Genomic DNA, 72089 nt, shown 5'->3' with positions numbered 1-72089 from the left:
GAATAAATATATGAAGTTGTGTAGTTGGGGTAGATGGTTAGTGCTCTTTTGTATTTTCCTGATGCTATACCCAAGCTTAATAAGGTATTTTATATATTTCAGCTTCAATTTCATTTTGTAGATCATGGGTACAGAAAAAAAATGTAACTATTGAATTAATGTATTTTAAAATTATAGTGTTATAACATTTTGTATTACTATTGTTGTTATTTCCAAGATTGCTTCCTAGTTTAATAGGACTTGCCTGGGAACCTCAGACTTAAAAGGGAAGTTAACATATGTCTTCTTCTGTAAAATTCTTTGATTCATTTATTCAAAGAGTTTGATATAGTGAAGAAAAAAACATCTAAGCATCAACCAACTAGCCCAATAGTTTTGATCAAGTAGTTCAGCTGTACAATATGATTTAAAGGGAAAAAAGTAAAAGTATTTTTCAAAAGAGCTTTGCAATTTTCAAAATGCCTTTACCATACACACATATTAACCACATACATAAAGTACACACACACATCATGGAAAAATGACTAATACTACGGTGTGAGAACTGACTGGCTGTATTTGCCTTAAGTGGCAGTCCACTGATAAAGTACTTAGGTTTTTTTTTTTTTTTTTAATGTTTCTTATTTATTTATTTTAATATAAATTTATTTATTTTAATTGGAGGCTAATTACTTTACAATATTGTAGTGTTTTTTGCCATACATTGACATGAATCCGCCATGGGTGTACATGTGCTCCCCATCCTGAACCCCCCCTCCCACCAGTACTTAGGATTTGTCCAATGTACATCTCATTTCTTCAGTAACAGCAAATAAACCAAAACCTTAAACAGTGCTTACCAATTCCATTAATCACATTAAAGTTCATAAAGCAGGATTTCAAGATCTTTTGCACAACAAGCACCAGTTCAGTTCAGTTGCTCAGTCGTGTCCGACTCTTTGCGACCCCATGAATCGCAGCATGCCACAGGAAACTAGTCAGTCTAATCACACTAGGACCACAGCCTTGTCTAACTCAATGAAACTAAGCCATGCCCGTGGGGCAACCCAAGACGGATGGGTCATGGTGGAGAGATCTGACAGAATGTGGTCCACTGGAGAAGGGAATGGCAAATCACTTCAGTATTCTTGCCTTGAGAACCCCATGAACAGTATGAAAAGCACCAGTTACCACTAACCAAATGTTACTGAGTAAAACAAATGTGTTTTTTGTTCAGTTTTCCAGGTCTTTTTCTTTATTTAGCTAATCAGTTTATTCTCTTCCAGTATAATCCATCCCAGGGAATTAGAGTGAATCAGTTTAACACTTCAAGCAGATTACAGCATTGGTAGAAGGATTAACAGAAGGAAAGTGCACTCACTGTTTTCTTTAATAGCTAATGATAGAAGTGCAATGAGATATGCAGCATAATAAGACAGAAAACTATTAGGGTTAAGTAAACTGAGGATGAAAAATATATCTTAAGAGCCATCTGCTTTTCCTCTGTTGTTATGCTGAAATCTTCTCTAACTTCATAAATATTTTTCCCTCAACCCCCATATTGCTTGGAACAATCATGGTTACTTTCTCTTTTTTCTTTCACCCTTGCCTTCTGAATCAAGAAGCTTTCCTACTGCCTTTACATCCTAAGAATTTACTCATTCTCAAACTCCTTTACAATCCAGCTTCCCCTCTTTTTCCATCATTAAGATCACCAGCTTTTTACATAGCCACAAAAGAGTCCTTTAGGCTAAAAGCTCTGATCTATTTTCTATTCTCTTTCTCTTTGATCTCCGTGGAGTTCTACTTTATTTTCCACTTTTTTTTTTTTTCCTTAGAGTTTTCTACTCCCTTAACTTAGCTTCCTTAGCTCTACAATCTCTTTACTTTATGCTCCTATCATCTTTTGATGTACTTCTTCTACGCTTCTGGACTGGTCCCTACTCCTCAAATATACACCTCTACCAAGAATCAATTTTCAATTTTCTGCTTATAAAAGAATATACAATCTTCCTTTTAGATTTCAGGCATCTGTTATTCTCACTAGGCAATCATTTTACATTGCTAACATGTTTAAGAGTTGTGTTGAAAGCTGTGGGATACAAAGATGAAAGTTCCCGTAAAAGAGTTTAATTATCAAATTTCCACCATCACAATTGTATTCTTTTAAATCTAAATATATCACCCTCACTTCTTTCCTGAGAAGCAAGGTACTATATCCTGGCCATCATGGCTATAGATTCACTCTCAAAATAGAGCTAAAAATGAACTCACTCTATCTTTCACCTTGCCTAATCATGTGAGCTCTGCTCTAAGGTATGGCAGTGTCCCTGTCACTCAAGCTCAATGTATCAAAGCATTGCTGACTTTTTTCTCACATCCCCAACATACTTAAGTAGTTAGTAATTTCTATCAGTTACTTCTTCTATCAATTGTTGCATCTATTCCTTCCTTTTCAATATTAGTGCTACTCCTCTATTGAGATCCCCTCACATGAGCTCAGAGCAAGTAAACTTGGAATATCCAGGAGCTGTGCCCAAGCCCAGTTCATCCCCTTCTAGTATATTCTATCCTTTATTACTAGAATCATCTAGGTAAATACTAATTAGAATCAATTTTCTCAAATGCTTATGATTTACCACTGTTTAAATAATCACAATTGGGTGGGTGGGGGGCCCTCCATGAGCTAGCCCCAGTCTAACTTCCGTGCTCAAAGGAAGAGTGGCATTCTAGATCCTACTATTAAAATTCCATTCTCAGGTCTTACTCACATGCTGACCCCCCATATTTGGAACATGCTTTCCTCCTGTCAGATTTCTTGATCATACTGTTCAACCAAGGTATACCAAACCTGCCTTTTACTAATGTATAATCATTTTTGCCAAATTGTACACCCTTTTTTTCTATTACATTTCAGCATTGACTCTTTCTTTAACTGATGTCATCCACTGCATATTGTTGTCACCATTTATTTGGTCACTGCAATCATGGATTTTCAAATAGCTATTATATTTCAATGAATAATTTTGGAATATAGAAAATGAGGAATACGCAATAAGCTAGACAGAAGATACAGTAATAGCCCATCACTTAGAAACAAATATCGCTCCTATCTTCAGTCATTTTTTCCAATATTTCTGCTCTAGTATGCTTTCAAACAATGTAAATATGTAATTCTCTGTCTCCAATTGGGCCATAAGACTGTTGAAGTCTGGTCTGAATTTTATTACCTTTTTTCCTCAGTGCATGACATTTAGAATGTACTCCATAAGTGTTCACTAATATTAAATACAGGATGACAATTACACACATAGCCAAAATTAAAATTATATATTCATCGGTGTATAATGATCTGTACAAAAGACATTTATATCAGTAGCCAGTACATTTCATGACGGTAGGGGTATAGCAACTCTGTTTAGTACTGCCCACCCAACAACTACCACAGAACCTGAAATATACTACACAGTTGTAGAATACATAAATGAACTAAAATCACCTCTAGAAGGCAGTATTATAGAGGATCCAAATGGAAACTTCCTGTGAATTATCCATTTATATAGCGCTATCTCTTTAAATATTTACTATCAGCTGATCATGTAGAATGTAGCCAATGTGACATTTTAGATGATAGTAAATATTGTCACAGCCCGTCTTTTGCTTATGAGAGAAAGAGAAGAATAGAAGCAAAATTTCCATTTGAGGAACTTCAAAATTCACCAAAGGGATGATGTTATCCATTAGGTATTGGGGGGACATGATTGCATATTATTCATTGATAGATATATGTCAACCCTATACAAATCAGAGATACTAAAAAAGAAATATTTGTGTTCCTTTTGGTCCAAAACAGAAATAATTATGAGATGGAAGACATTCATATCTAGCAAAGGCATAATCTAACCCTTGTGTTAACAAGCCTCTTGTGGTCCTCATTGTCCCAGACTGTGTAATGTCATCTAGGGGCTTCCCTTGTGGCACAGTTGTAAAGAATCCTCCCGCCAATGCAGGTGGGTTCCATCCCTGGTGTGAAAAGGTCCCTCGTGCCTCCGAGCAAATAAGCCAGTGCACCACAGCTATTGAGCCTGTGCTCTAGAGCCCTATGGAAGACCCTGCACCCTAGAGTCCGTGCTCCACAACAAGAGAAGCCTCTGCAGTGAGGAGCCCACGCACAGCGACTGGAGAGTAGCCGCAACTCTCCACAGCCAGAGAAAAGCCGGGGCAGCAACACACACTCAGCACAGACATTAAAAAAAAAAAAAAAGCATCCATGTCATCCAGACTGCCTTCTACTCCTCATTCCTTCCAAGAGGATGGCCAGAGCCCAGGACAAGGATAGTCACTGGGCTGCAATTCTAAAGAGAACAAAACTGAGCGTGAAGACAAAGGGTTAATGCTTCCTATGCAGATTTATTTTCTCATTGTCAAGACAAAGGGTTAATGCTCCCTATGCAAGTTTATTTTCTCACTGTCGACTTGTTCATCCCCATCTTGTGGGTAGTTTCTTTTGGAATTTATGATTTTAGATTCCTTTCTCTCTTCATTGCTGTTGAAAGCCCACTGTAGAGATAATTTTACTTTGGTTTAGAGGCTTAAGCATTCCTGCACTAGATAAAATGACTTTGACACATACAGGTAGGTAACTCAGCTTTTTAGGGTAAATTCTGAAGCTAACAGCCAGCAATTCCTCCCTGCAATTCGATTGGCCCCGCAGTATACTTTCGGTATCTTCTCCAACCCGCCCCATCTCTGTGTCTGCCTATGGCCATATTAGTTGGCTCGACTGTTTGAGGATGGATTCAGGATTAATTCCTGGCAACTCACCATTTCTCACTCTCCACTAGAGAAAAGAATATCATGAAGTACTGGTGGGATGAGAGCAGCATGTGTAGGAAAACAGATGTCTGACTTCATCAGGCTTATTCGTGTGGGTGTCTGGGTGCCTGTAATTGCACCTGTCAAAGAGACTTGAAAACTGCCTATTATTTGATGCACACACCTCAGAATGATGACGATCGGCAAAGAAAATTTGCTTTCCCAGAATGATAGATGCAACAGCAGCAGAAACAATAACAGAAAACCAACCAAATTCGTATCAAGCTGCTCCTAAATCAATGCACCTCAAGCACTGTGATTACATTTTGTATAAAACTAATGTGAATTTTGGCCACAGTCACACTTTTGAAAACAATTATAAACTCAGGGTGTTTGTAGGTAGAATAGGACTAAGGCTTATCTTAAATCAACCTCTCATTTTGATGGGGGGGAAAAAAACTAGAGGTTTTAATTGGGGATGAGATTAGATCAAACTTATACAATCAGTGAAAGATAATATTACACCTTAGTTCTTTTCTAAATATAGAAATTTATCCCCTTTACCAAAGGGCTTTTTTCCCCCTCCCAAGTTACTCTAATTCCAGTGATCTTTCTCATTTAAATAACATAGGGATTTAGGAACCCAACAAAAATATCATCTTTTAAATGTTAATGTAGATGTATCTATGCATACATATATATGATATATATCTACTATTATCTTTATTAAATGTTCAATTTTATGCCCTAAATGCAAATCATATCCAGTCATTTTCTCATGTGGCAGAACAAACAAATAAGCAAATCATCTCAGAAACTAGTGCAAAGATATTTGGCTTTTCACAATTTAAAGCAAATCTTTCTTTTTCTCTCTCTCTTACTCACTCTCAGTCTCTCTCTCTCTCTCACACACACACACATGTGCACACATACAGGGTTGTTGGTTGAAATTAATCCTCATTTTAATTTTCCAGGTCATTGAATATTTGTCCATAGCCTCCTGCTACTTCTCCTTGATTAAAAACTCTTTTCTGTGCTCAAATATTGCTTCAGTTTTTAGTAATATGTATGTTTTGGATTTAGTCAAAGTTCAATAGTAAAGGCCTGGCAACATGAATATTTTATTAATGGAATGTGTTTGTGAAAATTTGGGGTAAATTCTGTGATAAGCTCTTCTGAAGGGGTGAGACCTCCTCTTTTGTTCTGGCTTGAGCCCTAAACTGTATTCTGGGTGAGGAGGGTTTTAGTTAATTGCAGGCTTTTGTTTTGCCAAGAGGTAGGAAGGGCTAAGGATTTCATTAAATGGAACAGAAAAGAAAAGAGAGAAGGGGTGCTTTGCTCCTTTTAAGAATTTCGAGGATGAAAGAATGAGTTAAGTCTAATAAGGATTTTTGTTATACTTGTTCTTCCCCATCTACCCTTGGGATAAATCTTCAGTAAAATATCCATCCTTTATTGTGTTAAGGGGTGGAGTCTGGTTTCGAGTTGTGCTAAGTACTTTGTCTTATTTCAAGGCGAGTGGGGGAACAAGAACAGGAACAGCCTATGCTCGCCCCTTCTGCCCCTCCCTCTGTGTGTGTGCAAGTATGTGTGTTTATGTATTTGCAGTGACCTGTATCAACCAAAATTCCCAGAATACAGATCTGATTGAAATACAAAGCTTACCTATTAAGGGCTTATTAGGACTGCAGCCCAGGAGACATAGGTTCAAGAAGCACAAAAATTGTCTTCCACCCAGACAGAATAGGTTGTGGTTATAAGGAGGTTATAAGCCTCCCGTTGGGATGCTTATAAAGGCAAAAACCACAGGTTACAGTTAGTTACATAGTTGTTTATCAAGGATTATAATTGGAGCTGTCAAGAAGTAAGGGCGCTTGTTAAGCTGGGATTTGTTGGGGTTTGGAGTAGTTGAATAGTTGCAGGGAGAGACCTTGAGAGCATACGGTTGCAGCTGGGAACTGTTCTGAATATGGCTGGTGGTGTCCATGGTACAGTTCAAAGAAAGCTCAAGTTCTCAGTGGTACAGAGACGTGTCTGAGATTAGATCTTCAGTGGCTGCCCAAGTCCATTTTTGTATGCCTGAACTGCCATCAGGCCACTATAATTTCAATTTGTCATCACCTGGAAACACCAGGAAGGATGAGATTGCCAGTCTACAAAATCTAGGAGGTTTAAAGTAATGCAGCAAAGCCAGGATCTTACCTCCATATTTCAGTAAGTGTAGGATCTCTTCGAACACATCCTTTATGGAGTTGGGATAGAGAATATAGTAGCCACACTTTTAGCTATTTCCACCATATTTTCATGCCCACCACAACTTTATTCCCCTCGAGTTTAACAGGTTAGTTTGACTAGTTTGACAGGTTTGTTTTCAGGGGTCTGAGCCCTACTTTCCTTTGAATGTCAACTCTCCAAACATCACCAACACAACCTGTTGATAAAGCAAACTCAATGAATTGTTTACCTTGGTAAGGGAAAACACCTCCACAGAACTCTCTACTTCTTAGAGGAGAAAATGCAAGGTCGAATTTGTTGAAAATAAGAAGTTTAGTTCAAGCTGAGTCTTTCAATGAGAAGACTTGATTGGGACTGGGAAAAAGATTATGCTATCAAGATTTAGAACTGCTGGAAATAGCAAGGTGAGATTTTGAGATTAGGGATTCAAAGCATCTGAAGACCTAAAGTATCTGTTGCTATTTCCTTTTGAGGGGAAATTTCAAATTTTGTAGGAAGTCTTGCAATGAAGAATCAAGTTATTGGCCTGGGCAAAATTTCCTAAAATAGTAAAATTATGCTAATAAAACCAATGGACTAAATGGAATAGTAAAATTCTGACAATATAGATTATAATGTAGATGTTAAGTTGCGGGTATTGGGGTGGGGTAGCTAGTTTTGGAGTTTTCATTTTTACATTCTTATCCTGAATAACAGAGGCAACCTTAGGGAAAAGTTAACTATTTTCTTCCTACCTCAGCTCTTTTGATATTGCATTTTTTATTTGAAGTATTTTTTTATTTACTTTTCTAGTGTATCTTTGGGCTTCTCTGGTGGCTCAGTGGTAAAGAATCTTCCTGTCAATGCAGGAGACTTGGGTTTGACCCCTGGGTTGGGAAGATCCCCTGGAGAAGAAAATGGCAACCCACTCCAATATTCTTGCCTGAGAAATGCCATGGACAGGGGAGCCGGCAGGCTACAGTCCATGGCGTCACCAAAGACTTGGACACAATTTAATGACTAAACAAGAAGAACAATTGAAATCATGTGTTTATGGTTCTATTTGCACATGTGAAGAATTGTATAATCGTATGGTGACATAGTTCTCAAGCTTCCTAGGATCTCAAGGTCTTTTGAGAGCTCATCTTGCTTAGTCTATGGCCTGAGTAGAGATACCATTTATATTAAGCAAGAATTCAGTCAAGATTTCTGCTTGTTAAGTCTGGTGGTGGTAAAAATAAACATTTATTGCATAAGCCTGAGCATATTTATTCATGTTCTTAAATTTTAAGAAACAACTTATCATAGGCAGAATTCTATCACAAGAACCTCTGAAAATTCCAGATTGTGTGGAAGTCTATTCATCAAAATGTATTTTTGGGATTTGTTCTGGAATGCAGAGGAATCTTACTGAAGTCCTCTGTGGATAGGGGCCACTACTCAGCCAAGGTCTCTTCGCATTTATTGGATATAATCTTATGTATGTAGGAATATAGATTATTTTCTAGAGCCTCAGCTGACTCAATTTAACAATATATCATCTTTGGATGAGCAAATATCAGTGTGTGGGATAATGTTCACGACAATCTCAAGTGATTTACACCATATCATCAGGCTGGCCTTATAATCTGAGGAGTTATTTCAGTTGAAATGGGATGAGAAACTGAAGAAAGATTTTTCAGCCAATAACAAAGTCTAATCAAGGTGCATAAAATTAAATATGGAGGAAGGACAAAGATTTGGGGAGAAGCCTAGGTAAGAAGAAGCCTTTACTATTTTTTACAAGGATCTGAAAACTCATTTATTCCTTCATTTATTCAGCTTTCAGTAGTGGTGGCTTGAGGGCTAAAGGAGCTATTGAATCCTGCTGTGTTAGAGAAATAAAAACAAGCCAGCCTGAGTTTGTGTTTGAGGAAGGCAAGGCCATGAAACTACTTGGAGCTCTGCCTGTTGTAAGTTTGGTGTAGAGAATATAGGCTGTATCCTTGGACAAAGGCCACTTGATTTACAATTAGGGTGCTAGAAATGCAAGGACCTAAATGTCGGATTTGGGGGTCAATAAGTATATTTTGCACAATGGAAGGAGAGATCAAATGATATTAGATATATATAAGATTAGATATAAATGATAATAGATATTAGATATATGATATAAGATCAAAAGATATTAGATCAAATGATATCAGACATTAGATATCAAATGATATTAGATATACTCATACTGGAATTAAGGAAAATTCAGAAATTACCTGGGGATTCGGCATTACCATCATCTAAAAATTCTGCCGGAATATTTACTTTGTCATTCACAAAGAGTTAATCTGTTTGCACTGCTTATAAAAATTATTTCCCCAAGCTATGGGAATCATAGAATCATAATTAACTTCTTGTTGTGGCTAGCTTGCAAAGATGTCTGCCATCAATTTCTTCTCTACATTTTTGTGCATACTGCTTATCACATTAAGGGCTGGAATCTAATTCATCTCCTCTTAAATCTGAGATTCCTTAATAATTTCCTTGACTGATTCTAATTTTAAAAAAAGTAATTTTATTTCTAAGGTAGGGTCAGCAAAGGCTTTTCAGCTTCTTCCTAAGTCTTTTATAATCCTTGATTTGGTGACAGTACTTCTTGGAATCCAGCCACTAGCCTATGAGAAGTCCAAGAGCAGGAAGGAACCATATGCGGCCCTTTGGTTAACAACCCCAACTGAGCTCCTGGCCAATAGCCAGCATTTGACTACTTGTCCTGCAAGTGAGCCATCTCTTCATCCATCTTAGTCAAGCATTCAGGTGACTGCATCCCGGCCACCATCTTACTGCAGTTTTGTTGGATAACTCATGCAAAAGCTGCCAGCTGAGCTCAGTCAGCCTACAGAACCTGAGAGAAAATAGCATGCTGTTGCTTTAAGCCAAAGTTTCGATGTGGTTTATTACCCAGCAATAGGTAACTGGAACACTTCTCAACGTACTATTTATGCAAATTTCTGTCAATTCACAGTAGGTGGATTCTCAGCAATTAGAATGAATGAACAGATCCTGGTGATACACAAAGCTGAAAACACAAAAACTTCCATTTTCCTCCTTATGTTTCCCCTGCTTACCCTATTTTCCCAGATAACACCATGCTCTGTGGTGTGCAGCAATGAATTCAGACCCGGTAATGTCGTGTTTTCCTTTTTTGATATTCCCACTTTATGAAGGAATTTGTACTGCAGATTATAAGCTGCTTCAGGGATCACATTTATTTGGGGATCCTGATTGCATCGTCTAAATAATGTTGGCGATATCTTGATATTCTAAATTTTTCTTACAGCTCCATGGAACCTTGTGAAAAGACAAAAAGTAAACCATTTCGGTGGGAGTAATATATCTTAACATGTTAAAGGAGCAACGGGAATTTTTATGACACACCAGGTAGTAGCTGATGATGAAGAAGCTTAACCGAAAATAAGCTTTCCCACGGCTAGGAAAGTAGGAGGATAGCATGAGCTGAAAGATGCTTTTAAAATATTTCAAGATTGAGATGAGGGTATAATCACTTTGTTCAAATTACCTCCTGTGTGGCAGGCACCAAATTATTGAATTGATAATAGGTTCAAAATATATATTTTTAGGGCTACAGAAAATGTGGGTCATTTGACATCACTGGCACTATATGTTGTTATATGTTGTAATCTGATACACATTTTATACTCCATACTGGTAATTTTAGCTGTACATATGCTTAAGTGTGATTAGAAATAGGGAAGTGAGAGGTTAGTAACTACTTGCTAAGTATGAACTATTGATGAGTCTTCAGCAGTCTTACTGCTTAAGCCATTTTCCCCAGATGGCCTTTAAGGAACAATTTAAAGGATTGGAATAATAAGGGAAAGGTTTTCTTCTTTCTCTGATATTATATTGTCCTCTCTGGAGGAAAAACCTTCTGCTGACTGCCCAGGGATAAGCATAGGAAGAAGGAAAAAAGAAAAAAAAAAGCAAAAAAAAAAAAGCATAGTCACCTCCACACACCAACCTGTAGGGGGAAGTCATGGCTTTCACTTACCCATCTCATCTCCTTAATCGCCTCCTCCACAGCCATTCTCTAATAACTCTTCTGATGTTCAGTCCAGCGCTTCTTCCACCTACATCATGTTATCTTGCTGTCACTATTATGTTCAAAATTTTGCTCGCCATAAAATGCTATCTCATGTAGAAAAAAAATGTTTATCACTTTCAATGATTCATTATCCCTCATTATACATTCTTTATCTTATCAGAAAATCATATACATATACACTTCATATGCATCAGCATATATATATGTGTGTGTGTATCTTCCATATGTATTTATGTGTCTGTATATACACATACATTGTCAATAAAGATGAGTTTCCTCTTCTATCATTCAGTAGTGATGTAAAGTTGCTGCATATTAAACAAGATTGCAGACAGAAGCTTAGTTGAAAAGCCACTTGTTTTGAACTGAGAAGCTACTGAAACAATTAAAATCATGCATAGTAGATACTGAATAATTCAAAGAAAGTTGCAGATAATTCATGCTCCCTCCTTGCAGTCACTGCCTGATCTACAAGTAATCTGAAAAATGAAACTGTCTGATAAAATTTTTTCCCTCCTGACAAATAACAGGTTTCTATAATTATCCTGAAATATTTTAGCAGTACAAAGCAGAATAATGTCAAAGCAACTGAAATTAGGTTTACAACAGAATTCCAAAATAGCAGCGGTCTCTTACAGGAATTTAGCCATCTATATCAGGGAAAAAACAAATATATAAAGGCTCATATTTCTGTAGTTGGACCCAGTTTACCTCAGAGGACTTTAAGAAAAGGTAGCATATATTCTATATATGTCTGGATTCTTGACTAAGAGATGCTCCTTGGAAGAAAAGCTATGACCAACCTAGACAGCATATTAAAGAGCAGGGACATTACTTTGCCAACAAAGGCCTGCCTAGTCAAAGCCATAGTTTTTCCAGTAGTCATGTATGGATGTGAGAGTTGGACTATTAAGAAAGCTGAGTGCTGAAGAATGGATGCTTTTGAACTCTGGTGTTGGAGAAGACTCTTGAGAGTCCCTTGGACTGCAAGGAGATCCAACCAGTCCATCCTAAAGGAAATCAGACCTGAACATTCATTGGAAGGACTGATGCTGAAGCTGAAACTCCAATACTTTGGCCACCTGACGCGAAGAACTGACTCATTCGAAAAGACCCTGACACTGGGGAAGATTGAAGGCAGGAGGAGAAGGGGACGACAAAGGATGAGATGGCTGGATGGCATCACCAACTCAATGGACATGAGTTTGAGTGAGCTTCAGGAGTTGGTGATGGACAGGGAAGCCTGGCATGCTTCAGTCCACGGGGTTGCAATGAGTTGGACACAACTGAGTGACTGAACTGAACTGAACTGAGCATATATTCTATATATGACTGGATTCTTAACTAGTCAGTTCTCTGCTGAACAGAGGCAACAAGCCCTGGTGTTGGGAATGTGAAACATACATTTTATAAATCTTAATTTTTATTTTGCTCATTATTTGCACTTTTAACTTGGGAAATCTTAAACTTGATATTTTTTATGGATATATATAATAAATACATGATATCTTATGATTGGATAGTCCATTATATTTTAGAAAAAATATACAATTTTTCTCTCATTAAATCTATAAAACCCTTGAATAACCTTCAATTATTATAATCAAAGAAACTGAAAGTAAGACAAATTGGGAAAATTTTCTCACAACACAGAATTTGAAAATCAGGATTTGATCTAGAATTTCTGACTCTAAATCCAATGATCTTTTCATTACAACAAATGATTTACTAACTACTCAAGAATTTATTTTGGGCTATTTTGATATTTGGGCTTCCCAGGTGGCTCAGTGATAAACAATCTGCCTGCCAATGCAGAAGGCGTAGGAGACACGGGTTTGATCTCTGGGTTGGGAAGATCCTCTGACGGAGGAAATGGAAACCCACTCCAGTATTTTTGCGGTATAATCCCATGGACAGAGGAGCCTGGTGGGCTACAGTCCATAGGGTCTCAAAAGTCGAGCACGACTGAGCAGGCACACTTTTTGACACTTAAAGAAATACAGTATGAGAATAAAATTAGCATTTTAACTCTTTTGATATAGGTTATGCTTTTAGAGTTCTAGTAATTGGATAAACCATCTCAGACAATGTCTGTCTGACATTCCTGATAGTAATTTTTAGGAATGATAACAAATGAACCTGAATACACCCAGCCTATGCATTAGATTGTGTGTGTGCGAGCTGAGTTATGTCCAACTCTTTGCAACCCCATGGACTACAGCCTGCCAGGCACCTCTGTCCATGGAATTTTCCAGGCAAGAATACTGGAGTATGTTGCCATTTCCTACTCCAGTGGATTTTCCCCACCCAGGGATAGAACCCACGTCTCTTGCATTGTGCTACCTGGGAAAGCATGCATTAGATGAGAGACTTAAATTATGAAAAGTCATCCTGTACATATGGTAGAATCTCAATAAATTGTTGGTGTTCAGTGACATTTGACAGTTGATGTTTCTGATATTTCCAAGGCTTAAAATAGCATTGTGATATCATGGAATTGAGTGGTTGAAATTATATCTTTTTTTCTAGGTTTTTGAAGAGCAGGTTTCAGCACTAACTTAACCCTTTGAAGAGTCAGGGAATTTCTTGTGCCTATGCTATGTCATACTAGAATCAGTTCGGTTCAGTTCAGTTTAGTTGCTCAGTCGTGTCCGACTCTTTATGATCCTATGAACCGCAGCACGCCAGGCCTCCCTGTCTATCACCAACTCCCGGAGTTTACTCAAACACATCCATCGAGTCAGTGATGCTGTCCAGCCATCTCATCCTCTGTCGTCCCCTTTTCCTCCTGCCCCCAATCCCTCCCAGCATCAGAGTCTTTTCCAATGAGTCAACTCTTTGCATGAGGTGGCCAAAGTACTGGAGTTTCAGCTTTAGCATCATTCCATACTAGAATAACCCAAACCAAATAACCCATGCTAAAATGACATCATAACCCTTTCTCTGGGAGCATGTGCTAAAATAATCCAAACTAAATAATAATATGTACTAAAATAACCCAAGTCAAATAACTCATACTAAAGTAATCAAAACACTTTCACTGGAAACATATAGAAACACAGACTAAATTTAAACATACATAATTCAAACACATAGCTGAGATTGTTAGATATAGAACTTCTCAGGTGACAGGAGAGAAAGAGTGCTGAAAAGACACTGAAATAACTGTGTAAGGAAATGATGTGGCTCTTCTTTTCTTTTCCTCTGGCCATGCTGTGTGGGATCTTAGTTCCCTGACCAGGGGTCAAACCTGTGCCCCCTGCTTTGGAAGCATGAAGTCTTAACCACTGGACTGCCAGGGAAGTCCCCGGTGGCTCTTTAATGTTGGAAGTAGTTGAAAGGTAGGGAAACTGGCATTTGGGAGGGATCGTGATCAATAACCTAGAGCAGTGGTTCTCAAATTGTATAATTTTGCCACCCTTCCTTTTCACTCCCTGCCTGGACACATTAGACAATATTTGGAGGCATTTTTGGTTGCTGCAGCTGTGAGTGTGCTCCGGTGTGGGCAGTGTTAATAGCATCTAATGGGTAGAAGCTAGAAATTCTGCAAATCATCCTACAATGCATAAGAAAAGCCACCCAGAAAAAGAGAATCATGTGCTGTCAAAGTCAATAGTGCTCAAGTTGATATATTCTGGCTTGATGACTGGGGGTTTATGCCCACTGGGACAGTGAGGGAAGATTTTGGTCCAGAGGTATGGAAGTTTAGAACTGAGACTCCCAAAATGAGAGTCTTAATCCTATATGTGAACTATCCTAAGTTGAAGGGAGAATCACAAAAGAAAAACAAATCACAGAATTTGCCAGTGAGATATTTTGTTCTTTTCCTTTTTGTCTGGAATATGGATTAAGAAAATGAGGCCACCTCTCAGTTTGTGGTTCACATTTACCGGCTATATACTTTGGATTTCAAATATTTAGAAAATAAAATGAGCACTGATTCTAAATATGTGATATTACTGCAAATTTTTTGCTGAAGGATACACAGAATACTCCCTGGCAGGATAATTTCAAAATCTATGCTACAAAGGGATATTCACAGAAAGTAAAGAAAAAAGGGATAGAGATTAGTTCACAGTAAAAATTTTAAAAGTTGAACAGTACACCAAAAGAGATCTTTGGTACATTCAACCTATAGAGATATTAAAGTCCATAACATTCAAGGTAATAAAATAATTTTGAAAGGAAAACAAACAAGTTACGTTTAATACCATCAACATATTTAATAATATTTAAAATTCTATGAAACTTCAGGCACTGTAAAAGAAGTGGACCTGTAAAAAGAAGCAAATCAAACCTTTAGAAATGAAAAACAAACTCAATGAAATAAAAAACTCAATCAACAATTTAAATAGAAAATTAGATACAAATAAAGAGAGAATAGTGAACTGAAATAAACATTGAGCAATTAGGTAGAATACAACAGAGGTGGGGGGAAAGAACCTCAATAATGTTGCAAAATATGAGAGGTTAAGAAAGACAGAGTTCAGAATAAAAAGTGTCAAAATTCATAGAGTAGGAATTTTTTAAGGAACGACTAGAAAATTGGGGAGATATCATATTCACAATAATGGAACTTGTGAAGCTGGATTGGCTTCTTTGAACAAACTCTCATGCTGACAACAACTAAAAATTGTATATGAACTCTGGGAAAAGGTCTCTGTAAAGTTTAGAAGAGCTATGCAGATGACACCACCCTTATGGCAGAAAGTGAAGAGGAACTCAAAAGCCTCTTGATGAAAGTGAAAGAGGAGAGTGAAAAAGTTGGCTTAAAGCTCAACATTCAGGAAAGCTAAGATCATGGCATCTGGTCCTATCACTTCATGGGAAATAGATGGGGAAACAGTGGAAACAGTGTCAGACTTTATTTTTTTTTGGCTCCAAAATCACTGCAGATGGTAATTGCAGCCATGAAATTAAAAGACGCTTACTCCTTGGAAGGAAAGTTATGACCAACCTAGATAGCATATTCAAAAGCAGAGATATTTCTTTGCCAACAAAGGTCTGTCTAGTCAAGGCTATGGTTTTTCCACTGGTCATGTATGGTTGTGAAAGTTGGACTGTGAAGAAAGCTGAGGGCCGAAGAATTGATGCTTTTGAATGGTGGTGCTGGAGAAGACTCTTGAGTCCCTTGGACTGCAAGGAGGTCCAACCAGTCCATCCTAAAGGAGATCAGTCCTGGGTGTTCATTGGAAGGATTGATGCTGAAGCTGAAACTCCAGTACTTTGGCCACCTCATGTGAAAAGTTGACTCATTGGAAAAGACCCTGATGCTGGGAGGGATTGGGGGCAGGAGGAAAAGGGGACGCCAGAGGATGAGATGGCTGGATGGCATCACTGACTCAATGGACTTGAGTTTGAGTGAACTCTGGGAGTTGGTGATGGACAAGGAGGCCTGGCATGCTGCGGTTCGTGGGGTCGCAGAGTCAGACACGACTGAGTGACTGAACTGAACTGAACTGAACATGTTAATGATAAACTGGTGGTCAGAATCTTAGAGAAAATGAAATCCAGAGACAAACCTGTTTCTTGGTAAACTCACTGAACAGTGAGGGTTTGCTGGTCTCAGCTAAGAGGCTAAGAATCTTCTAATAGTATATTCTCATTTCCCTTTTTCTTGTCTTTAGGCTACTGGTGTCCTATGCTTTATTTACAGCTATGTTACAAATCATGTTATGTATGTCATTGTTGTTATTGTATTTTAAATAATTTTTAAAAGAGGTTTACATAATAAGAATATATCTTATATGTCATATTTAATCTTCTTGCTTAGGTATTAGTCATAAATAAATATTTCCTGTGGTTTCATAAAATTTGGAAAATTTCACCTATTAGTTCCCCAAATATTTTTTCCCCTCTTTTTTTGAGACTCTAATCAATGTATATTAGGTTATTTGAAGTTATTCCACAATTCAGACTTTCTTTTCATCTCAGTTTCTAATACTATACCAAGTTCACTAAGCTTTTCTTTCGCCCTATCTCATAAACCAATAATCCCAACCACTGTCTATTTTTATTACAGGTATTGCAGTTTTTTATCTTCAGAAGTTTAATTTATATTTTTAAAATATCTCCTATCTAACTTTTTTAACATATACCATATAGTCATAACAGGGCTTCCCAGGTGGTGCTAATGGTATAGAACTTGCCTACCAATGCAGGAGATCCAAGAGACACAGGTTCAATCCCTGGAGAAGGAAATGGCAACCCACTCCAGTATTCTTGCCTGGAGAATCCCATGACAGAGGAGCCTGGAGGGCTATAGTCTATAGGGTCCCAAAGAGTCAGACATGACTGAAGCGACTTAGCATGCACACAATATACTCATAATAACGACTTTAATGTCTTGTCTGCTGATTGTAACATCTTTATTGGTTCTGCATCAGTTTCAATTAATTGAGTACTTTTTAAAATTGTAGGTCGTATTTCCTGGTAATCTTTGATTGAAGGTCAGACATGGTAAATTTTATCTTGTTGATATCAGATATTTTTGTATTTCTAAAATTTTCTTCATTTTTTTTTCTGCCATGCTGTTTAGCTATTTCAAAGCAGTTTGATCCTTTTGAGTTTTCCTTTTATAATCTGTTAGACGTGTCCAGAGCTATGCTCTGTCGAAGACTGGTTATTCCTCACTTCCTGAGAGGGGACCCAGTGCCCTGTTGTTCACAAGTTTTTCAGTCAGGCTAGTGACAGCAGCTACTACTTCCGGCCCTGGGTAAGTTCAGGCGTCGTTCTCTGATCCAGTCTGTTTCAGCCCCTGGCCTCCAGCAATCTTCAATACCTGTGTCGGTCAGTCCTCTGCTTAATGTTCAAAGAAAATGCCGCGCATCTGTTTGAGTCCTCAGTCCTGTCAATGCAGCCCTCTCCACTCCTTCCACCGTCAGCACTATCTCTAAAACTTAGCAAGTCTGCTTGGCCCCTTCTGGATTCCCTCTACCTGTTCAACGGTAGCCCAGAATCATTAAGGCAGTGAGATGGGGCACTTGTATGACTTACCTCATTTACTTCTTGTCTCTCAGGGAATACTTTGAAAGTGAAAGTAAAGGTCATTCAGTTGTGTCTGACTCTTTGTGACCCCATGGACCATACAGTGCACAGAATTCTCCAGGCCAGAATACTGGAGTGGATAGCCTTTCCTTTCTCCAGGGCATCTTCCCAATCCAGGGATCAAACCCAGGTCTCCATGGGGTCACAAAGAGTCGGACAAGACTGAACGACTTTCACTTTCTGCTTCACTTTCTACTTTTAACTTTCACTTTCCTACAAGTGTCCCATCTCACTGCCTTAATGTTTCTGGGCTACAGTTTAACAGGTAGAGGGAACACAGAAGGGGCTAAGCAGATTAAAGCAGTGAGATGGGGGGGGGGGGCACTTGTAGGACTTACCTCATTTATTTCCTGTCTCTCAGGGAACAATTTTCCATAGGGTATGTCTGGCGTCTTCAAAACTGTTGTTTCATATAATTTGTTTTCCTGGTTGCTTTGGATGGAAACTTATATCTGGTCCTTTTTCTTCTATCTAGGGCAGAAATGGAATTCATATCCATTACATTTTAATTTGGAGAAGGCAGTGGCACCCCATTCCAGTACTCTTGCCTGGAAAATCCCATGGACGGAGGAGTCTGGAAGGCTGCAGTCCATGGGGTCGCTAAGAGTCAGACACGACTAAGCGACTTCACTTTCACTTTTCACTTTCATGCATTGGAGAGATAAACATCTAGTTGCCTCCAACTCTATTAAAACAAAGAGAACCAAGGAAATATTTTTGTCCTTGTCCACTAATGCTTAAGAATTGGAGCGAATGTGTTGAGGGGAGACAATGTATATTTCCAGAAGTCAGATTATTGTCTATTTTTCTGCCATAAGCATAGAATAAAGGATATATATTTTATTATATTTTGCCCAGTGGCCCTGTCTTCTATGTTGGTTATGCCATTTAAAAAATGTATACTTTTATATACAATCTAATATGTTCCCCCACTTGTTTTTATTCATGTTTTAATAACCACTTTTCCTTTCATAGCATTTAAAATAACTTATGCATATATTTGTTAGATGATCACCTCCCATTCTGACTATAAAGATCATATACCTTTTATTTCCCTTGATACTTCTAAGACCTAACAGAGTGAATACCACATAGGAAAAGGGTTCTAGATATTTTCAAAAGAATGAATAAGAGGATAATTTCTGGCCATCCAGAGTCAATAAATAAGATTTCTGGCTTTTCAAAAGCCACAATATTATGGAAGTTTAGGCAGAGATTAAGTAAAGGACAGTACATTGGAGAATTTCAATCTGATTCAATTTCTAATTCTATGTTATTTTAATAGTATGAGAATGCAGTCATACAATATTGATAAAATGAATGTTTAAGTGGCTTTGAAAAATTAGAGTTTATTGGTGAAACACTGGAGGAACTTTCATTAAAGTTAAGAACAAGAAAAGTGTACTCATTATTACCTGTATTATTTTTTTCTAAAGTTATACCAAATAATAGAGGAAAAAGTAAACAAAAGGTTTAACTACTGAAAGGAAGACAAAATTTGCCAATGTTTCTAGTTGCTTTAGTTATCCTCCTAGAAATTTGTTAGTATAAAGTAAAAATTTGCTTCAGGTCATAATATTGGAGGTTATGGTAAGCTGAATAAGGCCTCCAAATATATCTAGGTTCTTATTGTTGGAAACTGTGAATATTACCTTATATGAAAGGGATCCTTATATCATTAAGGATGTTGCAATAGTAAGATTTTCCTGGATTATATGTGTAGGCCTAAATATAATCACAGGAATTTCCCTGGTGGTCCAGTGACTAAGACTCCACATGCCCAACCCAGGGGACCAGTTTCAATCCACATGTCAGGGCTAAGAGGTCACATGTCACAACTAAAGATCCCAGATGCCGCAACTAAGACCCGGGGAAGCCAAATAAATAAATTAATTCAAAAATAAATATTTAAAAATAATCACAAATGTCCTAATGAGCAGGAGATTGCATTACAGAAGAAGCTAATATGATGATTGGGAGCGGAGCGACAGAGACAAAGAAATTCAAAAGGTTTGTTGCTAACATTGAAGACAAACTAGGTATTGTGAGACTACAGAAGCAAGAAATGCAGCTCAAGATCCTGGAAAAGACAAGGGAAGGGCCTCGCCCCCAGGCCTGAAGAGGAAGCACGGCTGACCCTTCAGTCCAGTGAAACCCCTTTTTGGATTTCTGACGTCCAGGATTTTAAGAGAATACATTTGTGCTGTTTTGTGTCCCCACTTTTATGATGGTTTATAACAGCAGTGGGCTTCCCTGGTGGCTCAGTGGTAAAGAATGCCTGCAGTGCAGGAGACATGGTTTCGATCCCTGGGTTGAGAAGATGCCCTGGAGAAGGGAATGGCAACCCACTCCAGTATTCTTGCCTGGGAAATGCTATGGACAGAGGAGCCTGACGGGCTACAGTCCATGGAGTCAATATGACTTGGTGACTAAACAACAACAATTACAGCAGCAATAGGAGATGAATACAGAAGAAAAGAGACTCCTTTCATAAGATCTGGAGAGAATTTCGCACATTTTTGGATGAACTTTATCAGGTACATCCTTTAAATAGCTTTTAAAAGTTTATCTAGGAATGTAAAAAGAGATGTACTCAGAAGTGTGATACTGTTACTTTTTCAACCATGTAAAGCCTATGTTTCATTCCAATCAATAGTTTATATAATTTTTGAGTTTTCAAAAATTATTCTGTATTTCATATGGAAAAATAAATCTGGGAGAACAGATAAGAAGAAATTAAAAGAGAAGAATAAATGGAGGAGAAGGGGAAATCTGACTTACATTAGCAGATGTAATTGCCAAATTTGAAAGCATCTTTAACTATGAAGTTGTCTTTTTTTTTCAAACTCTGATCTCTGATTATGTTGTGTTTAAACAAGAGACTCATTCTCAATGGAACCAGATTTTTACAAGGCAACAACAACCGCATGTATATATATAAACATTTACATCTGATAAATGTGACATTTCAAATAGTGGAGAAATTATGAATTATTCAATAAATCATGCTGGGACAATTAGATATTTTGTGGAGAAATTATATACTTTATGCCAAAATAAATTCCAGAAAGATTAAAAAATGAAATCTAAAAGTAAAACAGTAAATAAATAAGAAAACCTTTCTAAAAATAAATTCAAAGGCAGAACTCATTTAAAATATTGATATACTCAAATACCAGCAGTTAAAAATATTTATATTTCAAAAACTAGGCAAAAATAAACAAAAGTAAAAGGAATAAAGTAAGCTTGAAAAATACATTTGAAAATTTAACAGGAAAAACTATTTTTATATAAGAAGAATTTTTATATATTAATAATCAACAGATTGAATACTCCAATAAAAATGGGTAAAGGACAGAAGTAAATTACTCAGTAAAAATATACAGATGACCATTAAACTTTAGGGAAAAAAGCTCAATCTCATTCACAATAAAAATGCAAATCGAAACAAAGAGGTTCTATTTTGCCTTCCAAATTGGTAAAGATGGAAAGGGAGAGGGAATTCTACAGTGTAGCAATTACCATTTTATAAAATGAACATATATTAGTGTTATAATAAAAATATAGAGTAAAAACAAATAGTAAAGGAGAAATTTCAAGAAATCTTTACTCCCCTTTCCTGACTGGGTTAGTCATTCATTTATTCAGTTAATACATATTGGACAATTATTCTCTTCCTGAAACTTGAAGTCAAGAACCTCAAATCATATTATAAGTGGATGTGTATGTGTGGTGGAGGGTGGAAGGTGAGAGGAAAGAGGCAAGCAAAGCCACGGTAACAACCCAAGTATAAGTACTGGGGGCTGCAGGGAGATGGAGAAGGCCTATCACAAGGAAGCCAGGAAAGAGTTGATGGGAGGTGGTGCTTTAGTTAAGTTTTATGGGCTTCAAGAACTAAAAGGAGTCTACCAGTTAAGAAAGAGATGTGTACTTCTCTGGAGCTCCAGCGCTTGGGACTTCCATTTCCAATGCAGAGAGGATGGGTTCAGTCCCTGATCGGAGAGCTAAAATCCCACATGCCTCACAGCCAAAGTACTAAAAACATAAAACAGAAGCAATATCGTAACAAATTCAATAACCTCTTTAAAAATGGTCCACATCGAAAAAAAGAGAGAGGGGAGGGAGAGGCCTTTTTGAGGGAGGGGGACCGACAGGAAAGGGGAGGGGGAGCATGACCACTGAAGGGTTTGCAGTTCAGCACCCCTCACACATCGGTAAGGATGAGTTCAGCTGGAGTTGTCATGGAATTCTTGTTTGCCAGGTTTAGGATGTGGGACTTTATTCTGTAACTCCTGAAGCTTCTCTGAATGTTTTCATAAGAAGGTGGTAAGATCTTATAATCTAAGGGAGGGACAGAAACTCTATGAATACTGGGGAAGAGTTAACATTGAGAAAAATATATCTGTGCCTTTGGCCATGTATATCCTTCCATTCATTTTTATTCATTTTTTTAAATAGATAGATTGTATTTATTTATTTTCAATGTGACGTTATTTTTATTTATATTTTTGGCCTTGCAGTAGAGCATGAAAAAAAAGTGAAAGTGAAGTCACTCAATTGTGTCCCACTCTTTGCAGCCCTATGGACCGCACCAGGACCCACCAGGTTCCTCCTCCATCCATGAGATTTTTGAGGCAAGAATACTGGAGTGGGTTGTCATTTTCTTCTCCAGGGGATCTTCCCAACCCAGAGATAGAACTCAGGTCTCCCACGCTGCAGGCAGACTCTTTACTGATCCTGACTCCCCCACCAGGGGTTGAACCTGCACCCTCTGCATTGGAAGTTTGGAGTCTTAACCACGGGACTACCAGGTGAGTCACCAATTCATTAATTCTTTATTAAACAAGGATTGTTGAGCTCTCTTGGTGGCTCAGTGGGTAAAGACTCTGCCTGCAATGTGGGAGACGCAGGAGATGCTGGTTCGATCTCTGGGTTGGAAAGACCCCCTGGAGGAGGAAATGGCAGCCCACTCCAATATTCTTGCCTGAAAAAGTCCCATGGATAGAGGAGTCTGGCCGGCTATAGTCCAAAGGGTCAGGCAAGACTTAATGACCAAGCAGAAAAAAACTGTTGAGCTCTCACTGCACACTCACTGAGGAATCTGAGGGGCATTCAGCACAGTGGTTGCCTGGGTGAAGAGAGAGAGGAGGCAGGTAGGGAGATAGGTTGCAGTAGAGGCTGAAATAGACCCCGCTGAGGAGAGAGGGTGTTAGGCAAGGCTTCTTGGAAGTGCTGACACATTTATTGCACATTTGCTGGCCAAATGGCTCCAAGCATAGAGCAATCAATCCACATGCAGAGTTCACCCTAGGAAAAGAGCCACCCTGATCTGATACATGACCTCACCCACAGCTGTGGATTTCAAAGTCCTTTGAGAATGGATAACAGGGAACCTTTTCTCCAGCTTCAGGTGCCCTGATGCCTTAGTGCTTCAGAACTCAAATCCAGATAGGGCTGCCTTAATATTTTGAATTTTATTGAGGGATTCAATCGTTTTGTTCTTTCTCTTTCAGTATGTCATTGTAAATAATTCAAGTTTTAAATACCATCCAAGGTACATTTTAAACAAGGATTATAATAATTTTCCTCCCCCTACAAATAAACAGGCTAGAAAAAAAAAAAAGAAAGGAAATGCAAATAGAAAAAGAAGAAGGAAGGAAGAGGAAGAGAGAAAAACAGGGGAGAGAAGGAAAGAGTGTGAGAAGAAAGGAAGGAGAGAAAGAGAGAGAGCAAGGACCAGGAGTCTCTTGGGAATAAGTATCTGAAACTCTCTCTCTTCCTTGTTTTCTCTCCAGGTAGATGTGGAATTACTGTGATTGGAGTGCTGAATGGGGCATTGCCCTGGGGCTTGCCAGAGCTGGGAAATCAAAATAAGGGACCTGAACAATAGTCCACAAAACTCTGGCATGATGCATTTATTCCTGACCATTGTGCTGAGTCTTTTTAAAGATTGTTTTAATACTTCTTAGTAGAACTAAACTATCTTGGTCTTTAAAAGGGGGTGGAGGAAAGGCCCTCTTTATCCCATCCCATTTGCTAAGTGTATTGTTTATCAAGAGAAATAAAGGGATACAGGGAAATGAGGGTAAGGAGAGGAGGGTGAAAGGAGGTGGATCAGCTTCTATTCACAGACTCCCTCTGGCTTGCCTCTGTCCTCTGCAGCCTCTGCAGCCCAGAACACTTCCCAGCTGAGTTCCTGCCACCTCATTCTATGAGCTGGGCTGGCCCCATGACGTTTCAACAGGAGCGTTTGGATCAAGTTCACATAGAGACACTGACATTTTGCAAGTTCATCAGAAAGGCAGACTGTAACCCACAGTTGTTCTTTCCAAGAGCAATTTTCGGTTTTCTCTGAACAGCCCAAATCGAAGTGAATGAGAGGTAGACTGAGAGAAAACGAAAGAATTTTTCTCTTTAGAAAGGTGGAGAATGAACCCCTGCTTTCATTGACTGCCTCTCATACACAAAGCACTCTAATCTGCTAGCTGGAAAGGATGTCTTACTCCACTGAACCTAAGGAGTCCTCTAAGCCATATGCCATTTATCACATTTCCTTTCCAATCTTGCTATACAGGTGTTATCCCAGTTGTACAAGTCAGGTCCGAATAAAAAACAGAAAGCACATTGATCTGGGATGTTGAAAACAATTTGATGAAGAGACTATTACAAAAGTATGGACAGGGTTAAGGAGACCACAAGTGAGGGTGAGGTATCCAGGGACTAATCACAGCAAGAAGCCATCACCACTCTATACCTGAAGGGGAAGGATAGGAAAAGGAATGGTAAGGTTTAGGTGAGAGTGACAACTATGAATGAGGCTGCCCTCTCCTCAGTTCAGTTCAAGTTGCTTAGTCATGTCTGACTCTTTGTGACCCCATGGACTATAGCACGTCAGGCCTCCCTGTCCATCACCAACTCCCGGAGCTTGCTCAAACTCACTTCCATCAAGTCAGTGATCCCATCCAACCATCTCATCCTCTGTCATCCCCTTCTCCTCCTGCCCTCAATCTTTCCCAGCATCAGGGTCTTTTCCAATGAGTCAGTTATTCACATTAGGTGGCCAAAGTATTGGAGATTCAGCTTCAACATCAGTACTTCCAATGAATACTCAGGACTGATTTCCTTTAGGACTGACTGGTTGGATCTCCTTGCAGTACAAGGGACTCTCAAGAGTCTGCTCCAACACGACAATTCAAAAGCATCAATTCTTCAGCACCCTCCCCTAGTTGCAGTCATAAACATTGCCAGAAACATCATACTTAGACAAGGAGGAAGTGTGTGTATGGATGGCAGAGTGGAAGTGGGGGATGGGTGGGGATGAGGGAGAGGGGGATAAATATCCTGAAATCTTCCCAATTATGACCTCTGATCTCCTGCTAGTGCCTTGTATTCTATTCTGTCAATTGAACCCAATCAGGAAGAAGCCTAGAGCTCTAGATTGCTCAAAGTCAGCCTGTGGTGGGTCCGGAGTAGAACAGAGATAGGTGGAGAATGGGTCAGGCATGGGAGCTGGCAGACATAATTACCAAACCATCTGAATTCCTTTAATGCATGGAATTAGGTAAAGATCCATAAGCACATTTTCTTTTCTGTTAATGAGTCAAGCACATTTGTGAAGTCCATAGGGAAGTTATCAGGAGTAGGGGTAATCTTTGTGCAGCTATTGAGCACTATGATTACATTATTGTAATAATATTATGATCATTATCCCACTATTAAACTTCAAGTTAATTAAGGAAGAGATCCTTTCTTGGTTTATTTCTATATCTAATCCCTTATATCCCTATTTCCCATCAGTGCTGTGGTGGGCACTCCCCCCAGAGTCGGCACTTTCAAATATTTATTATAGAAAACAAACATTTATAGAGAGGCAGCTCTTAATTTAGCATTAGTAAGAGCATCTATTAACCAGTACATCCTCTTGGAAATCTGTAGCAAATAGTGTTTCTCTAACTCAGATGCTGATAAAATTTTGTAGGAATATTCTGATGGCTGGACCATGTTTGTTAAAATGGGCTCTGAAGGCAACTTGAATCCTTGTGAAGATACTTTCAAGCAGAGTAAAATATAATACATATAAAATTAGAAAAAAAGGAAAGAAAGCCCATTACAGAAACTATTGAAACAGACATAAAAGAAATATAGATTTGAATATTTCATTATGAAACTAATCCCATATTTGTATTAGAGAAATAATCCTACTAATACTGTGCTATAAGCAGTTGCAAAGCACTTTTATAGAGCATACAATTGAAAAGAAAGTTAGTCTAGATATCTGTTAAACTTGCTAAACGTGTTTAAGAGAAGATAAGAGACACCCTTATTTTGACTCTTCTATTGGGAAAAAGACCTCATTAAATAATTCTGACCACAGAAAAGACAGTGGGATACAGAGGGGAGAAGCTAATAATAAACCTGAACCTCATTACACTCATAATCAGTGGTCAAGACAAACGCAAGATTGTTCATTGATCAATGTGTGATGGATAGGAAAGTGGGAATCCCTTGACCTAGCTCCAACAAGCTATTAGAAAAATGATGGTTCACCGGCAAGTACATTTCAGAAATTGGTATGGTTGGAGGCAAATGTTCATCTGGATAGACACCTAAGCCAGGTTCATCTGGGTAAGTGCATCTATGATCACCAAAATAATAGCATGTCCATATGAAAATGATGAGACTATATCAGTATTACTAGTAGGTGATTCTAGTGTCAGGGTATGGTCTCTAAGCAGGCTTCCAGCATGAGTACAGTGGTCACAGTTAGTGAAGTCTTGTATGTCCTCATTGATATAAAGGCCGTATGAATATGTGGAATAAGTGCAGGGGGCCTCACGAGTTGCACGTTGTACAGGAGTAACTTTGGAATGCTGGCCTCGGTGACTAGGATGTATAATTGGTACTTCAGCACAGATCGGCTACGTCTCTTCCATACTTCCACTCCTTGATCTCTTGAAAGTTTCACTTAGAGCTTCTGTTGATCTTCTACTCTGATTCATCTGCACGACCATCAGCTGAAGAGGAAAGGCTATGAAACTGAAGATTCATTTGGGCAGATGAGGTTACACCCTCCAACTTTTCAAGATTTCCTTGAAAATAATTTCTGATCAGCACTTTGGCTGCTTGGCACACATGATACAGAAAAAGTGAAGGCTAAAAAGTCTTCTTCATTCTGAGTCTATCTGAAATATTTTAGGCTATTGGTTCTCCTTTTTACTGTGTGGCCCTGAAGACAGTCTTAATGATAATGGCCATGTGAGACAGCAATTACTGCATTTGGCTGTAGAGAGAGATAAGTGTGAGGGATCAATTTTTAAAACTTAACTTTTTATTTTGAGATAATTATAGGCTCCTATGCAGTTGTAAGAAATAGTAAAGAGAATTCCATGTACCCGTTACCCCGTTTCCACCATGGTGACATTTTTCAAAACTATAATATCACAACCAGGATATTTATTTTTATTTTTTATTTTGTGGCAGCACCATTTGGCATGTGGGATCTAACCTGTGCCCCCTACATTGGAAGCATGGAGTCTTGATCAATGGACCATCAGGGAAGTCCCCACAACCAGGATATTTACATGGTTTCCGCAAATCTTATTCAGGTTTTCCCAGTTTTACTTGTATTTATTTGTGTGTTTGCCTGTGTGTGTGCTTCTGGTTTTACACAATTTCTTCACATATGTAAGTTTGTTGTAGCTACCGGTACAAGCAAGATACAGACTGTTTCCATGGCTGCAAATTTACTCTTGTTGCTGTTTTATAACCACACCCACTTTCCTTCGTCTACCCTCTCCACTCCCATTTCTAACCCCTAGCAACCACTAATCTTTTCTGCATTTATTAAAGATCATATCACATTTTTAATGTAAATGGAATCATACCATATGCATGTTTTAGAATTCAATTTCTTTCTTTTTTTGGCCCAGCGTAATTCTCTAGAGATTCATCCAAGTTCTGTGAATTGTATGATCTGTTCTCTTTTATTGCTGATTAGTATTCCATGCTATGATTATACTACAGTTTCCTTAACCATTTACTCATTGAAAGACATCTGGTTGTTTCCAGTTTTTTGCTATTACACATAAAGCTTTTATGAACATTCGTAAATGGTTTTATGTAAACATAAGTTTTTATTTCCCTGGGATAAATGACCAAGAGTTCAATCATCAGATCATATAGTTGTTACATATTTTCTCCTTTAAGAAATTGAAAAACTTTCTTCTGGAGTGTCTGAACTATACTACATTCTCACCAGCAATGTGTGAACATGTCTTCATGTCACCAGGATTGCAGCTGCTGGGTTGTATGTAGCTGCATGTTTAGTCTTATGGAGACAGCATACTCTTTTCCATGCCAATCAGCAATGTATTAGTGATTGAGTTTTTCTTTATACTTGCCTGCATTAAATGTTGTCAATATTTTATATTAGACATTTTGCGTTTATCTGATGGGTAATGATCTTGAATATCTTGCCATTTGATTATTTGTCATCTGTATATCCTCTTTGTTGAAATGTTTGTGTATGTCTTTTATCTATTTTCTAACTAGATTGGTTTTTCTTTTCATTACTGAGTTATGAGAATTGTTTATGTTTTTTAAGTACTAGTCTTTTGCCAGATATGTGACTTGCAATATTTTCTCCCTTTCTATAGCCTATCTTTCCATTCTTCTAATAGGGTCTTTAGCATAGTGAAAGTTTTAATTTTGATGAGGTGCAATACCAGTTTTTCCTTTTAATGATCATACTTTTGGTGTAAAGACCAAAAACTCTTCTGCTGGGGTTTTATCTTGTTCCTTTGTCTGGATGTTCCTCTGCTGCCTCATTGTATCTAAGTTGCCTCTTGTATTTTTATGTACATGATATATTAGTTACATTTCTTGACCTTGGAGAAGTGGCCTCTGTAGAAGTTGTCTTATGGGTTTCAGCACTCCCCTCTTGTCATGCTATGCTCCTCACCCAAGCTATATGCTCTTGGGTTTCCCCTAAAAGGGCTCCTTGGGGCCTTCTGTTTTTGGCAGGCTGTGTGGGTGGTCTTGGAGGCTTGGTTGGCCCCTAACTCAGTTGCTTGTCAGGCCCTGCCTTGTGTGCATGCTGCCGGCTGCTGGTTAGCAGGCCCTGCTCAGGAGGTGGCTGACGGCAAGACCCCAGGGGACCTGAGGGCTAGTGCTGGCTTGCTGATGGGTGGAGTCAGGGTCCAGAGGACTCCAGTGCTGCTGCCCCTAGATGGCGGGTGAAGCCAGGTCCTGGGGTTAGTGCTGGATTATGATAGGCAGTGCCAGGTCCTAATGTTTGCTGTAGGGTCCGGGGGTCCCAGAGCTGGTGTCATGTCGCCTGGGGGAGCAGTTCCTGACACAGTTGGGCATGGGGTCCCAGGTGTGCTGAAGCTTGTGTTGGCCTGTTAGTGGGCAAGGCCAGGACCCAATTGGTCCCAGAGTAGGTTCTGGCCTGCTAAGGGCAGGCTGGGTCTGAAGCCTGGGGGATTGCGATTTCCTTGCGTCTGTCTGATATCTGGCCCTGGTGGGTGAGGCTGGTCTAGAAACTTGTGCACATTTCCTGGAGGACAAAGCCAGTGCCTGCCCACAAGTGGGTGGGACTTGTCTGGAGGAGGCTGTAGATTCAGGAAGTCTTTAGGAGTATGTGTTGATGGGACTGTGTCTCTGCCCAGCTGTTTGGCCTGAGGCATCCTGGTGAGGACACCTCCAGGATGTCAGGTGGGGCCAAGTGTGGCCAGGTGTTGTGGCTAATGAGCTAACAATGCCTCCAGCACCAGCTTCTAGAACAAGCTCCTAAATATGGCTCCCGCTGCCGCGCACCCTCTCACCTCTTGTCTCTCCGGGAGACTCTCCTAGAAGAAGCAGGTAGGTCCAGCCCAGAGGGCCAGCTCAGGTTCCTATCAAATTACAGCTTTTGTGCTATCTCCTGTGCATATGAGGTTTTGTATGCACCCTTTAAGAGTGAAGTCTCTATTCATATCCCTTTCCCCACTCGGGTCCTGTGGGGCTCCCAAATTTAAGCGCCGCTGGTCTTCAAAGCCAAATGCTCTGGGGGCTCATCTTGCTGGGGCAGGACTCTGGGACCGGGGAGCCTGAAATGCAGCTCAGAACTCACTCTTGTGGTAGAGCCTCTGCATGATTATTCTCCGGTTTGTGGGTCTCTCACCCCAGGGTGTGTGGAACTTGATCGTATCCCAAGTCTGCCCCTCTTACCTGGCTCCTTGTGGTTCCTTTTTTATGTTTTGTTATAGACAATCTTTCCTCATAGGTTCTGGGCTTGTTCATCAACAGTCCTGCAGAGAGTTGTAATTTTGGTGTGCTCCTGAGAGGAGGTAGCTCAGGGTCCGCTATCGTGAACATTCTCTGAGAACAGCCTTCTCTGGTCCCTGCTACTTCCTTTGGTCTCTGAAATCCTGAGACAACATTCAGTCTTATAATTGAGCCTATCCAGGAAGTTACTCAGTACTGGGTCACAAAATTTGAAAAGCAGTTGTAATAGCTAATGTTACCGAATTAAGTTGTAGGAACCCCGCTAGAGCCCTAGCCTGGCAGATGCTCCCTGCCTGAGGGAGGTGGGGAGTGGGGTTGGTGGGCACCCCCAACCCCATTTTTCCATTGGGGCTGGAGCAGCCAACAAGGAAACCGAAGCTAAAATCAATTAAAAATGGACACAGCACAAGCTTCATGGGTGGTGAAAGGAGAGGCAGCAACTACATTCACACATCAACCTCTCACCTACTTTGTGAGGATTTAATTTTAAAGATTAAAGACAAAAGAAGGAGGAGTGAGCCTAATGATGGGGAGGCATATTCATTAGTCAACTGGGGAAAGCCCAGGGCTCTTTTGAGGGAGCGGTTGCCATCCTCTTTTTACCCCTTTTTTGTCCTTGATGTTCAGTCATGGCATTTAATACGCATGAGCACTAAGTTGCTTTAGTTGTGTCCAATGCTTTGCAACCCTTTGGACTATAGCCAGCAGCCTCTTTTGTCCATGGGATTTTTTAGGCAAGAATACTGGAGTGGGTTGTGTGGGTTGTCATTTCCTTCTCCAGGGGATCATCTTCTGTGACTCCTGTGTTGCAGGCAGATTCTTTACCTGCTGAGCCATCAGGGAAGTCCATTGTTTAATATGCTGATGTAATAAAATCAAGTTATGTTGAGACTCAGGACCTATTAGAGGTCAGATTCATGCCCTCTTGGTTCCAGCTGATTCCATCTGTTTTTTTAATTTCTTCATCTGTTGCTTCCTTTAACTTAAAAGGTTTATGTTAATTCCTGCTAAAGATGGGGGACTGCAGGTTTTGAGCAAGGATGGAGCTGTTAAAGGTAGGGGTTGATGGATTTGGAGCAAAGACCTGGAGCAGCTCTGGCAATGCTAATAGAATTAAAGGAATAAAATGCAGGCCCTGGGGTCTCAAGGGGAAGAAGAAAGGATGCTTTTCTTCTCTCCCTTCATCTTTTATCTCTGCTTATCTCTTTATGTTGAACTCACTTTTTGCTGTTGTAAAGAAACTTTTTCAGTGGGACTGTGTTGGGTCTGACTGTAGGCTTAAACTGATAAGATTAGAATATCATGAACTCCTAACAAGACAGAAAGTGTATTGCTTGGGAATTCTGGGAGAAAAGTTCTTGGAAGGATGATGACTGGCTGGACTAGGTCCAGAGAAAATCCATCAGACAGTATCTGTGGTGAGATGAATGGAGTATTCTATGGGGATGGGGAGGGGAGAGGAATGGGGAGCTGTGATTGACACCATTATGATTGACATTACACATGTCATGAGGCAAGTGAAAGCTTAATTCTGCAACCTCAAGGGCTTTTTTTTTTTTTCCTTTCCAAAGAATATCTTAAAAGATGACCTCTTTAGAATATGAACCTTGTCTTGATTGAGGTACATCCAAGTATTTTCAGTATTTCTAATGTGTCTTTAAACTAATTTGGTAGTACCGTCTTCTATGACAGTGGTTGGTCACATCACTGGTCAGCCCCCTGTAATGGAAAGTAAACACCCACCACTTGGTATTAAAGAAAAGTTACAGGTGAGCCCTTTAGATGATATTTGCTCACTGTGTGGACACATGGGTCCTGGTGCCCAGAGGATTCAGGAAGGACCTGTTTGGCAGATAAACCAACTAAAAGTGGCAGCATCTGTCGTAGTGACCTTCAGTACTTCCCTCTAGCTCTGTCTCTGTGAGGTTCAAGCTCAACCTTCCCCACACCAGTTCTTGGCCTTCTCTCATCTGTTGTATTTAACATAAGGAATGCCCTACGCATCTCCCAGTTGCTAACCTTCTGTCAAAGCCCAAATCACTCTTCTCTGCAATCAGTCCTCTAAAAACCATGGAATTCTTTCTCTGAAATCTGGAGTCACTTTATTTTCTTCTGTCTACCTTTGCCAGCAAAGGTCCATCTAGTCAAGGCTATGGTTTTTCCAGTAGTCATGTATGGATGTGAGAGTTGGACTATAAAGAAAGCTGAGCACTGAAGAATTGACGCTTTTGAACTGTGGTGTTGGAGAAGACTCTTGAGAGTCCCTTGGACTGCAAGGAGATCCAACTAGTCCATCCTAAAGGAAATCAGTCCTGAATATTCATTGGAAGGACTCATGCTGAAGCTGAAACTCCAATGTTCTGGCCACCTGATGTGAAGAACTGACTCATTGGAAAAGACCCTGATGCTAGGAAAGATTGAAGGCAGAAGGGGATGACAGAGGATGAGATGGTTGGATAGAATCACCAACTTGATGGACCTGTGTTTGAGCAAGCTCCAGGAGTTGGTGATGGACTGTGCTGCAGTCCATGGGGTCGCAAAGAGTCAGACACGACTGAGAGACTGAACTGAACTGATAAGTGTAGTAATTTGTACTCATGTCTCATACCACCCTCTACACAAACACACACACATGAATATATTATTCTTGAGTTCTTTCCTTAGTATTATCTTTCTTGCAGCTAACAACATGACAGATGTTTGAGGAAGGATCTATGGATTATTGCTTTTTTCTAATGTCTTTAGTGATTCCTCATCCATTTCCCACTGGAAGGTCCACTTTACATTTTAAACATGAGCATGAAGCCTGCCCAGGATTGCTCCTCTAGCTTTCATATGACCAGGCTATTAGGCACATTTTACTTTCCCCAGTTATTCTACCTTGGTATACTCTTTCACTTCTGAGGCTGTAATTTATGATTTCCAAGTTCGAGTTGCTGATGCTGAAATGAGTCATGCTGAAATGAGCCACCAAGGCACTGAACCAATGCTGAGACTTAGTCAGCTAACCTCACAGGATTGGTCCTCCCAGGCTGAGAAAGTTTAATTGGGTCAGCCAATTACAAAAATGTAGTATTTCATTAGTGGTTCAGATGGTAAAGAATCTGCCGGTAATGCAGGAGACCCAGGTTTAATCCCTGGGTCGGGAAGATACCCTGGAGGGGGACATGGCAACCCACTCCAGTATTTCTTGCCTGGAGAATCCCACAGACAGGGGAGGCTGGCAGAAGACAGCCCATGGCGTTGCAAAGACTTGGACACAATTGAAGCGACTTAGCATGCACAATATTTCATTCCTTTCTCATGGTAATTTCTATTTTGAAAAAGAAAGTGAAACTGAAAATGTTAGTCTCTCAGTCGTGTTCAACTCTTAAGGACCCTAAGGGCTGTAGCCCACCAGGCTTCTCTGTCCATGGAATTCTCCAGGCAAGAATACTGGAATGGGTTGCCATTTCCTTCTCCAGGGGATCTTCCCAACCCAGGGATTGAACCTGGGTTTCTGCATTGCAGTTAGACTCTTTACCAGTGACCTGTCAAGGAAGCACAGTGCTTATTTAAGCATTTGTCATGCACAAATGACAACTTTGAGGCTGACTCAGTAATATTTTATCTAGAAGACATTTAAAAAATTTATTTTATTGAAATATAGTTGATTTACAATGTTGTGTTAATTTCTACTGTACAGTAAAGGGATTCAGTTATGGCCTTAGGATTTTAAGTTCCATAACAGTGAAGGAATTTAACTTCACTAGCTGTTGGAAATTGTATAATCATAGCTATACATTTACCTGAGTAACATAAATATTTTACTGCTGCAATGAATCATCTCCTTTCATAAATATCTCATAAAATAAGAATGGTAATTTTCTTTTAATTCTAGGAAAGAGCTTGTTTCAGGAATACACCACATTAATCTTCATGTTTGTATGAGCTCTGATCCTTAATTTACTAACCAGTGTTGTTTCAAATGCAGGATGTGAGCTTACCTGATCTTACATCAGAATCTATTAACTGTGAAGAATATCAGGGTCCCCCTTACTGTGTCTCTTTTAGGAAATGACTTTTTCCTATTGGGCCTATCTTCAAAGAAACAGTAAGGACATTCTCTCCAGATCCCAACCTGAATTTTTAAATGCATGCTTTCATCTCTTTCTAGCATCTTTCCAATAGCAAAATATCTCCTCTGCTCAAATTCAGCACCATGGTTCCCCTCTTAACTACTGTGGTCTTCCTTTGGTCTGTATTTATTTTATGGGCTGAAAGTCTGCTAAATGAATCTTGGGTTATACTATTTGCCTTACCTGTTTCTAAACTGCCTGAAATAGAAACTATTTTTTTTTAATGGTTCAGAGACATGTAAGTCTCTTTGCTTGAAACTCAATCTTAACTGCAGTAGAGTGTTTTGCCTTAAACTGCTGATAAATTTAAAGCATTTCACAAAATAAAATAGCATGGTGTCAGATTTACCTTGCATTCTAATTATTTGTTTAAGAAACATACCCAGAAGCTTCAATACATTTTAATAGGCAACTAAATTCTATTTTCTTGCTTTACATACGCTAAATAACTAACCCACAACAGGAATAATGTCTTTATTCCTTTTAGCTCATTAAGTAAGCAAAAGAAAATTGTAAAGGAATTTATAAAGAAAGGAAAACAGCACTAAGAATTACCTGAAACATATAATTGACTGTTTGAAGTCTTGTTTTGGGCTATGAACTCCTTTATTTGTCAGTTCTTCTTTTAGCATTTAATTCTCTCAGCATTCATTCATCCAGTCTTTAAGTAAACATTTAAATATCTGTTATTCTGAGTCACTGATTTAGGCATTGTTGTAAAAGTCATGATCCTAGCCATTTATGAGTGTGCAGTATAGAAAGCAAGATGGTATACAAGTCAGAAATTGAAATATGAGGTAGTAACGGTGGTAGCCCGTCACCCTTCCATTTGTTCAGTCATTCATTAATTCATTATTTGGTTCATTAATATTTTGGAATTGACACAATATATCAAATATGAGCAGTACAAAGGCAAATAAGACTCAGGTTACAATATCAATTAACAGGGTCCTTAGGAAATGACAGACACATACACAAAACTGATGTATCAAATGCAATAATAGAGATATGTGCGAGGTATTATGGGGAAAAGAGAATGGGAACCTTTATCCTTGAATGGGAATTGTGGAAACTCTTATCAAGAATACCTGAGGAAAGAGAAAGGAGAACTTTCAAACTATGACATACCACATAAGCAAAGGCAGAGGCATGGAACAGTATGGAATGTGGGAAGAATTACAAACATTTTCATTTTTCTGGAACAATATACATAAAGGAAGGAGTGGTGAATGAGGCAGGCAGTCCTTTGTCATCTGCCAGAGAACACAGAGGAGGTGTGATCCCTCTTAATCCCTACTGTCATCTTCCAAACATATAGTAAGTTCTCCCTTCCTTTTGTCTCAGACCCATGTCAACTGTATGCTCCACATCTCTTCCCCCGTCTCTCCTCCACTGAAGTAATAAAAGACAGAAAAATGAAATTGGCAGATCTCGTGACTTTCCCTAAAACTGCTGCTTAAGTGTGAGGTGCACCAAGTCTACTCACATTCCATTAGCTGAGACAGTCTTCCCCATGATGTATGTGTGAATAATGCAGCAGTGATAATCAAAATTATGCATGAGCACGAATCCATCAGACAGTGGAATCAGATTCTAGTCATCCCTTGCTATGCACGTGTTATTACTGCTATCGCTGATGTGAGTGAAATATTGGGGAATCCAGAGAAGAGGCTGGGTTAGCTACAGCAGTGTGGAACTCTAGGCTATTCAAGACTGTGGGTGCTTACCAATTAGTAGAAAAAGCATTTCAGCATTTCAACAATTAACTTACGTTGGTATGTACTGAATGACTATTAGCCTGGTAAGTGTGCATGTGTGTGTGTGTACATGTAGGCAAATCAAATGTGATGATAAGGAAAATACAGTATTCTTGGGTTATTCCTTATTTCTGGTTTGGGTGGTCACTTAGGGAAGTGATGCTGAATAAGAAACAGACAATGAAGGAGGAAAATGATTAGGAAAAAATATCAGTTTCATATTAATTATTATATACGCTAAAAATTTCAGTTGCTGGTTTCTTATATCATTCAGGCCTCAGAGGAGAGTTCTTGCTGGAGATAAACTGGATATTGTTGTATTGTCAGGATGTGGGTCATAAAGACACAAAATGCACAGGCATAAAGCAAAGGTTGATATAGTAGTACCATTGAAAACATACAATTTATGAATATCAAATACTTAATTAACTTTTATAATGAAAGTCATATAATGCTTGAAGAATGTGATATATTATGGCAGGCAGACTCAATTATTTTAATATAAAAAGTATACAATCTTAATAAATAAAATAACAATCCAACATTTTAAATTAATAAATATAAATCAATATGAATGGATTATAAACATATAGGATGATTCCAACTCATAATTACATTAATATGACTTTTTAAATATTTGACTTATCAAACAGAAATATAAAAATATTCCAAAATAAATAGTGCTGAACGGGATAGAGGGAAACGCACACCCCGTTTGCTACTGCTGAAAGTGTTCATCTATGCTCTTTCTTTGGCAACCAAAGAACATTAAGTTAAAAAATTCTGTAAACAGAGTATCCTCTAATTTCTGCACGTGAAAAGTAGACATACATGGAGACTTACAAACACATGTGCTTTTTCTGATAGACTATTTAAGAAACTTAGCTGTGATTGTTTCTTTGGAGAGAGACAGGATAATGGTGAAAGAAGAGTTCATATACTCTGACATAGACATTGAATTTTATGTTTAAATGTTCAAAATTTTATTGTTGTTTATGTTACTTTTATCACTTCTAAAAGAAAAATATTTTACGTGCATATAAATATTTGATAAAGCAGTGTTTGTAGATGGCCACTTAGACATAGGAAATAATCTGGCAGATTTATAAATGTTTTAGAAATATCCCTAACACAACAAGCAATTTCAAAACAATTCTTTTAGTGGCTTGCATGCAAATTGCTCAAATGCAGTTGCGCTTAACCTCTCTAGAATTTGAAGATTTAAAGAAAGAAAACAACCTGCAGTAAGACTTGGGTTTTAAGAATCATATCTACACTTTAAAGTGAAAAAATGAAACTATGTAACAGTATATTCACTCAGTCTATAATGCACTCGAAGTATCAGCAAGTCTGGTGATTCTATATATTATCCCTGTGCCCAAATCACAATGAGGTTATGTATAAACAAACTAAAAGATTAATCTCCCTGACTTTTTGGCCACAAAAGCTCAAATATTTACTCTTTTCTTTTGGAATATATTTGCATAATAAAGATTTTATGTTTTCTAGACTTCTTTTATGGAAGTGGGAGAAAAACAGTTTTATCGGCTGTGAGATTTACATGTCAATATTGAATGAGGATAGGAAAAAATGGAATATTTACCTTATTTCAGAAATTTGAAGGAAAGCAGACTGAAAATGATCTGAATTTTTGTTTTTGGCTTTTGCTGACTGGGGTAATAAAGGTTAAAAAGGTATCTCACATTTCTTAAGTCACTCTTCAAAATTCAACACAGTGGAAATTTGAAGTAAAATGTCCTTTCTTTAGAAGCCATGTTGCTTTATGTTTAAAATCCTTATTTCATCAGATAGGTTGTGCTCTGGCAAGAAAATTTCAAAATCCCTCCTGTGTTCCTGATCCTGTGAGCCAACACTCAATTCATTTGCAGATTTTCACAGGCTCTGCAGATGACTGTTGGATTAGAATTATATTATTTTAACATATATGATGTTAGATTACCATATATGCTTGTCAGACTAGAGCTATATTGTTTCACCATATATGATGTGGTGGTTTAGTAGCTAAGTTGGGTCCAACTCTTTGTGACCCCAGCGATTACAGCCCACCAAGCTCCCCCGTCCATGGTATTTCCCAGGCAAGAATACTGGAGTAGGTTGCCATTTCCTTCTCCAGGAGATCTTCCTGAGTAGGCATCAAACACATGTCTCCTGCATCACAGTCAGTCTCCTGTATTGCAGGATGATTTTTACCACTGACACACCAGGGAATATGTGATGCAAATCCATAAATGCTTTCTGAGGAATACCTCAATAGGTAAATTATTCCAATGGAATGCCAAGATGATATTGGCAAAATTTTAAAAAGCAAAGTGAAAGTCGCTCAGTGGTGTCAGACTCTTAGACTCCTCTGTCCATGGAATTCTCCAGGCAAGAATATTGCAGTGGGTTGCTCTTCCCTTCTCCAGGGGATCTTCCTGGCCAGGGTTTGAACAGGTCTCCTGCATTGCAGGCAGGTTCCTTATGGTGAGCCACCAAGAAAGTTACAAGAGTCAGCTTTTAAAATTCAAACACACTTCTGTTTCTGGCAGCTATATTTACTTAGGTGTTACATGCTTTCCTTAAGTTATTCAAGGCAAATTATCTAAATTTTCTTCTTAATGTCACATGTAACTCTCTATTTTCTAGAATCTTATACTTATGTGTTAATTTGGAAAATGTATATAAAACTTCAGGTTATTTTATTTCTTAGAAAATTTAACTCATAGTTACGAATATCTAGGTTTTGAAATGATAGTCTAATACAAAATTATACATTAAACTTGTTTCCAATATAATTGTTCTCAATTTTCAGATGACAAAATTAAGAAAGTAAAGTAACTTGCCCAAGGATGCAATGTTATTAAGAAAGAAAGAAATATGATCCCTGAGCTTGAGCTGCCTGACTGGGCAAACACTCTCTTTTCACCATCTTTCGTAGTTCTGTCTGTCTTTTAAGGTTATTAAAATAACATTTATTTGTTAAAAGTTAAGAGCTTTCCTTCCCACCCCTAGGAAGAAGCTGCACAACTTTCACTAGCTATTTTCATCATTTGGAAAGATACTGTATAAGTACTTCCCAAAATAGATCCATTGGGTCCACAGTAAGCTATAGTGAAATCCTAGAAATTAGTGTCCAGTAAAGCTTAACAGATCTTGACCGTCTGCCTGCCATGAGGCTGCACAGTGTGGCCAGGCTTGTCTAATCAGTGTCCTCCTTCTCAATGCTGTTGTAGCTACAAGGCTACGCTCTTGTGTGTAAGCTGTGGCCATGAAATTGAAATAAGCTAAATGACCTACAAGGAACTGTTCCAGACCCAGCTCCATAAAACACTGGAATTGACTAAAATGAATTTATTTTCTGAGCCTGTGTCTACTAGGGTGGCCAGGGAAGTCCCTGCAATCTTTTTGCCTGAAATAAAGAAGAAAAAGGGAAGCTATGGTTCTAATCTGAATCTTCATCCTTCGTCTGGTCATGGAAAAATGTCACCTTACTTATTCTGTTTAGCACAAATTCTGAGTCATTCTATCTCAGATACCATACAGTTGAAATATCAACCTGGATTCAGTAAGTGGAGAAATGTTTACAATTAAAGCACTGTATGATTAGAAAGTCTTGTTTTACATGGATATGTCATGAAAGATATGTTTAACTCATCTGTACAATAGTGTTGTGATCATCTCCTCTTCTCCCCACTGGTAGAAGAATCCTGTGCCCTAAGTCATATAAGTAAATGAATAATACCCAACAGTGGTTTGATGAGATTGTTGTTGTTCAGTCACTAAGTCATGTCCAACTCTTTGAGACCCCATGAACTGCAGCATTCCAGGCTTCCTTGTCCTTCACTATCTCTTAGAGTTTGCTCAAACTCATGCCCTTTAAGTGGGTGATGCTATCCAACCATCCCATTCTCTGTCTCCCCCTTCTCCTCCTGCTCTCAGTCTTTCCTGGCATCAGGGTCTTTTCCAATGAGTCAGCTATTTGCATCACGTATTCAAAATATTAGAGCAGCTTCAGCATCAGCCCTTCCAATGAATAGTCAAGGTTGATTTCCTTTAGGATTGACTGGTTCAATCTCCTTGATCTCCAAGGGACTCTCAAGAGTCTTCTCCAGCACCACAATTCGAAAGCATCAATTCTTTGGTGCTCAGCTTTCTTTATGGTCCATCTCTCACATCCATACCTGACTACTGGAAGAAACATAGCTTTAACTATATGGATCTATACTTTGACTATACTGATGAGATTGACAGTAGTTTATTAGTCACATATACTCACAACCCAAACATATTATAGCATGAACCAGAGGGGCTAGGAGAAGCAGGCTTTGTAGTAACACAAGGATGGAATGCCCACAGCTTCCCATGGGAGGATGTGATTTGTTTGAATAATCTGATGGTTGGTAGGGAGGGGAAGGGCTTCCCAGTTGGCACTAGTGGTAAAGAACCAGCCTGCCAATGCAGGAGATGTAAGAATTGAAGGTTTAGATCCCTGGGTCTGGAAGATCCCTTGGAGGAGGGTATGGCAACCCATTCCAGTATTCTTGCCTGGAGAATTCCATAGATAGAGGAGCCTGATGGGCTAGGATCCATAGGGTTGCAAAGAGTCGGACACAGCTGAAGCAACTTAGCACACACGCAGGACCTTTGCTTAGTCACTGAGCTATCTAAGCAAGCAGAGAGGTGAAATCTATTAGGTTGCTGAGGAACCATTGGGAACCAGGTTGGATGCAACTGGTCTGATTGATAGTGGAAACAGGAGGGCAGGGACCCTTTCCCACTAGGTGGGGCATATCTGGTTTCTGGTGAAGGTCAAACATGTCAAAGCAGTATTTGTAATTTTAGATCTTATGATGCAAGTATCTGTAATAATAATTTTCTACCACGCAGAGCTCTTAGGAAAATCAGTGAAATAATTGTGTGAAAATACTTAGTAAAATGAAATGTTTTCAAAATCCTTATTTATTCATATTTCTTAGTAGAAAAACATTGAAACCTCATTCTTAGTTTCTACTTATGACTCTATATCTATATAATAATTTATTAATAAGTGAAGAATATACCTTAAATCTTATCCGTGGATTTACCTCTACTCCTTGCCATTAATAAGTAGAACAGTTGGGTATACAGCATTGCTGTATATAATGCCCATCCTCCATTGGAGTAAATTGGAAATGGATTGTGTGAGTAATGCAAGTGGTATTATGAAAAGAGAAATAGACCAAGGAAATCAAGATAGTGACAGCCTGAAATGTTCAGGAGTCTTTAACACCACTCTCAGGCTTAATCATTTGCTAGAAGGAATCATAGAACTCAGAAAAGCTATTTTACTCATAGTCATGATTTTTTACACCCAAAGAACACGGGCTAAAATCAGCCAAGGCAAGGGAACACCAGGCAGCATCCCAGAGTTAGCAGGTGTGAACTTCTGCTTGTCCTCTCCATATGGAGTTGTTTGGATGGCACCTGTTTTTCCAGCAACAACATGTAAAAATGCACTTGGAGTATTCCCAATAAGTGAAGCTCACCCAAGCTTGGTTTCCAGGGTTTTCACTGGAACTTGGTGAGGTACACATGGGTGATTGGCTACCCACTCCAGTATTCTGGCCTGGAGAATTCCATGGTCTGTATAGTCCATGGGGTTGCAAAGAGTCAGACATGACTGAGTGACTTTCACTTCACTGGCCGTGTACACACGGGTGACCACCTGAATGGCTGACTTTAGTCTCTAGACCCTTCAGAGGCTGAGCTAGTTAGTGTTCCAAGTTCCTCTGCCTTAAATCATGTTATTAACATTGACCATCCACATATCCCAACACCTCTGGGCAAACAAAGCCACTCTTGTTGAACAGGATTTAGGGGTTACCTTTCAGGAGCCAGTGGCAAAGACCACATCTCTCTTTGGTCAAGGTTAATCGATTACTTGTGACTGACATTCTCTTTCTTACTCAAACACTAATTCACCAGCTTTGATAGCATTGGATATGGTTACCTCACCTGTAAAATAAGAGGGCTGGGCTGTATTAGTGTTTTTCACACTTAGCTTTGAGGAGGATTAGGAGATTTAAAAAATTGACTGAGGTATTATTGAATATGAAGATTAAGGAAGCTACTGGGAAGTTGCCCGAATCAAAGCAATTCAAAGCAATTTATGTAGTGGACTTTTACCTAAGGCTTAATAGAAAAAAAGTATTTTCTGAGCACTTAGAAGTAGAAAATTCCTGGAAATGCACGGTTTCTGAGGTTCTTTCCATGTCTAGTGTTGGAGGATAGCATAGTTTTAAGAAAAGACAACATATTGTCATATAATTATTTGGATACTTTGTATTTAAATATAGTAGTATGAAGATAAAAATATATTTTTTTAAATTCTGAAGTTATCCTGAACATTTATATAATTATTCTTACAAAGCTGCCCATGATTATTCATGATTATAATAACATTCTTTGATTGGTGGTAGTTTATGTAACAGAAACTTCTTTAACATCTCTATAGATTTTTTCTTGAACCCTATTATGTAAGTTCCATTTCTCCATTTTCCAGATGAGTATTTGGTTTTCCAGTGTATGAAAACTCAGGGTAGTTAGAGTACAATAAATAAAACAAATTGATGCTTCTGTAAGAGAAATATTAGGTCCTCATAAATTATTAGAAAATATGAAATACATTCAGATACTTTTGCACAGACTAAAGAGTCTGAAGACAGAAGTAAATTTTTGTATTATCTATTCTAACCCCATTCAGTCAGCTATTTCAGCAGAGAAGTTGAGGATAGACTCTTGCTCTATAGTTCCCTTTGAACATAATTCTGATAACTTAGAATTTCAAGATGTTTGATTTATAAACGGAAGAAAATTCGACATATTTCTCACAAACAAAATTGTAAGCTATAGTACCAAGATTAAACATAATTTGAAAGACATCTTGAGGATGCATAGACTAGGAGTTAATTGAGTGTTAGTTCCAGCTCTAAAACTCATGAATTCTATGTCTTTGGATGCTACACAACTCCTTTTTCATCCGTTTTTTCGTGTGACTAATGAGGGGGATTAATCTGAGTCTCCTGGTTTTTGCAGTGCCTGAAGTTGATTGCCTGGCCTTTTTATAGTTTAGCTACATGTTAGATATTTACAACCAAAAAACTTAAGATGTATTTTTTCCTTATTTTGTGAGAAATCATTTCACCGCGTCTTAATCACTTGTCAGTGATTGCTTCTTACAGGGCAGCTGGGCAGGTTCAAAATCTGCTGGAACTTCACTAGTATGATTTCCTATATTTTATGCTGTTCTCAAGTTTCTTTGCTGCTATCATAAAAATTTGTTTGGCTGTGTAAAAGCCTTGACATTTGTTTTCCAATTCATTTGACCTTTAAGAACAACAAGTACACACTCCCAGTTTTGCCACTTCTATTAAATTACCAGCTATAAAGGGCACGCATTTACTACTACTGCCAGTGATTACTAAAAAACTATGCTTGTGTGGTTCCAAGACCGTGGCGTGTTACTGCTTATATAATGTAAGCTATGACATCATGCCACGCTCCTGATGTGTCAGGCCTGTTTTGTTCCATAGATGGCTGGAAGTCTGAAGCTGAGAACAGGCAATGCCTATGGTGCAACCAGATTTAGTGGCGGCAATTACAGTGAAGTGAAGTGAAGTCGCTCAGTCGTGTCTGACTCTTTGCGACCCCGTGGACTGTAGCCCATCAGGCTCATCTGTCCATGGGATTCTCCAGGTAAGGATACTGGAGTGGGTTGCCATTTCCTTCTCAGGGGATCTTCCCGACCCTGGGATTGAACCTAGGTCTCCTACATTGCAGGCAGACGCTTTACCCTCTGAGCCACCAGGGAAGCTGCCAGGGCTATTACACTAACCACATCACTATCATGGGTCCTTTCCCTTCGATGAGATAACATTCTCAGTAACAGTCACACCCAAGCCCTTAATTTATCTTCTTTGTACAGATGGGATTGTACACATGGATCAAATCACTAAGTTTTAATCTGAAAAGTGCATCACCCATTCCAACTCCTATGCAATAAATAAATCTTGACTTAAAACCTGAATGTAGAAAATCAGAATGCTCAAGTGAGAATGCTCCCTTGAAAGCAAAATCATTACAACCACCTCTGAACATATGAGCTAATAACCAATAAAAAACACAATTTTGTGTGGAAAGCTGCAACTGGTAACCAATACATTATTTCCACCAAGTTATTCCACATTAGCAAGAAGTTCTGTATATTCTCCAAACTATATTATAAAAAGTTTATATTTAAGCTAAAATCACCACAGTAATTAAAATGCATCATACATTTTGAGTTCACTTTGAATGAGTGAGATTTTTCAACTAACCTAAAGTAAAGCAAACCAATTAGGAAGCCATCTGGGTAAAATTAAATTTTAGGAAATGACAAGTAAAACATGAATCCTTAACACTGTCATGGCTTCCAGTGATTCTCAGAAAGATCTACTAAAGATCTAAGTTATTAACACTTAACCCTTTAAATTGGCTAGTGTTTCTCAACGTTGGGTATAATAACCTGTGTAAATTAAAATAAATATGAATGCCTAAGCCCATCACAGATATCTTGTTTCAATCAATCTGTTTGTAGGGTAAGGCACTAACATTTTAAAAAGCTTTTTTCAAGTTATTTTATTGTATCATTAGGATTTAAGACTCCTGACTAAGATGTACTTAATAGCATCAAATTTCCATTTTTCTCACTATACATTAACAAACCACATCCTCCATTTCCCTTGGTTCTTGAAGTTATATTATTTGTTAATTTATATGTTGTATGTGGGCTTTTAGAATATTTTGATAGAATAATGTAAAACACTTTCTTAATGTTTCTCTAAAAATGTCACCAAAATGTAAACATTCTCAAATATTCTTATTTGCTAATAATGGGTGTTTCTTTCATCCTCTTCTTTTTCTCCTCTTCTTGTCCTCCAGTCCCTTCTTCCTCCACTTCCTCCCTCATTTGTTTCAATGTTATGAGTCCAGTTTCATATAATCTATTTGTAGTTTTTCAACTTCCTATTCCAAATGAATTCATCTCTACATACTAAATCTCAAGCTCACATTTTTGGATTTATCTGAAGTGTGGTATCCTTAGGTCAGTTTCTTCCCTCTACTTCCTGACTGGTAGATGATAACCTCTTCAACCTTTAATAATTATGGCTTAGGGATCTTTCAATTGCATTTCCATTAATACCTTTTGGGAGTCACTTAATGTTCTGGTGCTCTTATTTTTTGGTCCTATAACCATTGTCAGATATACTTTTCAAAGAATTTGAGTGTTCTTGGCAATGTTTGAAGAGGAACTTAGAGATTATCTAATTAAATATCTTGATTTTGTTAAGACAAAACTGTAGCTTCATTTTAATATTTAGGCTAAAAAAGCGAGGTGCCAAGTTTTGACTCTGATAGCTAATATACATCAACAGAAACATTAAATAAAGGGAAATAATTTGGGGAGTGGTATGGTGGGTCATGCTAGCTTTGTCCTACTATCTGTTCTCTCCTTTTTACAGTAATAATTACCAGTGTTTGTAGAGCACAAGATTGCCTAGAATAAAATCTACATATGCCCATCCTTTCTGCAGCGATATGTGATATCTAAAGCTATATATTATATCTACAAAGATGGTAAAAACAGCTTCCAAGAATTGTCTATAAAGTGGCATGCTCTCTGTTCTTTTCCCCCATTTCCAGTGGGCTGGAGTACATCCATAATATAGTTGGAATTGTAGCCGACATCTTGTTCTGTGATGTGGTGTTGGGATTAGAAGTCATGTCAATGGCACCCCACTCCGGTACTCTTGCCTGGAAAATCCTATGGACGGAGGAGCCTGGTAGGCTGCAGTCCATGGGCTTGCTAAGAGTCGGACACGACTGAGCGACTTCACTTTCACTTTTCACTTTCATGCCTTGGAGAAGGAAATGGCAACCCACTCCAGTATTCTTACCTGGAGAATCCTAGGGACGGGGGAGCCTGGTGGGCTGCCGTTTATGGGGTCGCACAGAGTTGGACACGACTGACGCGACTTAGCAGCAGCAGCAGCAGCAGCGTAACAGAGGGACAAAATGAAAAGAAAGTAGATCCCTGAGCCAGTGGTTTGCCAGTCAGCTCTAGAGCAATAATCACTGTCAAAGAGGAGCAGAGCCAGGCATTTGTTAAAGGAACAAGACAGATTTTATTTTTGCTCCTGCAGTTGGAGAAGAGAGAGACTTCAGTATAAATTGAGTTCAACTCTAATCCAGGCAGAGATGACTGGGAATTTTAGGGGAGAATGACGAATTAGGAGGAATCAGGTAGGGTCTGGAGCATCAGGAGTGTGGAAAATCACAAAAATTGGTGGGGCTGCTTTTTAGTAACAGACAAGTCAGGTGTTGGCTCAGTGTATATATTTGCAGTTTGGTTTGGAACAAATGGTAAATTCTTCTGGTAGCCTTGAGTTTTCCAAATCAGGAACTTAACAGGTCTGAGTCATCCGGGGATATGGTCTTGAGTTGCTGGAAATCATGCTAGTGTCTGTTCGAGTCAAGTGTTGGGGATCAAGGAAATCTTTTGTGTTGAGAACTTTCTGAGTCTTCTGAGAAGATGGCTCAGAGGAGCCTGATTAAATTTTGGAAAGGACACAGTGTTTCACTTCCAGACATCTTAAATATGAGCATGAAATTAAATTCAAAGTTATTTAATACCATCTCAGGCTTGTTGAACTAAAGTATTACCAATTGTAATGAATACAAGTTATCTTCTTTAAAATAGATTATATTAAATATTGATGATGAGATATATAATAGCTTGTATCAGGCAAAGAGTTTATATTTGATGCTGAAGTTCAGGAAAAAGATTAGGACTAGGGAAGATTAACAAGGATATAGTATTGACAACTCTATGAAATTGAGTTTCTCTGCAAAGGATGAGAATGACTAGGGAAGAGAAAACAGCCAAGGATAAAATCTAGAGGCAAGCCTGCTTTTGGTTATGTCTTAAATTAGTTTTCAAAAGTAGTGAGGGGTTACTTCTATCTCTTTTTATTTTTTCCTCTCCAGCTTTATTGAGATATAATGGATAATTAAAATTACATATCATCTTTACAACTTGAGGGTTTGATACATGTGTGCATTGTGAAATAATCACCTCAAGCTAATTAACATACCCATTTTCACAGAGTTATGACTTCTTTTATTCTTCCTTTCTTTTTCTGTGTTAAGAATACTTCAGATTTACCTCTTAGCAAGGGCTTCCCTGATAGCTCAATGGTAAAGAATCTGCCTGCAATGCAGGAGACCCTGGTTACATCCCTGGGTTGGAAAGATCCCCTGGAGAAGGAAATAGCTACCTACTCCAGTATTCTGGCCTAGAGAATTCCATGGACTGTATAGACCTTGGGGTTGCAAGGAGTAGGACAGGACTGGGTGACTTTCACTTTCACCGTCTTAGCAAATTTGAAGTGTACAGCACAGTATTATTAATTCAGTTCAGTTCAGTCGCTCAGTCATGTCCAATTCTTTGCGACAGCATTCAACTTCAGCTTCCTCGGCGTTACTGGTTGGGGCATAGACTTGGATTACTGTGATATTGAATGGTTTGCCTTGGAAACGAACAGAGATCACTCTGTCGTTTTTGAGATTGCATCCAAGGACTGCATTTTGGACTCTTTTGTTGACCATGATGGCTACTCCATTTCTTCTAAGGGATTCCTGCCCACAGGCTAAAACTATGCAAGACTCGAATGCTACAGAGTTATTCAAGATAAGACCCTTGTGTCTGAGTACAATAAAAAGAAGGATTAGCAAAAAAACACAGCTGCAAATCTTTGCAATTTGTGCAAACCCCTGTTAACCACTGTTCTACTCTCTGCTTTTATGACCTTTCAGTCTTTAAGAAAACAACAGGTTAATACATAAAAGATGTAGAGAATGTTTGATAAACACATTTAAGTGGGAGAACCTCCTATCTTAATTTCTTCTCAAACCAATTCTTCCCAGTTAATAGGTGGAAAGCTCATTTCTCCTTGTTTTACATTTGTTCTGCATTGTTGTCTAATCTGAAGATTCTCTAAAGACTCTGGTTGCTGTGAAACATTCTCATTTGTTTTGCTTTTTTTATTCCTAAGTGTTTCTAGTCATTGCTTCCCATCTATATGATTCACTTGTGCTTATGTGATAAATACAAAACAGAAAGTAGTTTTTGTTGCAGTATTAAAAAGAATTCATAATTTGAAAAACCTTTATAATGTACTATAATCATAAAAAATGAAACTTTATGCCAACATTATATTGTGTACATCTCTCAAATATCATATTAACTTCTTAATGTGCATTATTATAGTCAATGAATTTAACACCATGCAGACAGTTACCTAAAGGTAGCGTTATCAGGGGGAAAAAAAACGGAATATTTCCAAAGTGAAATTTTGATCTCCATATGAACCTTCCCCAATGTGATTACAGTCATAATGAGGGTAGAGACTGGGGCTTCTTAAGAGACAACAAATAAGCAACAACTTTATAGAAGTATGGTTTATATTTTTTCTAACATTGTTGACTCTGGATAACTTGATTTCTAGTGTTCAAGGCCCCACCTCTACTTCAGAGAGTTAAAATATGGCCAATCTATTAAAGAGAAGGAATGAGATCATCAGCCCAGCAAGCAAAATTTGGGATTCCTATCTATGATCGTCTCATCATCTGCCTCATGGGTTCTCTAAAGACATACACTAAAGATTAAAATTGTCCTTTGAATGTGAGGTTTAGAAAAGGGCAATGGCCCAAATGGTTACTGGGGTATTGTTAATAATCCTAAATGCTTTTCTTCAGTTTAGTTCAATTCAATTCCATTTAGCTCATACCTTTTGAGTATTAGCAACAGGCTAAAACTATGCGAGACTCTAATGCTACAGAGTTATTCAAGATAAGACCCTTGTGTCTCAGTACAATAAAAAGAAAGATTAGCAAAAAAACACAGCTGCAAATCATTGCAATTTGTGCTGTGTATAAGACAACATGGTAACAAAGACAATGAACTATTGAGAGATTTATAGAGAAAATGTGACTTAGGGAAGAGTACACTGAAAAAATGATGCTTGGGTTGAGTAGAACTAGTGCATAAATATTACCAAGAGAAGAGGAGGCAGTAAACAGGGGAAGACATCTGTCTGTGTAGAAAGGAGAATGTGATATTTAGAAAAAGTTAGGCTTTCCTAGTAGCTCAGATGGTAAAGCATCTCTACCTATAATGCAGGAGACCTGGGTTCAATCCCTGGGTTGGGAAGATGCCCTGGAGAAGGAAATGGCAACTCCCTCCAGTACTCTTGCCTGGAAAGTCCTATGGACTGAGGATACTGGTAGGGTACAGTCCATGGGGTTGCAAAGAGTTAGACACAACTGAGCGACTTCACTTTCACTTTAGGCTTCCCTGGTAGCTTAGCTGGTAAAGAATCTGCCTCCAATTCAGGAGACCCTGGTTCAATTCCTGGATCAGAAAGTTCCCCTGAAGAAGGGATAGACTACCCACTTCAGTATTCTTGGGCTTCCCTGGTGGCTCAGATGGTAAAGAATCTGCCTGCAATGAGGGAGACCTGAGTTTGATCCCTGGGTTGGGAAGATCCCCTGCAGGAGGGCATGGCAACCCACTCTAGCACTCTTGCCTGGAGAATCCCATGGACAGAAGAGCCTGGCAGGCTACAGTCCATGAAGTTGCAAAGAGTCAGACACAACTGAGTGACTAAGCAAACAGAGCTAACATACGGAAGACAGGTAGAAAAGGAGGTTAAAAAGGTAGAAAGAATCTGTATCATTTATTGCATGGTTAAAAAAATTTACTCTAACATGCAACGGAGGCTTTTAAATAGAGAGTAATAGTTGAGATTTGTGATTTAGAAATGTGACTCTGACATCACTGTAGATTAAGAGCAAGAAGAGTGGAAGAAAGGTGTAATGTGGGTGTTCAGCAGGCTATAATTGACTGTTTGTAAAATCCATAGAGAAGATTGATGTTATTGTAAAAGTGCTCAAAGAATAAACAACTGAATTCATATCAAGGCAATAGGAATGGAGAAGGAGAAAAGAATTTAAGACATATTAAGGAGGTAGATGAAGAGAACTGATGGAATATGGAAAATGAGAGAAAAGCAAGTTTCTGTGATGATTATGTTTTGTGTTTGATAAAATGTAATCATTCAGTTCAAGAATGTAAAACAGCTAACACTGACCTTTAGAAAATAAAAGAGTAGAAAATTGTAAGACAGTCATAAGTACCACAATTTGCTCATGTGAGTTCTTAAAACATTCTAGGTAAAAAAGACTAAAGGCATCAATGTAAAAAAAAATGAAGAATTATTGTGTAAGTTAATTGATAATGCATTATATTATGCCCAATTATTTCTGAATTTTTACAAAGGCGAATGAAGAATCATGGGGTTGTTGATTGGTACCTGAGATAATTATAGTTTTTAACACATATTTTGTGGTTGACATGAACAGATAAGTTTTTTTGTAGAAGTTTAACTTTGGCATTTATTAGCTTTTATATACAAATAAGAACTCAAAATATTATATTCATGATGTATGAATTTGCCCTTTTAATGATATATATATATATATTTCACTTTCTTTTAATGATATATTATTAAGCGTTTAGCACGTGTAATTGACTGATGGTATTCTGAATATCAGCATAATAATAACTTATGAAAAGATTTATAGATGTTTGAATCCAGACACCAGTGTTACAGAATTTCTCAGTGGATTCTGGTAACATATGTTTCTTAGGTTCAGTCAGTTCAGTTCAGTCACTCAGTTGTGTGCCACCCCATGAATAGCAGCACGCCAGGCCTCCCTGTCCATCACCAATACCCGGAGTTCACCCAAACTCATATTCATTGAGTTGGTGATGCCATCCAGCTATCTTATCCTCTGTTGTCCCCTTCTCCTCCTGCCCCCAATCCCTCCCAGCATCAGGGTCTTTTCCAATGAGTCAACTCTTCGCATAGGTGGCCAAAGTATTGGAGTTTCAGCTTCAACATCAGTCCTTCCAATGAATGCCCAGGACTGATCTCCTTTAGGATGGACTGGTTGGATCTCCTTGCAACCCAAGGGACTCTCAAGAGTCTTCTCTAACACCACAGTTCAAAAGCATCAATTCTTCGGCGCTCAGCTTTCTTCACAGTCCAACTCTCACATCCATACATGACCACTGGAAAAACCATAGCCTTGAATAAACGAACCTTTGTTGGCAAAGTAATGTCTCTGCTTTTGAATATGCTATCTAGGTTGGGCATAACTTTCCTTCCAAGGACTAAGCGTCTGCTGTTTCTTAGGTTAGCTTCCCTAAAGAAGTTTTGCGATGGAGGTTGCATGCACTATATTTATTGAGTAGTGCTACTAAGAATCATATTTGTGAGGGGCTGAAGGAAGGAAGAATGGACAGAAGTTAGGGTATGATGCAGTGTGAAAAAAATCTTTAGTTTATTCCATGGAGAGTTTTGGAGTTCATCCAAGCTTGCTATTTGTCCTAAATTAAGGCAATAGATACGGGATGCCTGTGGGGAGGGATTGACCTTGATTAAGGTGGCTATTTTCGGCTATGGGTAATTTCTGGAAAGATTGAACTGTGAGCCATCAGCAGCTAACACTACTGGCAAGCTGGAGGAATGGTCCTGCAGGGCACATCCATAACAGTCCATTCTTTGTGCCTCTTGGTTCCACTTTTATATAATGTCTTCTGTATTTGGGAACAGGTCCTCCGGGGAAAGTTGAAAGAAGTTTAGTGGAATGACTACAGTACCCATCACCATAGTTGACCTTGAGAACACAACCGGTATTCATTTTTATTTCCTCTGCTGCTCATCTGAGCTTCCCCGGTGGCTTAGATGGTAAAGAATCTGTCTGCAATGCAGGAGACCTGGATTTGATCCCTGGGTTGGTAAGATTCCCTGGAGAAGGGAACGGCTACCCACTCCAGTATTCTGGCCTTGAGAGCTAGATTTCTCTTATCCTTCCAATAAATCCCTAGAAGGTCTTCCTGATCCAGTAACCCAGACTTTCATTCCTGAGAGGTCTGATCTCTTGGGTTATATAATCTTATCAGACCACTGTATTTGTCTTTTTACCATCAAAATTAGGTTTGGAAGTATCAACAGACCACCAGATTACCAGAGGACCACCTGATTACCAAATATATCCTTCCCTTCCTCAGTGTGTCTTAAAAGACCTATCTTCTCATGATGATCAAGAACAATTACATCGGCCTGGATGGTTGCTTCTTTCCTGTCCAGTTGGTCTCTTGGCCAAAGGAGCCTGGAGTGGTGGCAATTGTACCTTTATGGGATTTTGCTGTTTTCTTGGTGGAAGTGTTTCTCTTCTAGGACTCTCTGCTTCTAAAATGCATTTTCCAGATTTGACAGTTGAAAAACAAATTTTATAGGCAGTCTATAGGAGTGACATAATAATTTTCTAGAACTTTTATTCTAATTCACTGATTGACTCCAGCTGTTTTCAATTTGGGGTTCACTAATTTGTTGTAATTAATACAAAAGTTATGATTTTAATACATCTCATATCCTCCTGGGTTTCATTTTTCTTTTTTTCTTTTTTGTGATTGTTTTATTTTTCATCAAGGTAGTTTTTCAATTTTGTTAATAATTCATCTGAGATAAATCATAATACATTTTCCCCATTCTTAAATTTAAACAGCGTACTTAAAAGATTTTGGCATAGATTTTAAGAAGATCATTTCTGTATATGTCAACCTTTCTACCAGTCAATGCAAATAACAAACATGAGCTATAAACAATGGACTTGTTATACCACATTTATAGCTTGATTTTGACAAGTACATGAAATTTTTACTAATTGTATGTTGTATAATTAATCTGTACGATGACATATCTGCTTCCTTGAGGAGAAATAGTGTAGAAATTTGACATACAATTAAACTAGAATCATGAATGGATCATGCTGATGAAAAGATGCAGAATATATTCTAAGAAGAAAGTTTGAAGAATCTAAGGAAATGTGAAAATGTCTTTGAAAATCTCAATGCTTCCAGGAGATGATTAAGTCTACTATTCCTGTGGAGCCCTAGGAAATAGAAATTCACTTGGTGCAATATAAGAAGTAACACTTTTAAAATTCAGAGAATGCCAGACAATAAATAGTTGGTCAGCAGAAACTGTGAATATAAGAGACATGTGGGAGAACCCAGACATGGGCTAGAAGACTCAGGAATGACCGTCAGTATTCTTTCTAACTATGAGCTGCTAAGATTCAATTTTTCTTTTCCTCCTTTCTGTAATCCCAGTTCCTGAAAATGAAAGTCACTCAGTCATGTCTGACTCTCAGAGACCCATGGACTGCAGCCTGCCAGGATCCTGTATCTATGTAATTCTCCAGGCACAAATACTGGAGCGGGTTGCCATTTCTTTCTCCAGGGGTCTTCCTGACCCAGGGTCTCCTGGAATTGAACCCAGGTCTCCTGCATTGGCAGGCAGATTCACCATCTCTTCCTATAGCGGGACTAAATTTCATGAATCTGATATGGACAAGAATGACTGAGATACTTTAGGATACAAAGATTATTTTTAAAAAATGTGTGTTGATTAAAATATAATTTGCATACTTTCATAGCTGATGTAGAGCCCATACAAAACCTTCACACAAATGTTTACAGGAGCTTTGTTCATAACGGACAAAAATTGAAAGGAGCCAAGCTGTGTTTCAATGCGTAAATGAGTAAACAAACAATAGTACCTCCACGTAATGGAATATTACTCATTGATGAAAATAAATGAGCTATTGAGCCACAAAAGAACATGGATGACTCTTACAAGCATATTGCAAAGTGAAAGAAGGCAATCTGAAAAGGCTACATAGTTAATGATTTCAACTAGATGGCATTCTGGAAAGGACAAAACTTTGGAGACAGGAAAAAGGTTAGTCATTGCCACAGGGTTGAGAGTAAGGGGGCGTGGAGGATGAATAGGTAGTGCCCAGGGGATTTTTAGGGCAGTGAAGTTACTCCGTATGATAATGATGGACACATGTCATTATACATATATCAAAACTCAGTATAAAACAGAGTGAACCATATGTATTCTATGGACTTTAGTTAACAATGTATCAATATTGATTCATCAATTGTACAAAATGTACTACATCAGTGCAAGATGTTAATAATAAGGGAAATTGAGTGGAGGGATGAGAAAGAGTACATGGGAACTACTTTCTGTACTTTCTGTTCTTTTTTTTTTTTTTGCAAGCCTAAAAAGGCTCTAAAAACATAGTTTATGAATTAAAAAATATGTATAACTACTTACGTACTTTCATAACTGATGGAAGAACCTTTAAAAATGACACAATAAAGGTGATGAATGCAATATTAAATGGAGACTTTGCTTTAAAAGTTGAAAAGATAAAATACTCCACTACCCTGAGTGCTTTTCATTCTTCTTTCTTAACTGAAAAAGAAAGAAAAAGAAAGTGAAGTCGCTCAGTCGTGTCTGACTCTTTGAGACCCCATGGACTGTAGCCTACCAGGCTCCTCCCTCCATGGGATTCTCCAGGCAAGAGTACTGGAGTGGGTTGCCATTTCCTCCTCCAGGGGATCTTCCTGACCCAGGGATCGAATCTGGGTCTCCCGCATTAAAAGTCATAGGGAAATTTTGCTGATGATTAGTACTGATAACTTAGTCTTCCCACAAGTTTGTTTTATGGTCCACCATACCTGGCACAGCTAGTTAGGATTATTTACTTTTTTATTGAGAGGTGTTATTTGGCTGACTTTATCACTTTTTTTTCAAATACAAGGCTCCAGGGCATTTCTTGTTTTCTCTTCAATTTAGATTTTGTTTTTATGTGGGAAGCTCTTAATTGATGTGATTTATATCAGTATCACACACACACACAATACACTGCTCATGATTGTATGCTTATGCTCCTCTGAGTTCAGCCACAAATTACTTAGAAACTTCATTACTTCCTAATAGATGCTGTGTGGGCTTCTTTCAAAGATGTTTTCGAGCGTGCATTTGAATCTGCCTCAGGCACATCTTCTAACTGGAGGCTGGAAATCTGCTTCTCGCCTCCAGTAAACTCCTGTGTGGCAGCAGTGATTGGAAAGAATTCATTCTTTGAAACTATACAGTATAATTGATAGCATTTGTGCAGTTGGAAAGTTGTTGCTCATACCTATTGTTGCGTCTTCTCTGATGGTGGCCAAGTCAGATAAACTATTTCTAAACCTGGGCCATTTCTGTTCTTGCCTCCAGGTATAGCGATCCTGATGATTTTTAGAATTCAATTCAGCCAAGTGAGAATTCAAACATGAGATTTCTGTTTCCTTGGAAACCTAAAAGACACTTCTTTCTAACATGGAGGCTTGCAGCTTTTGGCATCAGTGTGTCATGCCTAATTATCAGGCCTAGGCTTTAAATATTTGGATAAGTCTCTCACTTTTGCAAGTGGTGGGAGGCAGTCTTTTAACCTGATAAATCTCAACTACCTAAAACTGTCTCAGTTGTTGATATAAACTAGGAGACTCACTGCATTCTCTTTATATTTTATAGCTTCATTGATTAAAAGTATTCACAAACATTGATGGGAAATTGTATGTCATTTGTTTCATTAGAAAAAGGTGGTATTCCTTGGAAGGCTAGCATAAGGGCCTTAAAAAGTAAGACAGTAGGATATTCTGAATATCTTATTTTTGTAAAGAAGTGTTCTACGTACTGACTGTGTTTACCTGAGTGTTCTATAACTTTAGGGTCTTCCAGAATCACCTGGAAGGTTTATTGAAGCACAGATTGCTGGTCCCTAAGCTAGAAGTGTCCAATTCAGTATGTCTGGGTGAAATCTGAAAATGTACATTTCTGATAAGTTCCCAGGTATGACTTGGAGCTTCTTGAATTTCTGGATAAGCTTATTTTCTGCCAGCAGTAGTTGAACATATGTGGCATTCCATAATTGTAATCCTAAGCAATTAAATGATGGATACAATCTTCTACTTGTAGAAATTCCTAGCCTTCCAGAATTGACAAATAATTGCAGTGTAGTGTTTTATTTACACACTCAATGCTGCTGGATTGTGTTAAATGGTTGTCTAATGCAGAAGACAGGGACAGTTTGCTGGGATTAAATCAAGTAGCTTCTGCAACTGTGAATTGGCATCTTCCCTCCTTCCTTGCTTCTTCCTATAGTAGAGGCCTTGTGTGTGTGTGTGTGTGTGTGTGTGTGTGTGTGCTAGTAGAGGCCGTTTTGGTGGTGGTGGGTTAGTTGTTAAGTCACGTCTGATTCTTGTGACCCCATGGACTGTAGCCTACGAGGCTCCTCTGTCCATGGGATTTCCCAGTAAAGAATACTGCCTTTAAGAATTCATGTATAGATGGAAAGAACTGAATCTTTTCTTCCCAGGGACAAATCAGCAACTTGGAGCCCACCTGTCTTGAATTCATAAAGCACTAAATACCTTGACTAGAACATGGCTTACAGTTCTTTTTGTAGGGGAAAAAAATAGGATATTTTTGAGATATTATTGAGATATAATTCACATACCCTGTAATTCACCCATTTAAGTTATACAATTCAGTGTTTTCTTTCTTTTTTTAGTATACTTGCAGACTTGAGGATCTGTTACCACATGTAAGTTTAGAACATTTTCATTGTGCCAAAAAGAAACTCCGTCCCCATTAGCAGTCATTCATCATTTACCATACGCCCAGTTCCAGGCAACCACTAATCCATTTTCTGCTCTAAAGATGTACTAGTTGTGGATATGATATAAAAATAGATTCATATAATATATTGGTCTTTTGCAATGAGCTTCCTTCACTTAGCATAAAATTTTCAAGTTCATTAAAAAAAAATTTTTATTTTACCTTGAAGTACAGTTCATTAACAATGTTGTGTTAGTTTCAGGGGTAGAGTAAATTGATTCAGTTATACAAAGACATGTTTCTACTCTTACAAATTCTTTTCCCATTTAGGTTGTTACAGAATACTGAGCAGTGTTCCCTGTGCTATACAATAAGTTCTTGTTGATTATTTTTTTATAAAGTTAGTAATAGTTTATTTATAAAATGCTCATAAACCAATGCCCAGTTTAAGAATATTGAAATGATCTGTGTGTGTGTTTTTTTTTATTCCATCTATTTTAAATATAGTAGTGTGTATATGTCAATCCCAAACTCCCAATTTATTGTTCCCACCTTTACCTTTCCCCTTTGGTAACCGTAAGTTTGTTTTCTAAGTCTGTAAGCCTGTTTCTGTTTTATAAATAAGTTCATTTGCATCATTTTTTAAAGATTGTGCATAATAGTTATATCATGATATTTGTTGTTCTCTGACTTACTTCACTTGTATGATGTTTTGCTCATGTTGTAACATATATATATATGTGTGTGTGTGTATACTAATACTTTGTTCCTTCTTAATGATTGATTAATATTCCATTGTATGGATAGATCACATTTTGTTCCTCTGTTTATCAGTTAACAGATGTTTGAGCTGTTTCAAAATTTTAACTATTATGACTAATACTACAAACATATGCAAATGAGGTTTTGTGTTTTCATTTTTTACCTAGAAGGGGAATTGCTGTTGATATGGTAACTCTATAGTTAACAACTGTGGAACTACCAAACTATTTTCCAAAGTGACTGCTCCATTTTAAATTCCCACAACAATGAGTGAGGATTCCAGTAATTGTCTATCCTGTTGACTATAGTTATCTTAATGGGTGTGAAGTGGTATCTCATTGTGGTTCTGTTTTGTATTTCCCAGTCAGTTTTCATTCCAATCCCAAAGAAAGGAATGCCAAAGAGTGCTCAAACTACCGCACAATTGCACTCATCTCACACGCTAGTAAAGTAATGCTCAAAATTCTCCAAGCAAGGCTTCAGCAATATGTGAACCGTGAACTTCCAGATGTTCAAGCTGGTTTTAGAAAAGGCAGAGGAACCAGAGATCAAATTGCCAACATCTGCTGGATCACCAAAAAAGCAAGAGAGTTCCAGAAAAACATCTATTTCTGCTTTATTGACTATGCCAAAGCTTTGGACTGTGTGGATCACAATAAACTGTGGAAAATTCTGAAAGAGATGGGAATATCAGACTACCTGACCTGCCTCTTGAGAAACCTATATGCAGGTCAGGAAGCAACAGTTAGAACTGGACATGGAACAACAGACTGGTTCCAAATAGGAAAAAGAGTATGTCAAGGCTGAATATTGTCACCCTGTTTATTTAACTTATATGCAGAGTACATAATGAGAAATGCTGGGCTGGAGGAAGCACAAGCTGGATTCAAGATTGCCGGGAGAAATATCAATACCCTCAGATATGCAGATGACACCACCCTTATGGCAGAGAGCCGAGAACTAAAGAGTCTCTTGATGAAAGTGAAAGAGGAGAGTGAAAAAGTTGGCTTAAAGCTCAACATTCAGAAAATGAAGATCATGGAATCTAGTCCCATCACTTCATGGCAAATAGATGGGAAACAGTGGAAACAGTGGCTGACTTTATTTTTCTGGGCTCCAAAATCACTGCCGATGATGATTACACCATGAAATTAAAAGACTCTTACTCCTTGGAAGGAAAGTTATGACCAACCTAGACAGCATATTAGTCAGCCATTAAAAAGAATACATTTGAATCAGTTCTAATGAGGTGGATGAAACTGGAGCCTATTATACAGAGTGAAGTAAGCCAGAAAGAAAAACACCAATACTGTATACTAATGCATGTATATGGAATTTAGAAAGATGGTAATGATAACCCTGTATGTGAGACAGCAAAAGAGACACAGATATATAGAACAGTCTTTTGGACTCTGAGGGAGAGGGTGAGGGTGGGATGATATGGGAGAATGGCATTGAAACATGTAAATTATCATATGTGAAATGAATCACCAGTCTTGTTTGATGCATGATGCAGGGTGCTTGGGACTGGTGCACTGGGATGACCCAGAGAGATGGGATGGGGAAGGAGGTGGGGAGGGGTTCAGGATGGGAAACACATGTACACCCATGGCAGATTCAAGTCAATATATGGCAAAACCAATACAATATTGTAAAGTAAAATAAATAAACAGGAAAAAAAAGAGACATTACTTTGACAACAAAGGTCCACCTCGTCAAGGCTATGGTTTTTCCAGTGGTCATGTATGGATGTGAGAGTTGGACTATAAAGAAAGCTGAGCGCCGAAGAATTGATGCTTTTGAACTGTGGTGCTGGAGAAGACTCTTGAGAGTGCCTTGGACTGTAAGGAGATCCAACCAATCCATCCTAAAGGAGATCAGTCCTAGGTGTTCATTGGAAGGACTGATGCTGAAGCTGAAACTCCAATACTTTGGCCACCTGATGGGAAGAACTGACTCATTGGAAAAGACCCTGATGCTGGGAAAGATTGAGGGCAGGAGGAGAAGGGGATGACAGAGGATGAGATGGGTGGATGGCATCACCAACACAAGGGACATGGGTTTGGGTGGACTCTGGGAGTTGGTGATGGACAGGGAGGCCTGGCGTGCTGTGGTTCATGGGGTTGCAAAGAGTCGGACACGACTGAGCAACTGAACTGAAGTGAATGAATAACAGCATCCAGGGTTATTTCATGTGCATGGTTGTTTGTGCATTTTCTTTAGAGAAATGGCTACAGAAATCTTTTGTAAATACTTGAGTTGCCTTTTTATTTATTATTGAGTTGTAGGAATTCTTTATACATTTTGGATACATTCAAGTTCCTCATCAGATATAAAATTTGAAAATATTTTTTCCATTCTGTGAGTTGTCTTTTTACTTTATTGATTGTATAATTTGTAAAAGCAATCTCACCTGGTTGGGGAAATCATTCTATTTGTAACAGCACAACAGAAGCATACATCTACTTCTGAAAACTCAACTCTTTGCAGCAATTCCAAAGCATCCACATTCCTTCACAGACAGGGACTTTAATGAATAATTGGTTTCTTTATGATTTATTAAAGCAATATATGAGTTCTGTGAAAATTATAAAGTATATAGAATAAAAATTGAATTTCATATCATAATCCTGCATTTTCAACCAACTCCCTAAGTGCTTACAGAGATATGGTTTATTAACCAAAGAATGAGACTTCTTCTATTTAGCATTGTGATCTTAAATTTAACAATTTTTCATGCATATTTCATATAATAGGCACATCCGATGTTTAATAATTTATTTTGCCATCATTTTTGATTAATGTATTTAAGATCCTTTTTGTTGTAAGAAGTTGTCATATTTATAAGGGATAAATGTTTTTATTGTATCATTTTAATTCACCCAGTAACTAGCATTATGGGGTATTTTTAGTACATGTGTTGTTCATATGTGTCTATGAATTACTTTTTAACTTTTGGGATTTTTTTTTCCAGTTTGTCATTGAAATTTTGATTTGTATGAACTCTTAATATACAAAGGATATTACTATAATCATCTTGTTATATAACAAGCCACCCATAAAAGTAGTTGCTTAAAAGAATAACATTTATTTTAGTTACTAAGTTGCAACTTGGGTAGGATTTAGTAGAGACATCTTAATTCTGCTTCACCCTCCGTAATTTGGTCCACATCAGAGGTTAGGGACTAGAATCTGCTGAAGACATTCACTTACATATCTTTTGGGTGATGCTGACTTTCATCTTAGAAATTAGCTGGAACTATTGACCAGAAACCTACCTACAGCCTCTTTTTGTGCTTTGGGCTTCTTTAGAACATGGTAGATGAGTTTGAAAAGCAAGTACCTCAAGAGAGTTTTGGGCAAGAATAGTACTCCCTTTTCTGTCACCCAGCCTGTCACTCCCTTTATGTTACCCAGTCATTTCTGTCATTAGAAACAAGTATTTTAGAGTAACCCATATTCAACAGGAGGATAATTAGACATTAGACTATACCTTTTGTTGACTACATCTTTGGTTGGAAAGTGTCAAAGAATTTTTTAAAATGTTTTTAAGTCATCACAGTTTCATCACAGACTGAAATTCATGCCTTTAGAAATGTCTCAGTCATTTCAGTCAATAAAAATTGCTCATGTTCTGCTGCTTTCTTCCAGGCCCCAAGACTTTTGTATTATTCACACCCTCTTTTAATAACATCATCACATAATTTTAATATGCTCCTCTTTTGTCTAGTACTTTCCTTCTTAAGATGACTTTGGAAATCCAGTTATTGCCATCTGTTTTGCAGAATAAAGTAGTTTTCTTCTATTTGCCATTATGGTTATTGCCTTGAGCCTTCCCATTTCACACCTAAAATGTCCATCTAAATTAAAAAATATGTATTTTTAAATTCTTTAACATCTAGTTCCCTAGGCAGTTTTAGAGTCAAGTTGTCATTTTCCTTAAAAAGGAAAAAAAAAAAAAAAGGATTTGTATTTAGATTGTTTTAAGTTTGTGGGGGGCAGGTACATGTACTTGGCAATTGTCAACATTGTAATCTTGGAATATTTTCATAAATCTTCCCAAGCATACCTCCTCCATCCACCATAGAACAGTTTTATCTGTTGCTCAGGTTTTTATCATGTCTTTTTAGCACATTTTTATTGTGTTCTACCTTTTGGTTATTAATCCCCTCTTAGCCCTGCTAGAAGGATCCAACATTTCTGATTAGAATGAGGGACAATAATAAGTTATTAACCAATAGGTGGCTATTAGTGCTCAGATCCCAAGGCAGAAAGACAGTGTGTTTTTACACTTTTCAAGTCTTTGTTCTTCCGAGGTAACAGTTACTCTCTAACACAATGGTAAATAGTAAGATTACCAACTCATGCAATATTGCTAGTCAAAATTAGGTGGAAAGGTTTTCACCTCATCTAGAATTATTTTAGGCATACAGGCTCAAGATATCTGTTATATTTGTAAAGGAAATTCTTTCTGCTGTATCTCAGCCTGTGTAGCATAACTCAGTCTCAAACTCCTTACCAGATGCTTCTCAGAGTAAGGTTAGCTAGCCACTAGCTATTGTTTGGGGCATCCCTGGGGGCTCAGATTGACATTTTTGTTTGATTATCTTGAATGTATGTATTTATTATATCATATTGATATACCAGTTGATTTACATATGCATGCATATATGTATTTTATATATCAACCTATTATATACATAAACACATACATACATATTACATATTTTATGCATGTATATATCAATTGATTTTCAAACTCTTTGGCTAGAGTATTTACCTTTTAAAGACTTCTGTGTATAGTTGGAAGCACAAAGGAAACAGTAAGAGACTTTATTTTTGGGGGCTCCAAAATCACTGCAGATGGTGACTGCAGCCATGAAATTAAAAGATGTTTGCTCCTTGGAAGAAAAGCTATGACCAACATAGACAGCATATAAAGAAAGTAAAGCAAAGACATTACTTTGCCAACAAAGATCCATCTAGTCAAAGCTATGGTTTTTCCAGTAGTCATGAATGAATGTGAGAGTTGGACTATAAAGAAAGCTGAACACCAAGGAATTGATGTTTTTGAACTGTGGTGTTGGAGAAGACTCTTGAGAGTTCCTTGGACTGCAAAGGGGATCAAGCCAGTTAATCCTAAAGGAAAGCAGTCCTGAATATTCATTGGAAGGACTGATGCTGAAGCTGAAGCTCCAATACTTTGGCCACCTGATGGAAGAACTGACTCATTGGAAAAGACCCTGATGCTGGGAAAGGTAAGACAGGAGGAGACAGGGACAACAGAGGATGAGATGGTTGGATGGCATCACCGACTCAATGGATGTGAGTTCGAGCAAGCTCCAGGAGTTGGTGACAGATCAGGAAGCCTGATGTGCTTCAGTCCATGTGGTTGCAAGGATTCGGACTTGACTGAGCGACTGAACTGAACTTGTGTATAGTTATATTAGCTTTCATGTTTCTATCGCTGTGTATTGCTTTTGGTCATGCAGTTCAGATTTTATCTTTAAACTGCTTTTTTCTAAGAACTAGCTTTTGGTTTAGTTTTATCATTATTTAGTATTTTCTTTTTTTTAAATTTTGTTTTGAATGTTTATGTTTTAGTACTCTGCACTAACTCTGAATACTACCACTCAGTATAAAGTAGTAGTATTGCTCTGTACTAAAAATACTGATATGTTCTAGTAAATGAAATGAAGACTAGTTTTTTCTCTGAATGCTATAGATCACATGTACATAATGCTCTCAGTTCTAATCATTAAAAAATCCCTTACTTTGGCGTTAATTCCTCTAGAACCCAAGTTATTTAGCACATATACTATATATATTTAATTTCCAAGTTATTATTGGCTATTCTTCTACAGTTAATTCGTGTTATTTTATATTACATTGACATAGTTTTTATTCTTTCTTTTTTTTTTTTTTTTGGCTTGTGGAATCTTAGTTCCCTGAATAGAGATCAGACCTGAGACCCAGCAGTGAAAGCAACAAATCCTTACCAATGGACTGCTAAGGAATTCACTACTTGTTTGATTCTTTGTGCAATTTAATGAACCTTGTGTATCAGTAACAGTATAATATATATTTGTATTTAAATTTTTCTTGAGAATCTAGACATCTTTTTATTGGATAAAAAGCCGACAAATAGAAAATATGTATCTTATAAACCTGTTATTCAACTTGTTTCTGTATTTCTTATATCCACTTCATATATCACTTACTGAGTAACTCTATTAAAAATTTCATGCTATACTTGTGCTATAAAACTTCTGGAGTTCCCTGGTGGCTCAGATGGTTAAAAAAAAAAAGTCCACCTGCAATGCAGGAGACCTGGGTTCAATCCCTGGGTCAGGAGATCCCCTGGAGAAAAGAATGGCAGCCCACTCCAGTGTTCTTACCTGGAGAATTCCATGAACAGAGGATCCTGGTAGGCTACAGTCCATGGCAGGGGGTGGGGGGCTGGGGCAAAGAGTTGGATATGACTGAGAAAATAACACATAAAACTTCTATTCCATATTGATTTTTATTTTAAACTGTTGTTTCCTGTTATTTAGTTAGCAAGATATCTTTTTATACACTAACTTGTTGAGGTATAAGAAACATGTGAAATTAATGCTTAGTTTTTCTAGTAAGTGATGGAAATAGAAACCACTTTAAACCATATCTTTATTCTGGCAAATAATAATTTATGTGTTTTCCCATCTGTTTTTAGTATAGAGTAAGAAAGTATCAACATTTTTTGCAAGTATATTTTATTTCCCTTTAGAACAGCCTGGCAAAAACTACTTCAGTCCTTGTTATTCAATAAATTTCACTGTGGAAGACTTGGGCAAACTTACTGAATTAATACCTCTGGTAGTGAGGTTCAAGATCCAAGGTTAGGCAGATGATTGCAATGGAAAAGTAGTTCTAACCAACCAAATTCTAGTGGTGGAGAAAGCCAAGGAAAATTCTGAAATAATGTCATACTGAAGAGCAAAAGATGAGTCTAGGATAGTGCTCCAGCTTTAATAGAAAAGATTGTTTTTGTTAGGTGGCAAACAGGCTAGGTTGTGAAGTTGGGATAGGAGAACTTGAGAAAGCTGAAGTTTGAAGAATAAGACCCATTTAACTGATAGTTTTGTTTCTAGCATCACAATGCCAGAATTAATATGGGTTTTTTCTTGCAAGTATATAAAATATATTGAGCTAGATACAACAACAAGAAAAGCAGTGAAATAAATATGATGGACATTGCAAGAAAGATGGTGAATCCCCTCATAGCAGAAATAACACAGAATCTAAAAGAACCTGCTTATGGAGTGTTGCAGAAAGGACCCGGGGAAATGTCAGAAGAACATTGGGTCTGAAGATTTAATATCTACAAATCTGGAAATGATGTGCCCCCTGGACCATTGAAAGGGGCATCGAACCTTGAAGGAAGGTGGAATCAACAATAGGCAAAGTGACAAAGAAGCTTGATTCTGTCCTGGGAATCCAGGTGACTGTTGTGAGAGGCATTGTCTTGGAGGCTTAATTAATATACCAACATGTATATTCAAGATGGTGAAATTACTGGGAGATTATTCTAAACAATAATGCAAACAACAACTACAAAAAATATGCACACACACACAAAAAATATGCACAGCAATTGGCAGGAGGAATTTAAAAATCACTCTATAGAAACTTTGTCAAAGTAAAGGACACATTAGATATCCATGAGGGGATCAGGAATAGAAAGAAGATAAAAATTAAGAATACCCATGATGTGAGTGATTAGAACAATTTGAAAGGAACACTAAAGTAACTATGTTGAAAGGATTAAATGGATAAAGTAAGGATTCGAAAAATGGAAACTTTAAGAACAGCCATATTTTAAAAGGAATCAAATAAAACTTTTAGAAATAGAAGTATAGCCCTTGGTATAAAAAAACACCTCAATGAATGTTAAGGTAAATAGCAGATTAGGCACATTAAAGAGTGATTTAATGAACTGAACAGAGACCTGAGAATATTATCCATAATGCAGTATAGAAATGGAAAAAGGAAATACAAGAAGTAAGAGATATAAAAAGAATGGTAATATATCTAAGAATCATTTTGCCAAGATGTACAAACTTATTATAGAGAAAACTTCAAAATTTTGCAAAGTACATAAAGGAAGGCCTTTATTAATAAAGAAATATCTCACTTCCTGGATAAAAGACTCAGTATCTTAAAGATGTTGCATCTTCTCACATGCAAATAAACATCTAAATGTGTTTTTTCACAAGTCATAGTTTTATAAAACAGAAAGGAAATGATTAACTGGTCTGGGCTTTGGAAAATTTCTTAAAGTGCCAGATATTAACTATTATACATATTGGGTGTCACAACTACTTGCCTCTGCTGTGTAGGGCAAAGCTAATGTGTAAAAAGGTGTGAAGGGGTCATGTTCAGTACAGCTTTATTTATAAAAATTGGCAGCTGGTCCATGGGCCGCAGTTTGTTAATCTCTGGTCTGTTTTAATAAATTGCTTTTAGAATCTGACAACTTGTCTTGGAAAGCCATGAGATTAGATACCAACCTCATCCTCTTGCACACAGGACAAATTCCACATGCTCAAGTGCTCTAAATACAAAACAAAGTAATACTTTAAAATGCTTAGAGAAAGTACAGGGAAGTGTCATAGGAGAATAAGGTTTTCCGAAAGTGAAACAATCACTCAAATTAAAATGTAAAATATTGATAAATTTTTCATTATATTTAAAAGTTTCTATTTATATAACTACACTATGCTGCTGCTGCTAAGTCGATCCAGTCATGTCCAACTCTGTGCTACCCCATAGATGGCAGCCCACCAGGTTCCTTTGTCCTTGGGATTCTCCAGGCAAGAATACTGGAGTGGGTTGCCACTTCCTTCTCCAATAAATACACTATATACATGAGCTACTTTTTAGAATAGGCTACAGTTTGGAAAATGATAGCACAACATATAAAAGAAGCTGAGGATTAATTAAAAGAATCCTTATAGAACTTACAGATCAATAAGAAAAACTAGCCAAAATAAAAATAAAATGGGCAAACAGCACCTAGAATCAATTTAGGAAGAGGAAATTAAAATGATTGATACATATGAATGCAGGTCAGGAAGCAACAGTTAGAACCGGATATGGAACAACAGACTGGTTCCAAATAGGAAAAGGAGTACGTCAAGGCTGTATATTGTCACCCTGCTCATTTAACTTCTATGCAGAGTACATCATGAGAAACACTGGACTGGAGGAAGCACAAGCTGGAATCAAGATTGCCAGGAGAAATATCAATACCCTCAGATATGCAGATGACACCACCCTTATGGCAGAAAGAGAAGAGGAACTAAAAAACCTCTTGATGAAAGTGAAAGTGGAGAGTGAAAAAGTTGGCTTAAAGCTCAACATTCAGAAAACGAAGAACATGGCATCTGGTCCCATCACTTCATGGGAAATAGATGGGGAAACAGTGGAAACAGTGTCAGACTTTATTTTTTTGGGCTCCAAAATCACTGCAGATGGTGACTGCAGCCATGAAATTAAAAGACGCTTACTCCTTGGAAGGAAAGTTATGATCAATCTAGATAGCATATTCAAAAGCAGAGACATTACTTTGCCAACAAAGGTTCATCTAGTCAAGGCTATGGTTTTTCCTGTGGTCATGTATGGATGTGAGAGTTGGACTGTGAAGAAGGCTGAGTGCCGAAGAATTGATGCTTTTCAACTGTGGTGTTGGAGAAGACTCTTGAGAGTCCCTTGGACTGCAAGGAGATCCAACCAGTCCCTTCTGAAGGAGATCAGCCCTGGGATTTCTTTGGAAGGAATGATGCTAAAGCTGAAACTCCAGTACTTTGGCCACCTCATGCGAAGAGTTGACTCATTGGAAAAGACTCTGATGCTGGGAGGGATTGGGGGCAGAAGGAGAAGGGGACGACAGAGGATGAGATAGCTGGATGGCATCACTGACTCGATGGACGTGAGTCTGGGTGAACTCTGGGTATTGGTGATGGACAGGGAGGCCTGGCGTGCTGCGATTCATCGGGTCGTAAAGAGTTGGACACGACTGAGCGACTGAACTGAACTGATACATATGAAAATATGCTTAATCTCTGCTGCTGCTGCTGCTGCTAAGTCACTTCAGCCGTGTCTGACTCTGTGCGACCCCATAGATGGCGGCCCACCAGGCTCCCCTGAATCTCTAGTAATCAGGTAAATCTAATTTGAAATGTGAGAAACTATTTCATAAATCATCGATATCATGAATATGAGATGGAAAGTTAAATATCGCTTTAGCATTATTTATAATAGCCAGAAAATGGAAGCAAACTTAGTGTCCATTGACAGATGAATGGATAAAGAAGATATATGTATACACTATGGAATGATACTCAGTCGTACAAAAGACGGAGAAAGCAATCGCACCCCACTTCAGTATTCTTGCCTGGAAAATCCCATGGATGGAGAAACCTGGTGGGCTGCAGTCCATGGGGTCGCTAAGAGTCGGACACGACTGAGCGACTTCACTTTCACTTTTCACTTTCATGCATTGGAGAAGGAAATGGCAACCCACTCCAGTGTTCTTCTGGAGAATCCCAGGGACGGGGGAGCCTGGTGGGCTGCCGTCTATGGGGTTGCACAGAGTCGGACACGATTGAAGTGACTTAGCAGCAGCAGCAGCAGCGTACAAAAGAATGAATTAATGCCTTTTGTAGCAACATGGATGGACCTAGAGATTATCACACTAAGTGAAGTAAGTTGGAAAGACAAATACCATATATCAATTATATGTGCAATCTAAAATGTGACACAAATGAACTTATCTGTGAAACAGACTCACAGACATAGAGAACAGACTTGGAGTTTCCAAGCGGGGAGATGGAGTGGAGGAGGGAGGGATGGACTGGGAGTTTGGGTTTAGCAGAGGCAACTATTCTATATAGAATAAATAAACTATGTCCTACTCTATAGCATAGTGAACTATATTAAATATCTTGTAATAAAGCATAATGGAAAAGAATATGCATAAGAATATGTGCGTGGCTGCTAAGTTGCTTCTGTTGTGTCTGACTCTGCGCAACTCTAATATATATATATATATATATATATATTTATCTGAAGCACAATGCTGTATACCAGAAGCTAACACAACATTGTAGCTCAATTAAACTTCAACTAAATAAATTTTTTAAATATTGCTGATTTAAATGTGTCTACTCTAGATAGCATATTGAAAAGACATTACTTTGCCAACAAAGGTTCATCTAGTCAAGGCTATGGTTTTTCCTGTGGTCATGTATGGATGTGAGAATTGGACTGTGAAGAAGGCTGAGTGCCAAAGAATTGATGCTTTTGAACTGTGGTGTTGGAGAAGACTCCTGAGAGTCCCTTGGACTGCAAGGAGATCCAACCAGTCCATTCTGAAGGAGATCAGCCCTGGGATTTCTTTGGAAGGAATGATGCTAAAGCTGAAACTCCAGTACTTTGGCCACCTCATGCAAAGAGTTGACTCAGTGGAAAAGACTCTGATGCTGGGAGGGATTGGGGGCAGAAGGAGAAGGGGACGACAGAGGATGAGATGGCTGGAGGGCATCATTGACCCGATGGATGTGAGTCTGGTTGAACTCCAGGAGTTGGTGATGGACGGGGAGGCCTGGCGTGCTGCAGTCCATGGGGTTGCAAAGAGTCAGACACAACTGAGCGACTGACCTGAACTGAATATTGAATGAAATCTTCTTGAAGAATTATAATAATACTTTTACATAGCAATGGAAAATGCAAAAAAAAAAAAATGCAGGATATTGCCATTTTACTCAAAAAGAGAGAAAGAGGGAGAAAACTAAATGGATAATAAATACATATGGTTTTGTGGACTTGGCTGGATAGGAAAACCGCAAATTTCTAGGCTCTGGATGCCTCTCAAGAAAGAGAGGAATGGAATTGGAAAGAAATTCCATGGGAACATTGCATTTATAATAGTTTATTTTCTTAGAAGTAACATTAAGTGATTTTGACAACAGTCCCTTTATTATACATGAGTGGTGGGCACAACTGACATCACATCTTATTTTTGTAGTTTTCTCCATGTTTGGATAGTAATTTTTGAAAAAGAAAAAAAGAAAAGCAAGTGTTTGATTCTTTCATATGTAAATAGATTTATATAAATACATATCCATACACAGGTGAAAAGAGTGAGAAAAAGTGGTAGAGGTTTGATTATTCAAGGCAAAAGTGTGCAAAGAAAGTAAAATATTGAGAAATTTCAGGGCTGCAGGTACAAGATAAGGTTTGAAATAATAGTAGGTAATAGATCATGGAAAGGATTGTTAGGCAACAGAATTTCATTGAAGGTTTTTAAATTGAGGTGCGAGAGAAGATGATTATAATAAATTCTGTTCTAAAGGATCTTGGAGAATGCAGAAAATGGAAAATATACTGAGACATATACCTGCACATTGCAAAATCAGCTACTTAGAAATCTATTTCAGTGGTTTCAAGAAGAAACAATGGCAGCTTGTTCTAGTTGAAGATATATATTAATAGAACTTGATGATAAATTGGGTGAAAGTATCAAAATGTTTCAGAGTATCTGGCCTACACTCTGCCATCCCATTAGGTGAAGGATATAGGAAAAAATGAAGATCATAATTTCAGTTTGAATATGTTTAGTTAGATATGAACTTGAAACCTGTAAGTGGAGATATCAGGTTATCCCAGAACTTAGTAATAGAGTTTTGGTTGGAGTTTGAGAATTTTGCATATTTTGGTAATCAATGTCATGGACTAGCATTGTATAAGCCTGGGAGAGCATTGAGTCAGAGGGAATGTGGCCTTGACCTCCAACCCTGAAGAACTCCATTTTCAAATGTCAAATAAGATGAATAAGAGGTGCATGGAAATAAGACTGAGAACCTGTCAGGGAGTTAGGGGAAAAGCAAGTTATAGATGTGTCATTAGTATAAAAAGAAGTAAAGGAAGACAATGCTTCAAGGAAAAAGTAGTCAAATAGGATTGAAAGCTATTAGGAGGTGAGATAGAATGAAAATTGAAAAATACCAACTGGACTCGGTGACATGGTTACCATAGAAAGAATTATTCCAGTGTCACAACAGGCAGATAACTGATTTGTCCTATAATTTGGTAGCATACAGATAAATGAAGGCTATGAGTATAGGCATTTTTGAAATTGGTTCATCTAAGACACACAGATGGTTATATCTGGAAAGGGCTGCTGGATCCTATTTGATATAGTATATATATACGGTTGTGAGAGTTGGACCGTGAAGAAAGCTGAGCGCCGAAGAATTGATGCTTTTGAACTGTGGTGTTGGAGAAGACTCTTGAGAGTCCCTCGGACTGCAAGGAGATCAAGTGAATCAAAAACCTAAAGGAGATCAGTCCTGAATATTCATTGAAAAAACTGATGCTGAAGCTGAAGCTCCAATACTCTGGCCACCTGATGCGAAGAATTAACTCATTGGAAAAGACCCTGATATTGGGAAAGACTGAAGGTGGGAGGAGAAGGGGACGACAGAGGATGAGATGTTGGATGGCATCACCGACTTGATGGATGAATTTGAGCAAGCTCCTAGAGTTGGTGATGAACAGGGAAGCCTGGCGTGCTGCATGCAGCCTATGGGGTTGCAGAGTCAGACATGACTGAGTGACTGAACTGAACTGAACTGAAGGGGAAATTAAATTGAAAGAAAGATGTTGAATATACCAGACAGGTTAACATTTTGAAGTTAGACTGGGAATTCTAAACATGGGTAGAGGAATCAGACTCCAATGCAAGGAGGGACAGTTATCTTCTGTAAAACAGGCTTATTTAACTTATATGCAGAGTAAATCATGAGAAATGCTTGTCTGGATGAAGCACGAGCTGGAATCAAGATTGCTGGGAAAAATATCAATAGTCTCAGATATGCAGATCTGACATCACGCTTATGGCAGAAAGCGAAGAAGAGCTAAAGAGCCAGTTGATTAAAGTGAAAAAGGAGAGTGAAAAAGTTGGCTTAAAACTCAACATTTAGAAAACTAAGATCATGCCATCTTGTCCCATCACTTCTTGGCAATAGATGGGGAAACAATGGAAACAGTGACAGACTTTATTTTGGGGGGGCTCCAAAATCACTGCAATGGTGACTGCAACCATGAAATTAAAAGATGCTTGCTCCATGAAAGAAAAGTTATGACCAACCTGCTGCTGCTGCTAAGTCACTTCAGTCGTGTCCAACTCTGGGCTACCCCATAGACAGCAGCCCACCAGGCTCCTTTGTCCCTGGGATTCTCCAGGCAAGAACACTGGAGTGGGTTGCCATTTCCTTCTCCAATGCATGAAAGTGAAAAGTGAAAGTGAAGTCGCTCAGTCATG

At 38.3% G+C, this 72089-nt stretch overlaps 1 long non-coding RNA gene across 1 annotated transcript; it reads left to right on the top strand.

Annotated features, from left to right (window-relative positions):
- The first annotated feature begins 28828 nt into the window (after positions 1 to 28828).
- LOC123333459 lies at positions 28829 to 63903 on the top strand. Its single transcript, XR_006550876.1, has 3 exons — positions 28829 to 30016; positions 43868 to 44030; positions 63669 to 63903. It is a non-coding gene; the product is annotated as an uncharacterized LOC123333459 (long non-coding RNA).
- Positions 63904 to 72089: the final 8186 nt, after the last annotated feature.

This window comes from Bubalus bubalis, chromosome 4 (assembly GCF_019923935.1).
Source record: "Bubalus bubalis isolate 160015118507 breed Murrah chromosome 4, NDDB_SH_1, whole genome shotgun sequence".
Lineage (NCBI taxonomy): Eukaryota > Metazoa > Chordata > Mammalia > Artiodactyla > Bovidae > Bubalus > Bubalus bubalis.
Note: the sequence above shows the minus strand (reverse complement) of the source record. Positions and strands in the feature narration are given on the sequence as shown.